This window comes from Tuber melanosporum (genome assembly GCF_000151645.1).
Source record: "Tuber melanosporum whole genome shotgun sequence assembly, scaffold_26, strain Mel28".
Lineage (NCBI taxonomy): Eukaryota > Fungi > Ascomycota > Pezizomycetes > Pezizales > Tuberaceae > Tuber > Tuber melanosporum.
This window is the reverse complement of record NW_003298930.1, coordinates 921,019-992,751: the sequence shown is the minus strand read 5'-3', so window position 1 is coordinate 992,751 and position 71,733 is coordinate 921,019. Positions and strand designations below refer to the sequence as shown.

General features: G+C 45.7%; 6 protein-coding genes; 2 read left to right on the top strand and 4 right to left on the bottom strand.

Annotated features, from left to right (window-relative positions):
- Nucleotides 1-27,355: 27,355 nt before the first annotated feature.
- GSTUM_00006430001 (uncharacterized protein) lies at nt 27,356-28,449 on the bottom strand (the record flags this gene model as incomplete). XM_002838595.2 has 3 exons in its annotated part: nt 27,800-28,449; nt 27,528-27,649; nt 27,356-27,477 (listed from the first exon to the last, which is right to left on the bottom strand). Exons 1-3 carry the CDS (start codon nt 28,429-28,431, stop codon nt 27,356-27,358), a joined length of 876 nt encoding a protein of 291 aa, XP_002838641.1. The 5' UTR covers nt 28,432-28,449.
- Nucleotides 28,450-28,891: 442 nt separating this feature from the next.
- GSTUM_00006429001 (uncharacterized protein) lies at nt 28,892-32,873 on the top strand. XM_002838594.2 has 10 exons: nt 28,892-29,729; nt 29,812-30,039; nt 30,108-30,216; nt 30,290-30,767; nt 30,828-31,168; nt 31,219-31,360; nt 31,417-31,441; nt 31,483-31,568; nt 31,628-31,971; nt 32,027-32,873. The coding sequence occupies exons 1-10, from the start codon at nt 29,556-29,558 to the stop codon at nt 32,728-32,730; spliced, it is 2,631 nt and encodes an 876-aa protein (XP_002838640.1). The 5' UTR covers nt 28,892-29,555; the 3' UTR covers nt 32,731-32,873.
- An 877-nt stretch (nt 32,874-33,750) lies between these two features.
- On the bottom strand, nt 33,751-35,088 carry GSTUM_00006428001 (uncharacterized protein; the record flags this gene model as incomplete). The annotated part of the gene is made up of 5 exons (XM_002838593.1): nt 33,751-33,962; nt 34,110-34,619; nt 34,679-34,766; nt 34,824-34,948; nt 35,013-35,088. The coding sequence occupies 5 exons, from the start codon at nt 35,086-35,088 to the stop codon at nt 33,751-33,753; spliced, it is 1,011 nt and encodes a 336-aa protein (XP_002838639.1).
- A 542-nt stretch (nt 35,089-35,630) lies between these two features.
- GSTUM_00006427001 (uncharacterized protein) lies at nt 35,631-37,266 on the bottom strand. XM_002838592.2 has 7 exons: nt 37,138-37,266; nt 36,998-37,087; nt 36,887-36,943; nt 36,697-36,792; nt 36,394-36,581; nt 36,217-36,361; nt 35,631-36,157 (listed from the first exon to the last, which is right to left on the bottom strand). Exons 2-7 carry the CDS (start codon nt 37,011-37,013, stop codon nt 35,967-35,969), a joined length of 693 nt encoding a protein of 230 aa, XP_002838638.1. The 5' UTR covers nt 37,014-37,087; nt 37,138-37,266; the 3' UTR covers nt 35,631-35,966.
- A 117-nt stretch (nt 37,267-37,383) lies between these two features.
- On the top strand, nt 37,384-40,051 carry GSTUM_00006426001 (uncharacterized protein; the record flags this gene model as incomplete). XM_002838591.2 has 6 exons in its annotated part: nt 37,384-37,776; nt 37,880-38,123; nt 38,187-38,776; nt 38,824-38,884; nt 38,936-39,477; nt 39,545-40,051. Exons 1-6 carry the CDS (start codon nt 37,591-37,593, stop codon nt 40,049-40,051), a joined length of 2,130 nt encoding a protein of 709 aa, XP_002838637.1. The 5' UTR covers nt 37,384-37,590.
- Nucleotides 40,052-40,150: 99 nt separating this feature from the next.
- Nucleotides 40,151-41,269, bottom strand: GSTUM_00006425001 (uncharacterized protein; the record flags this gene model as incomplete). The annotated part of the gene is made up of 3 exons (XM_002838590.1): nt 40,151-40,860; nt 40,947-40,995; nt 41,048-41,269. 3 exons carry the CDS (start codon nt 41,267-41,269, stop codon nt 40,151-40,153), a joined length of 981 nt encoding a protein of 326 aa, XP_002838636.1.
- Between the last annotated feature and the right edge of the window lie 30,464 nt (nt 41,270-71,733).

The following is a 71,733-nucleotide window of genomic DNA, read 5'->3' as shown; positions in this document are numbered from 1 at the left end:
ACTGTATATTTCACCCCTGTCAGTGCAGTCAGATCCTGTTCACAGGATATCTGGGAGGCGACCTGTAGGCAAGTCCAGAGGTGAAATGGAGTAAATTAGTGAACTACTCAGAAAGTCTCTAGGCTTCAAATATTTGATACCTTTCTGATAGGCCATAGGTAACAGGGATGTTTTTGCATAAAGAGATAGTATTGCATGGTAAAGAATCTCAATAAGATATCAATACATTCACATCCACTCTATAACATCTGAAAGAGTCTAGAACTTCAAGGAATACTGCCACAGGAGCCATTGGACTTCACAGAGTGTTGCAACTAGGTTTCGGAACACATTGTAATTACTGGGATAACTTCCAATACTACAATAGTAATTGAAACCCAGTTATCCAGAGGAACCAAGTGTTGCCGACCGGGAGAATATCTGTCAATCCGGTGGATTAGCTTTCAGCAAATTAGTAGGAAGTGTACCGGAAGACATCTATCGGTTCGGTAAGCAGTTATAGTGGTTCAGAGCTAGGCAACCTGAAAAATAGTTGTGATTACGACTATCTTCGCAAATCCAACCCACAGATGAAACTGATCATTTCATCAATAACGGAGACAATTTGAGCCAACTTAGTTTGACTTGAAACCTAGGCCACAAGTCTAAAGACTTTAAGGATCAGATAACTACTATTGGGAATAGTATGGTTCTGATGCCGGGTTGGTAAAACCCAGTCCCAATTGGGAAAAGCACATTGATCATCGGCCCCAAACTGGGATAGTGGGTCAGGGGTCTAACAGGAACAGTATAGCCGGATACCGAGAATGCACGGGGTCATAGCTCCACCACAACACCTCTGCAGAACTCTCAGAACACTTCCTTCTCCTAATCACCTAAATACAATATCCTCAAGCTCCCTAATGCTCGTGTTCTTTGTTGTTTTTCACAAACCTTGCTTATACAGCACTTACCAACCTCTACTACGAGGGCACTCCCAGCCTTACCAGACTATACAATCACTGATACTATGCCTAGCAGAAGAGGATCAAGATGCGGAAGCCGAACAGGGCCCACAAACAGAAGGGCACCCCCGAGGGGAGTCAGGAAAAATACACGTACTCATCAAGCCCCGACATGCTATGGCCAATCCCAAGAACTACAATCAAACCAAGGTGAAAATAAAGAGACACCTTAACAAGAGAGTGTAGTAATGAAGACAAACCTAGCGAGTATGATGACACACCCTCAAGCAACACCCAATTCCGTACTCTTAGCAATCCCAACCATGCCAGCCCACAGCTACTGTCACCAGCTGCGATGCTTTCAAGTGAAGTGGATCTCAACCCACCTCCTACACCCAGCAGAGACGATGGGATAAGCCTGCACGATATGAGGGAACTCCTCCGATCATAGGAGGACGAGATAGTGGACCATATTCTGCTCGGCTACGCTGGCAAAATAACCCTTCAAAAGCCACTCCTACCCAAACTCAACCTGCAGTACCACACCCTCCAAGGTAGCAGCCACTCGCCAACACCACACTTGGGTGGATTGCAGAGTTGGAGAGCCAGTTGGCTCAGCTCTAGGAAGAGAGGGAGCATCTACAAAGCAACCCCTACCAAACAAGGGAACCGGGTATGTACAAACCCATCTTGCCCCTGCTAATGGTAGAAATAGAGAACGCCTCTGCAACAGTAGAGTCAGTGGAGACCCTATTCCCAGGAGTTGAGCGCAGTACCTTGATGCAAATCATTGAGAACTGGTTCAAGCCAACAAACATTTACGGGCTTCTGGCCACCAAGAAAGAATAGGCCGAGTCTCAGAAGAGAATTAGTATTGGGGGTATAGAATTCGAACAGACAGAAAGGGACGGAAAAGAGAGCGAGTACCGAGAAGTAGTTTTTTTAAAGCTTGGGCCGCCTATAGTGGAATCCTGGTTAGGTTAGCACCCCAGGCACTACAGGGTGACTTTGCCACATCACTCTTCCTCTATACCATGAATCTGTATGACCTACTCAAGAAGTATACTTAGGACAGTATAAAGGGGTATTATTTCCGGTTTTACTGGAAATGCATAGTTCGTGGGAAGAGCATATACCTACCCCAAGACTGGCATCAAATTGACTGCGAGCTTATCGCTTTGAAGTGTTTCGCCCACCCCGTTTAGCGAAATATCTGGACCCAATACACAAACCGACCAACGAGCTTTACCTACCGCATAACCGCATTACCAGTCTGTGAGTATCCTCTCAGATCTACCCGAGCTAACCAAGGCACCTCATCCCATCAATACTCAGCCTTACCCCAGAGGCGCCAAATCCAGTATCCTATACACTCACTTGGTAGATCAGTGGGTTCACTACTGGGTCCAGCCCAGACTTCAAGTTCCACACAAGCTTGCAGGAACTGGAACTATCACGAATGCAGAACCATAAACTGCCGCCACTACTACATGTGCATAACATGCAGGAACAGCCACAAAGTCACGCAGTGTACTTTGGGGAGCATCACGAACTCCCAGTCATCTCAGGCCGCTGGCTGCCATCTTGGGCGTTAAGTCCCCTCTCTTGCCCCACTCTAGTCCTCTCGCCTTTCTACCCCTCCTATTTATTCCTGCACACCTCCCCCTCTCCTATATTGTCTAAGAATTATAGCCCCAGGCTTACAGTCACTCAAGTTACCCCCCCCGCATACACAATATATCACAGACCAATAATAGAAACCAAAAACTCTCTCACCCCTCTACATGTTAGCAACCAATCCTGATGTCCCAATACCAGTCTCCCATACCCTGTCTTTACTACCTACAATACCCCGATGCCAGCAGGCCAATTAAAATACCAGATGTGGAAGCAGCTCTTAACTGGATATCCTGACCAAGTAGTCGTAGAAGCTGTCCTGGGCATATGCCAATTCAGGGTCAGGATTGGCTTTGAAGGATACCGAGGGCCAGTGCAGATCCACCGAAAGCTCATATCCACCGAAGATTTTCACAATATAGTAACGGCCAATATCGCTAAAGAGCTTGAACACAATTGGATTGAACTCTTTACAAGCAGGAAGACACCACCAAAACACTTTACCTCCTCTCCATTAGGGCTGACTGACAAGTCACACGGGTCCAAGAGACAAATACATCACTTATCGTACCCAACTGACAATGGTGGCTAAGGCTTGGTCAATGGCAGGATACCAGAATACTACACGACAATCTCCTATAGCACGATCAAAGATGCCATTACCACAGTAAAGTGGTTCGGGAGAGGGTGCCAGCTAGTAAAACGGGACTTCGAAAATGCTTTCCGACATATCCCTATCTCTCCAAGTGATAGCGTCCTTCTTGGCTTCCACTGGAACAATAAGTATTACTCTGAACACTTCCAGCCATTTGAACTCCGGATGGCGCCATTCCTCTTCAACCTATTCACAGAAACCTTTCATTGGATCTTGGGAAATGAACAGGCAAGGGAGACGCTTGAAGTAGAAATAATTCACTACCTTGATGACTTTCTTATCATCTTCCTCGGCAACTGCAATCCCAAAACCTACAGCCAGAAGTTCTCCCACCTATGCTCATTAGTAGACTTAACAATCAAGGCGGCTAAGAACGAAGAAGGAAAGGTGGCTAGCTTTGGCTGAATTGAGCTTGATACCGAGATGATGGTAATCCAACTGCCAACAAAGAAACTGAATAAAGCTCAAACCATTGTTACATTAGCACTACTTGCGAAATCCCTTTCACTAATCGATCTCCAAAGAATAACCAGTTACTTAAACTTTATCTCTGTAGTCGTTCCACTGGGAAGGACCTTTCTCCGGCAGCTCTACAATATGGAGCTTTACTTTCCGGAGCTGGGATAGCAGGAAAGGAACTGCCGGCAGCACATCTCTCGGGAGGCCTACCAGGACCTCAAGTGATAGAAGCGAGACCTAGGGAAAGTGCCAGAATAATCAATACAACTAGAAGAGAGGGAAGTTGTTGGGCTGTGGACAGACACTTGGGGGACGAAAGAACTAGGAGCCTTTTATATGAGAGCAAACACGATACACACAACTGGAGCAGGATCAACCCCCCCCAACCCTGAATCTCACAATCCCCTGCCTGGCCACACTTCCTCAATATCACTGTCCCGCTACCTAATGAAAAACAATGAGCACATCAACACTAAGGAAATGCGAGTAGTCGAACAGGCATTACTCTTCTGGGGTAAGGACTGGCAGGGCACTAAGGTCCTAATACACATAGATAATAGGGCAGTAGCACCCACAATCTCTAATAGAACAATCCAGGGCCCTACAATGAGTGTATTGTGCTGCTGCTTACTGATCGCTATCAAATGGGACCTGGAAATTGAATGCCAATGGATTCCAATTAAGGAGAACTCTCTTGCCGATGCGCTCTCATGCTTTAACTTTGACAGAATTACTAACTTAGCCCCGCAGCTAGTACATCCCACCACCACCCTCCAGAATTATGGGTTGTTGATATACAACAAACAGGTCTCTCCCATATCGCAGCATACTACCTTTGGCACAGCCTAGCTCCTTCCACTAGACAGAACTATGATACCCCCAGGTCACGGTTCTCCCTGTCCTGTACCCTCTCAAACTACCACCATGGGAACGGGAAATGCTTCCCAGCTAAGGTGACATGGCTTATTGAATGGCTGTGCTCTTTAGCCAGAACCATCAAAGTCAAAACAATGAAACTATATCTCTCAGGGCTCAAGTCTTACCAGTTGGAACTAGGTATCCAATGTACTGTATTCCCTGACCCACATCTGGAGAAAACGCTCCAAGGAATAAAGAGAGACTACAATAAACCTGACCACTCGAATCGTATATGGTTAACCCACCCCTGCCTCCTCCAACTGCTAAATATCCTAGGAAATAACAACTATGACGAAATTGTCACACGAGCGGCATTCACATTGGCCATTGCTGCCTTCTTTCGAGTGGGGGAATTCACTTACTGAGTGACCGACATTGAAATAGACCTACTATTCTGCACCTGGTTCCTGACCAAGAATGGTATTAAGTTCAAAACCTGGAGCGGAGGAGAACACATGGAACTCACACTACCCTCATCGAAGACGGACGCCTTCCGGCAAGGAATAAAAATAACAATTGCAGCCAGTAATGATACAGCTTGCCCCATTCACGCAATGAAACTCCTTATTGGTATCGACACCCATAGACAACAATTTGCTCCTCTATTGTGTATCGGAGCACATGAGCAAAGGCCATTTACCAGAGAGCACGTAGTCCAGACACTACATGGCCTAGCCATTGCTTCTGGTTTAGGTCGCTAAGCATGGAATGGGCATAGTCTCAGTAGAGGAGCTGCAACCTGGGCTGCAGAAGTCGGTATCACAGAAACCGAAATGCAAACATTGAGGAGATGGCACTCAGACGCATATAAAGCATACATTGAGTATTCAAGGGAAGAGCGCATCCTCCTCTCACAGCGCTTCCAGGGAATACGGAGCACATGCTGGTGATATCACTAACCTGCCTTGACTTGAGAAGACGATGTTTGGCACCTCAATGGCAGGTACATACCAGCTGGTCATTCCCATACCTGCCTCACACTGGGAGATATCGGTGACAACAACCCAAAGCAACAAGGGCAGTAGCAACCTCAGCAATGCCTCCGCCAGTCGAAGAAAAGCTAGGACTAGTGGGTTGGATATTTCTTTTGGCACTTGGGTTTTCTTTGCCTTAGAGTCGTTTGTTCCTGTTATTTCCTTTCTCTTTAGCCTTGTGTGAATATACCTGCTACCAACTTTGTAAAATTAGAGTTAGTTATATTGGAATTGCAAAAGAGGATGTGGTGATTTTCAGAATCTCCAGGTGTTCGCACCTTTCAAGAATACCCGATTTTGTGAGTTATAATCAGAAAAGGTACATAGTTGTATGATAGATAGATGTAGTCTGTGAACACTCAGATGGGGAATATAAATATCGAAGTGCCTACTAAGCTTTAGAATTCATCAAGCAACAGAGAAGAGATTCTAACAATATAATATTGTTTAATGATTCTATTTTATTTTATCCAATTTAATTCGCCCTTAGTAGTCATAAACTAAATGAGTAAACTCGAGCCTTCCTAGACAATCTCGGTCTACAGAAATGAATCTTGATTAGCCTAGACAATTCTGAAGTCTATTAGATTGTCTCCACCTAATAGTATATTGTTAGATTACCTTGTTACTAAAGATCTCTGATTTAATTGGTTACCACTTTGCAACCTTTATGAGTGCATGGGTTTGATTGACAACTTCAGTGAAGTCCTTGATATTATGGTCAACCTAGCTATCCTTGAAGAACTATCCCAAACCAATTCAATCTTTGAACCACCTACTAAGGTACACTTGCCGTCAATCAGTTAAGAGATATCTAGTCAATTCAAGCTTTCAGAGATATCATTTCTAGTACAAGAAACTACTTCGTGGTATACCAACTCAGACCTAGTCCCCACGGAGGAACAATTTCAGAAGATATATAAAACCTGGTATGGGCCAGAATTTATTTGCAAACAGTTTCTTGACTGGGATACCTGTGATGAATGTTCTCTTAGTAGAAGATTCTCTGGTACTATACCTCTAGCTTGGAGACTCGAAAATCATCCGAACTTTCTATAAGGCTCTCTACCTATCTACCTACCTTTTCCTACCATACAACATGGCCAGGACAACAAGTGTCCCACCACATATCCTACTTAAACAGAAACTTCCAAAAATGCGGGCTTCCTAGCTCATGTACTAGCAAAAGAAGCTCACAAATGAGCAATAGAGATGTCAAAACCTCCTAAGCAGATTACTCCAGGGGATCCAATAAATACCTCTTGAGATCACCAATTCACAACTGTCAGTCATTTGTCCTCGCTCTCCTCAGCTCTCCGAAAACCCGTTGGAGGACTGGCAGGCACACTCTTTATTACCTCATCATCCTCTAGGGTCCCCTCTCCTGATTCAGGACTATCTATACCACATTCAAATACTGATGCAGTAGACTTAGCAAGACTTGCTGCTAGAGTCGGAATAGTTGTAGGTCAAATACGGCAGGATATTTCAACCAGTATTGATCCTGCCAATATTGCCTTGAAAACGCTATCAGCTGACTCACAAGCCAACGGGCGAGAGCTGATAGATGTCCAGTAAAGAGTGCTGGAAAACCAAGATATATATGACAATGACATAGTTGTTATGTTACATTAGTATACTGTGGTGGAGGCAAACGTGCAAGAAATACAAGAAATGATCAACTGGGAAATAGCTGCTAAATTGGCAGAACAAGATGCAAGACAAGAGCATCATGAGGGGGTAACTACCAAACTGTAACAAGAAGCTCTTGAGTGAGATCTTACTCTGGAACAAGCTTTTCAAGAGTTTAGAACACAACAAACCCAACAGAATCAAGCAATTTGAAACTTGATATCCAATCTGGCCTGTAGACAAGAAGGAGATACAGACCACTATGGTGACTTTACCCGCACCATTTAAAGGAATCAAATACATATATCCGATATCTTATCCCTAGTATGTGAAAAGCTTAAAGTACAAGATAGTGGACAACTATGCAGTCGGCATGCTATGTGGAGTCAGTCCAAGAAGAATTGTAAGACGCTGCAGAAAGGGAGAAACCCCAGGAAATTCCTATGCAAAGTAAGAGAAAACAGAGAGAAGGAGAACTCCCAACTCCTATAATACCAGATGGTGACACAGATAATGGGAATGATAATTGGTAATATGGTGAAAATGGAGAAGGGTGTGGAGGAGGACTATCCAGATTCAAGTAGAGATTAACTCTGCAACAATGTAGAACAGCCAATGTGCTTGTGGAAGCACTAGCCCAAACTGTTAAATAACCAGTAGACCCACCCTTATTTTTCGAAGCAAAGACTAGCCAATGTATTTACCATTGGTTAACGTACTGTGTAGATTACTTTGAACAAAATCTGAACATCTGGGATGATGATCGTGAACGTATCATCTATACTTAGGGGAGAACATATGGGAATCCTGTCAGCCTGATAGCAGTATGGTATCGGCGTGTAATGTATTACCTCTGTGGAGAGGAACCTGACCCAAATATGAGTTCATGGACTCGCCTTGAATACGAGTTTACCAGTGGGTACGCCCCACTTGAAGAAGGATGTGAAGCCATACTGGACTTGGAACTAGTTGAGTATAAAAACGACATTCAGATGTTTATGGCAAAAATGCATAATGTGAATCTCCACACTGGACTAACAGGACCAGCCAGGCATATGGCATGGAATAGAAAGTTGTCCTCCAAGATTAGATAGGGACTTTGTCAGAATAAATAGGATACTGATGGAGAATGGGTAAAAGCAGTCAGGGAAGCCGGAAGGGATGAGAAAGAACAGCAGGAACGGGACTACCTAGACTAAGATAAGTTGAAACCTACAAAAAACATTTTCAGACAAACAACCCGTGGACAAAAATCAACTAAAGGAAAAAAGGGAGAAATCCTTTATAAAGGGAGGTGGTCTATTCAATAAGAGGAAGCCGGAACTGGAATCCGAGAAACTGGCAAGAAGAACTAGCGGGACTATGAAGTTGACATGTACTAATATCAAAACAGCACATGAAGGAATCCCCCAGTCAACAATTGACGAAAGAAAGTGGGAAGGCAGTTATACTTGTTGCAGAAAGAAAAGCCACGAGCACAAAACCTGCTGGGGACAAATTCAAGTGTCTAGAACAAGGGCAGACAACTGCCCCTTCAAGGTATAAAGGCCTAGAATGACGACTATAGTTTGCCATCCCGGAAATATTTCTACTGCCCAAGTTCCAAGAGGCAACAAGCTGTGGGAACTAGGTATAGATGAAGAAATAACCTAGGTCATTTCATTAGTAGTGACAACAATGGCGTTCAGGTAGTCTATAAAAGACATATTTTCTAGGAATCGAAATCGATGGCAAAAAGAGAATGACGAAGCGAATGAATTAACCTTACAATTATGACCTGAGTAGGAGTACATGGGTCCTTCTTACTTCAAGATCAAGAGAATCAATAAAGAACAATGTATGCATTGGTGGCACCTCTATGCTTCTGTAATGATCCCTCTTCAGATAGTTAGTTCTTGGCGACGGGGAATCATACTTCTCTTCTTCTCCATCTTCTTTGCTTAATCTTATGATAGCACTAGGCCTATGCCTACGTTACCAATAGTACAAGACCATTGTCTTCTATCCGGAACGCCTATTATAAGCTTTCCCTAATTCTCCTTCATGAAGAGTTCCCTATGGCATAACAATAATAAAGATTGCAATAATGATAAAGAACGTAAATGTCACCAACGTGGCTTAGCGAGGAAAGGGTTTTTCACGTGACACATGGTTATGAGTCACAGGTATGTTATTGTTTCACACATATGACCTATTCGGGTTATATGATTAGTTATGTGTGGGATTTGTGATGCTTTCGCACATGGCTCAAGTATGAGTCATGGGACATGCGCCTGATGAGTATGCCTTACGAGTGTACCTTACAGGCAAGCCATGCGCATATGATTTATGTTTCACAAATGACCTCATTATGACGTCATGGGTTTCGTGCATATGACTCAGTCGAGTCATATGACTTGTTTATTGCGTTATGATTGATTTATGAGTTTCGCACATGACCTCGCTATGAGGTCATGGGTTTTGAGCATGTGATCACTTTGGTCATATGATTAGTTTGTTATGATTTAGTTTTACACATGGCCCCATGATTAAAGGCGGGAAGAACACTATATAAGGAGGCCGATGCGGCCGAGGAAGATAGGTTCTTCACGCTTTGTTCTAAGTACTTTTCCTACATATTACTTTAACGAATATAAAACACTCTTACGATCTTTACCTTTATTGCAACGATATCATTACGCCAAGGAAAGAGCTTTGTGAAGAAGAGTTAGAGAAAGCTTACGATAGGCGTTCCCGGTAGAAGACAAGGGTCTTGTACTATCGGTAACGTATGCAGAGGCCTAGAGCTATCATAAGACAAGGAGAAGAAGAAGGACAGGAAGAGAAGTATCGTTCCCCATCGCCAAGCACTAACTATCAAAATAGGGATCGTTACAGTAAAGGTGTTTTATATTCGTTATCAAAATAAGTAGAAAAAGTACTTAGAATTTAATCTAATTTTATTTAAACTGGTACTGCCAACACTGGCATACTATGAGCCCCCACCAGCCCAGGGATACCGCTAACTGGTATGCTACTAATTCTAAGCTAACTAGGTTTACGGCCCTGCACTTGCCATCCCCGAGTCATGGCTGCACAAGAGCTAATTACAAGGCCATCAAACAACCCAGCACCCACCCCGATCTAAGTTCATAGCCCCTCTGGTATGAAGCCAACCAGCATTCAGGGTGGCCGCAGCTGAGCAAAAGATCAAGCCGACCAGGTTCCTCATCCAACAAACATAAAATCACTACTACCTGATCTGAAAACCATCTCACAAAACCACCACCACAATAGAAAATCAACAAACACACAAACTAAACCTATAAGCGACACATGGGCAGGGAGGAAGCAAATAATATGTCCACCTCTCGTACCCGCATGCCAGGCTGTTGACCCTATGAACCTACTTTGTTGGTTGCCACTGAAGAGCGTACCGGTGAGGTGGACCTGTACCCGCTAGCTGTCCCACAACCAAAACAACAAACATAAGAAATACATAGAGGTAGTAACAGACCAAGAAGATCTGTATGGCATATCTCCCACCTGTGGTGCCATGCCTCCTCCTGCCAAACCTGTAGCCAAACCAAAGAAACCAAATAAACCCCACAAAACCCAGTGCACAAGAGCCAAACAAGTCCAACATAGTGGTCACAACCCACTATCTGCACAGGTGGCCATCAGCCAGCCAGTCCATCGGGGAGTTTTGCAGCACTCAGCAGCTTCATTCAACAGCCCAAGCCGAACCGGGAACACTTAATTAGACCTCACCCAACCTGACGCAGGCCCGACCGGTGCTTGCAGGTACCTCTTACCTCCCAATCAGCCACCTCATGTCCCCCATGCCAAATACCACAGAGCCCATCCAGCCACCCCAGCCCCTCAGACAGATCAACCATCTAATAGCTACAGGACAGCCATACCTAGCCATATCAGGTAGCCACTGGTCTTGGCCACACTAACAGAGCCCTATTCTCCAGCACTTTGCAGCGGAAGGTGACCCACCAGCCACAGCCAGGAGCTACCAAGTAGGCAGCACCAATATCCGAAGGTACCGGTACCAGCTACAGAGTCCAACCCAGTCAAATCAAAGTCCCACCAAGCTAGGAACGAGTATGCAGAGCCAGCTAAAGCCAGTCCCACAGTTCTGGCAAGAGGCACAGACCGAACAATGGGTAAGAGGCACCCCCAACTGATACAACATGAAGCGGGAATGGAGAGTGAACAGGAGCAGACAAACAGAAGGTAGGCCCCACTTGCAATTGGTCAAGCCGCCAATCATAGTCCACAACCGAACCACCCAAACACACAGACCGCATGAGTATTTGGCAGCCAATCGTCTCATAACATACCAGGTAGCAACAATAACTGCACCAGGGAGTAAGAATTTTCAGAATCAAAGCCATTCCCACTGAGGCGAGGAGGAGACACCTTACTGAATCACCGTAAATGCTGTAAGGACAAAAACTCTAAGGGAATAGTGATAAACAATATCGTAAGATTCTGACTGTAGAAACGAAAATGTAATAGGAAGGAGCTGGGCGGGCACCACCCTGCCACCTGAAGAATGATGCGGCTGGTATGATGAAATGAACTGGGGAAGATCATCAGTCTAACTCAAGGGTATTTTATATTGTGAGAACGAAGGACTCCGTTAAAACCCAACAACCATGAGCTGGTCCAAAGAACGATATGTGTGATTCCCCCAAACACAATATCCTATCCCCCCCAATCGAACACGAAATCTGTAAGTAGACTATAAATAGGAAGCCGAAGACATTTTACTGAAAGGGGCTCTTAAGTGACTGTAATGAATAGCATGAAGAGCCAGCATAGTGAGATAACTAGCAGGCAACGAAGAGAGAAGCAAACAAGTAATCCGCCACGCAATACCAACAGACCTCAATACCAAGAACTCCAGGAACTACTGTGTAAACTCAGATATCTCTCTCAGAATCCAAGGCATCAAGGCTTATTGTGGGTGCGAAAGAAACGAATGGGGCGAAGCAATAGCAAAGACGAGGAAAAGTACTTAGAATTCAATTTAATTTTGTTTAAACTGGTACCACCAACACTGGCATACGATGAGCCCCTGCCAGCACAAGGATACTGCTAACCAGTATACCACTAATCCTAAGCTAACTAAGTCTACGGCCCGGCACCTACCATCCTCGAGTTATGCCCGAATGAGAACTAAGTACAAGACCATCAAACAACCCAGCGCCCACCCTGGTCCCAGTCCATAGCCCCTCTGGTATGAAGCTAACTAGTACTAAGTGTAGTGGAAGGCAAGCAAAAGACCAACCTGACCAGGTTCCTCGTACAACAAATATAAAATCACTACCACCCAGTCTGAAAACTGTCCTGCAAAACCCCCATCACCGTAGAAAACCAACCAACATACAAACTAAATCTACAGGAGACAATGGCAGAGAGGAGGCAACCAACATGTCATCCTCTCACACAGGCATACCAGGCTGTTGACCCTATGAACCCACTTTGCCGATTGCCTCCGAAGAGCATACTGGTGAGGAGGACATGTACCTGCTGCCTGTACCTCAACCAAAACAATACAAACATAGGAAATACATAGAGGTAGTAACAGACCAAGAAGGTCAGTAGGGCCTATCTCCTACCCGTGGTGCCATCCCTCTTTCTACCAAACCTGTAGCCTAACCAAAGAAACCAAACAAACCCCACAAAGCCCAATATATAAGATGCAAACAAGTCCAACCAGGTAGTCGTAACCTACTTTCCGCACAAGTGGCCATCAGCCAGCTGCTCCATCGGGGAGCTTTACTGCACTCAGCAACTTCGCCCAACAGCCCAAGCCGAACTAGAAATACTTAATTAGACATCATCCAGCCTGACGCAGGCCTAACTGGTGCTCGCAGATACCTCTCCCCCTCTAATCAGCCCTCCTCATGTACTACACACAAGACGCCACACAGCCTATCCTGGCCTCCAGCCCCTCAGACAGATCAACTATCCAATATCCACAGGACAGCTCATACCTAACCCTATCAGGCAGCCACTGGTCTTGGCCACACCAACAGAGCCCTAACGCTGGGCACTATGCAGCCAGGGGGGACCTACAAGCTACAGCCAGGAGCCACAAAGTAGGCAGCACCAATACTCGAAGACACCGGCACCAGCTGCATCATCCAACCCTATTGAACCGAAGTCCAACCAAGCAAGGAAAGAGTAGGCAGAGCTAGCCGAAGCCAGCTCAACAGGTCCGGCAACAAGCACAGACTGAACAAGGGGCATGAGGCACTCCCAACTGATGTAACATGAAGGTGGAGGGCGAGCGAACAGGAGCAGACAAATAGAAGGTAGGCCCTACTTGCAATTGGTGAAGCCGCCAACTATAGCTCACAACTGAACCACCCAAACACACAGACAGCATGAGTGTCTGGCAGCCAATTGTCCCACACCACCCCAAGCAGCAATGAAAAATCTACTCCAGGGGGTAACATTCTTCAGGGTCAAAGCCATCCCCACTGAGGCGAAGAGGAGACACCTGACTGAATCACAGTAAATGCAACAAGGATAAAAACTCTAAGAGAATGGTGATAAACAATATTGTAAGATTCCAAATGTAGAAATGAAAATGTAACGAGGAGGAGCAGGGTAGCTACCACCCTGCCAACTCAGGAATGATGCGGCCAGTACGATGAGTTGAACTTGGGAATGTCATCAGTCTAACCCAAGGGCGTTTTGTATTGCTAGAACTAAGGACTCTGTTAAAGCCCAACAACTATGAGCTGGCCCAAAGAATAACACAGGTGATCCCCCCAAACATATTGTTTTATGCCCTCCAATCGAACACAAAACCTGCGAGTAGGCTATAGACAGGAAGTCGAAGATATTTTACCGAAAGTGGCTCGTAAGCGACCATGATGAACAGCTCGAAGTGACAGAATCATGAGAAACCATCAGGCAATAAAAGGAGAAGCAAATAAGTAATCCGCCACGCAACGCCAACTGACTCCAATACCAAGAGCCCCAGGAAATACTGAGCGAACTCAGATATCTCCTCCAGAATCTAAGGCATCAAGACCCATCATGGGTATGAAAGAAACACTCAGGGTGAAGCGACGGCAAGGGTGAAGAAAAGTACTTAGAATTCAAGCTAATTTTATTTATACTAGTACTGCCAATACTGGTATATGACTAGTCTCCCCCACACCCCCAGAAAATAAACTATCCCAAATACACTACCACAGACCATTCTACCTCGCAGCCACTCCTCCCAAATATAAATCCAAAAATAAATATATATGTGGACTCACACGCACTTGCAGAGACTAGCACTGCCCCAGATTAATGCGTCTTCCCACCCCACTACCCAGCCACTGTCTCATACCCTCACCCCTATCCGCACCCAACACAATCTGTCCCACATACTCAACAAACGAAATATACAGTCTATCCCAACATCTCTCCGTCCTCTTATAATGCAACCTAAGATCCAAATATTCTTCCCCCAACACCAAACCACAAAATGGGCAGCCAGGTTCCTTCAACAATCTGTTTACCTTAGCCCATCTCAAGACCACCGATATTCATGTTACCAGGTTCAGCTCGTCCCACTACAGGTACTGCGAATGCCAAAATCGATCATGATATATTCGTAAACACAGTGAGCATTTCTTGAAGTGTTACACAAAGGTGGCGCGTTTCTTAGTGGCTGCGGCAGAACTGGTGGTACCACAAAAGGGACACTCGCACCCCCGCTGGTCAGGTAAAAAGAACCACTTCTTCAGCAGTGTTACCTCTCTTGGCAATACATAGTCACTACCGTCGTGTCTCTTCTCGCACCAGGGTCATGTTGCAGGATCCCCTATCAACACTGTCCCTCCGTCCCTTTTTACCATTAACATGTCATCAAAGGGGTTACCTGCAACAACCAACTCCTCATTTACAAGCCCAACATGGCGAGGGATTCCCAGGCCCAACCAGCAATGCTCCATCCACCAGCACTTCCATCTCGAAACTGCCGTATCCTTATACAAGTCTTTATCAGCAGGACTCCCTCTAATATAGTGGGGGCATTCAATCCAGTGGCGTCAGTCTCCCTTCCCATCACAGCTGTCATGGCCAACTATGCCTGTCCCACATCACATTCTTAACCAAACGTAGGAGTCCATTAGGGTTAGGTCTAGGAGGTGACAGGTTGCCTTTGGTTTCTGGACATAATACTCATGCCCTTCCCTAGTGTGCCAGGTCCTCCATTCCACCTTGTGAAGCTCCCGAACTAAGGCCATATGACCAATCCCAAAGCTAACCCCTTCCCAAAGCAGGGGGCGGAAGGGGAATCCAATACAGGCCTTAGCCTTCAGGTTAACCATCTCATTGCCATTAATGCCCACGTGACCGGGAACCGAACCGAAACTGACATGTGAGAATGCATTCAACAGGGGCACCATTACCTCCCACAACTCAGCCGAGTTACCATCTGAAAATATATTGTCAACTATGATGAAAGCTAGCACGCAGTCCAAGAACACATGGACCCGGTGTCTCTTAGCTATACCCTGTGCATGCCGCAGGGCACATACAACAGCAAACAGCTTGCATTCCACAATACTCCAAGATGGTGGAACTGAGCACCTGTCAACATGGGTCAAGGCCCCTCTCTCAAATACTGCCTAGGCTATACCAGCCCTCTCAGCGCACTTGGACACATCCTTGTATACAACCACATCCGAAGATGTACAGAGGTCCATGTACAGCACTCGCTAGCATGCAGCCAGCACTACCTTGCCTTTCCCAATCGAAACTGTCAGGCAGTAGGTGAGCTCCTTATCCGAAGTCTGTCGATATGCCACCATACCTTCCTCTTTCCATTGTAGCCATATCTCCCCAAACCAGGAATGCTGGTCACAATATCGGTAATTGATGAACCGGCTGTAACACATTTATTGTAGGTACCTTCCTTGAATAGCAACAGGTGGCATCCCGAACTTGGCTAACAGTATGTTATTTGCCAGTCTTATAGGCAATCAAAACACTGATCGGAGGCAGTCATTAACATGTACCTAAATTTGCTTTACATACGACGTGTGGTTGGTTACAAACTCAAGTCTATAGTAGACGGCCAGAAGGTAGGCTGTACCAAGCGGTAAGTCTCATGCTCCTAACCCATCAACACTTCCGAACCTCCTCCGCAATGCCGAAATCCTTCTCCTAATACCTAACCCCCTTTTCAACCAATACTTTACTTGAGAAGAAAAGTTAAGAAATACATTAAACATATACCGAAGAACCCGCAAGTCCTCCAAAGGCAATAACATTTCTCCTAACAATTTCCTTCCTCTTTCTTTTCATGCCCTATCTCCAAACCCAATCTACTGAGTCTTGAGAGAACTGAACCCCATTCCCCTGGCTCTGGCTATGCTGTCACAGTCTCTAAATATTTCTCCTGCATAGTATCAAGCTGTCTTACTTAACTCCTCGGTTATCTTAATAACCCCGTCGTCAACATACAAGACTACTAGCTGACGTACACCAGGGGAGTATCACATGTGTGGCCTGAATATATCTGCTATGTACCTACTGAAAAGGAATGGGAACAGGGGCGAGCCCTGAGATACACCTTTACTAATATCGTAAGGTCAGGAGACACCCATTGAAGCGAAACCAGACCGACTAACAGAAAGCCCATTGCCAGATCCATTGACAAAGGTATACGGGGCACCCCCTGACCACCAGAAGATCTGGCAGGAGATCAACATCAATGTTATCAAACCCTCCTTTGACCTCCATTGACAAGATTAGTCATTTGTAACCCTCATTATGCCACAAGAATTCCAAGATTACTGCCATGGCATCATGAACCCCACGTTTCCGATGAGACCTGAACTGTGTTTCTTTCAGATTAAGGCAGGCAGCTAGTCTCAATAGGACCACGCATTCTGCAACTTTTGCGGGTGTCAGCAAGAGATATATCATTCTCCACCATTTCACAATATCATACCTAGGTTTGTCCAGATTGTGTATGAGCACTACCTCAGCCTTGTACCAATGTGGGATATCGTGCTGTAACCCGTAGTTAACCAGGCATCTCAATGTTGCCGTATCTCGTCGCTTCCAATACCGTAGGAATAGATAGCCAATATCATCCTCGCCAGGGCCTGTATTTGTAGGGGACCTAGCAAGGGCAATTTCCATCTCTTGAGCACTATCCATGTCGATTTCGAAATCCTCCCAAGTGGTGGGGTTAACCGGAGACAACTGTTGTGCAATCATATCACTAATGGCTGAATGTGTAGTAGCATAGGACCCATCTGGGCGGGCCATGAAGGGAAGGGTTCGCTTAGCTTCCAGCTACCATGCCAATCTAAAAATATCTGGGTCTTGGCTCTCAGTTATCTTTTTCCTGATGTGCTGGAATCTAGCCCTCAGCAGGCATGCCCGGTAAACATATCAGGCCAATTTGTAGTCCTCCATTCACTCTGCCCTGTGTTTAGAGTATCGACATAGCCGGACCACATCCAACCTCATCCTATCCAACTCCGGTATCCACCACTCGCATTGACTTCTGCCAGCGGAGGCCTGTGGGAGTATGTCCACCACTCATCTCACTCCTTCCCATAACCTCCCATCTTCCACCTCTTGTAGTGCATCCAACTATTTCCCAACCTTTTCCCATACTACCTTCTTCCAGGCTGGCTTTCGATGCATGATGTTATCAGGGATGTCAACTGCCAATTTAAGGGCTTGAGCACTATGCTCACAGCCAGCAGCGTCCAGGTATCTATGCCTGACATGCGGTGCCCAGTGTAGGCAAAGACAATTCTGGAAACATCTCGGAGAGTTGGTATTGTTTGGAGTACCATGTACATGTCGTGAGTCGGGGCGATGAACCACTGTTTCAGCCATCATCGACCTGTATTGATATGGTCCGCCTTGGGGTACCAATCTTGGTATCTGGCATTAAAGTCACGAAAATACAATGTCTGGTTCCCCGAGTTCATCCAACCAACCAACAAATTGGTCCCTGGTCTATCTGGGTTGGAAGTAGACTCCAGTGAGCACTTTCTTCACCCTCTTTTTCTAATAGCCAACACTGGCACTACTCTCTCCATGCCTCACCATCTCAAACATCCCACAGATGTGGGATCGAACAAGTTCCTCAACACCTGACCTCTTAATAAAAGAAGACAAATCTCACCCATCAACATCTAGAGGTACCTGCAGTCCCTCCAGGTCAATCGGTGGTTCAATAATAAAAGACAAATGAAGAAAAGAAAATAAATCAAACGCCAGGGCCCGATCTCGACTACTCCTCTCCATATTTAATGCCATGGTTATAATAAGTATTAAAAGGAGGCCTCAACAGATCCACTCAGACCACAAGGGCGAGAAGCATAAGTGACACCACTATCCTAGTCCTGGGCAGTCCAAAAAGTATCTTCCCAGCTGGATTTAGTGGTGTCCATGGTTTTTAAAATCCCATGCGCTGGGGACGGGGAGGGGGAGGGACATTCCAGTTCCTTACCACCGGCCTTATCTGACTTCTGACAAGGGCCTTCATCTTCCTCACCGCTGCTCATCTTAACCAGCCATTGTATTGGGGACCTTCCACAAGTGCAGCGTCATCTCTGGGTCCTTGTCTGACTTCCCTGTCTTTCCTGTTTCTTGGCACGTTCCGTCAGTGGAGATGTCCCTTGTTCTGGAATCAGGGACGATGTAGCTTGGGGCAACAAGGTGACCCCTAAGCACTGCTCGTAGTCTGCGATGTGGTCCATCCGGTCACAGAGCCAACATTGTCTCCTAGTGTGTCTACAGGCCTGTCCGATGCCTCTGGGATATCCAAGCTTACTGTATATATGTTCCCAGGAGAAATGAACTCTGAAACAAAAGTGACCGCGGGGTGGGGGACCATATGTGGCCTCGAAGTGGCCAGTCTCCAGGCACTTACCACAAACCTTTAGGGGTCTATATTCTTCAAATACGCGGACGTTACGGGCTTTTCCTCTCAACCAAATCTTTCCCTCAGCTAGTCTTTCCTTGATGGCCTCGTTCTTTTCAACCACGAAGCGGATACCGCATGTCGTAGCATTGGCCTGTCTCATGGTATGGATGGATCCCATTATATCCGGTCGGGACAACGTAACTATACCAGTGTTGGATTGCTCCAAGTCAGTGCAGAGGCCATCAAAGGCCGCCCTTCCAGTCCATCCCTCAACCCTCTATATTGATCTCTGTCCTGTGTCAGCAACTGAGATACCAGAAACGAAGATCTTCACCTTCTCTAAGTTCCTCTGAAACTCAAACTCTGGGAGTGACAATTCTCTAATTAGGTCAAGCCTTGCCTTGTCGAGCCGGTTGCCTAGTTCCGTAACAGAATGTCTGGCCACGGTCAAAAAGATACAACCAATTACAGGCCAGATGTGCCCAGTGTGGATAGACGAGGCATTGCCCCAAATTATTCCTTAGTTAGAGAAGGTCGTATTAATCCGGTTCTGAATTGCCTCGATGCCCACACCTTCTTGTAGGGCTAGCTGTTTGCGGGTGGTGAATCGCATAATAATATGCCTCCCACGGGCATCCGGGGTTAGTAATGACTGTGGCAGTGCCGGTACCAAGTTGAGTAGGTCGGGAGGCCCCCTCGGAACTCGTCGGTACTCCTGTCACACCAGAGCTACAGCTACCTTGATACTGGCCATGGCTGTAGGTCCCGACCGAGCCGGCAGAGTAGTAGGCACCGCAGCCATAGGAGATAGTTCCTGCTTATTAGCATTCCTTCCCTGAGTCTTGGGCAGGGTTGCCGTCTTCTTCTCACTACTAGATCCTCTGGCAGCCTTTCTTCTCCTTCTAGCAGCACCACTCAGGTATCTACCACGTCTCCTTTTTCTTCTCTTTTTTTCTTCCTCCCCATCTTCTTTTTCCCAGTGTACCGATTTGCCTTCACTCCCATGAGCCATACGTAGAGTTATCCCCCCTTCACTAGAGGAGCTCCCACTGCTAGACTGGTGGGAGGAGGTTGCTGATGTGAGGTGAGTAGAGGGTGCCTGTTCTTTCTGAGCGGTGGGAGGCTTTAGCTGTAGGAGCCGCCATAGTAGCTTCTTTTCCCTTAACTGGGGCAGGGGGTGGTGTTGTTCCCAACAAATCAATCATGGTATTGCCGGACACTACTGAAGGGGATCGTCAGCAGGGGAACAACTTACCTTGTATGGTTTCTATCTCTTCCCCATGCTTGGCAACAATGTCTGTCTGCACTTTCACCGCCCATTCCAGCAGGGGTACCCGGCTCCAGTAATTCACTCCGCCCTCTAGTCCTTCATTACCAAATATGGCACTATTGTTCATTCAAGTCCAGACATCATGAACCGTGTCGTCTTCAATCGACCCGGATTCCAAGGAGAGGAGAGGCTGAGTGTTACCCCAGTGGATGTCCTCCAACCCTTCCAACATGGATCCAATTATACTATATGAGCGGGGCCCCTGAGAGGTAGTCCTACCTGCATCCAGCATCTCGCATACTCCGTCCATGATTGAGTCTGCTTGAGCCACAGTGGCATCAGCTTCCTCATGTTAGGTATCCAGAAGTTGAACTTCCAACAGTGTTGGGGTATTATGTGAGGCTTCTCGGGAGCTCAACAGCTATTCTTCAGGCAAGGCCCATTCTTTACAAAATACCAGCAGCGACAATGCCATTGCCAGAGAAGGGGCCTGGATGCTGTCACCCAGTCCAGTCGCTTCGGAATTGCATCCTTCCTCCAAATCCATGGGAGTGGCACGAGCCAACACCTCCGAGGTAGACAGGACGTCTTCGGTTACCAGTGGAGATGGGAAGGGTGGTGTTGCCTCCATGGTCGATGGGAGACTCATAGGTAGGGGAATGGTCAAGTGCCCATAATGTATGTCAAGTGGCAGGCCTGGGAGAGTGGGAACGATCTGTTTTTTCTGGCCTTTATCAATATTGATGGCCCTTAAAAATTGTGCCCTCAGAACAGGAGCAGCAGATCATTTGGTGAAGGACGCCGACCGCGTACGGTGTCGCGTCCCAGTGGTAGGGGGGTTGTAGTATTTATCCTCACGGTTGTCTAATTTGAACTTTGGGTTTTCGTAATAAAGCCTTTCTCCAGACGACATTCCGGCCAAAAAGGAGGGAGTAGATGAGCCACTGTTGCGTATAGGGGCCAGTTGAAGGAAACTGGGTATCCTGCTTTGGATAGCCCTAGCGAGGGGAGGGGTAGTAGACTATGAACTTACCTCAACTGTAGCTATAGGCGAGTTGCCTTCGGCCAGCAGCACAGAGAATTCAGGAACAATGGCATGAGAGTCTTTGGGGGGGGAGGGTACGGGGGCTGGGGAATATTCCGAGCCGTGATCAGAGTTGAACTGAATGAAGAGTCCTGTAGTAGTGTCCTTATTCAAGACATACGTGGCTGAACAGCCTCTCCCAATTAGGAAACCCTTCACCAAACATCCACTTCTTTCATTGTGGCAACGGTCGTGTCAGCGACCGTTTTCAGAACCAACTCATCAAACTGCGGATTCACCGCATTCTGACACCTATGACAGTAGTGAAACTATAGGAAACTAAAGTTCTCTTTAGGTGCAACATATGACTATGTAGTTGTGGGGATAAGGCAACGGTCAGTCTAAGTAGTAGGCGTAAGAGACAAGATCGCATGGGTCATCTCAAGTGAGTAGGAGGGGTTGGAGTTGTACCAAACAGGGGACGACATTCTCGAAGGGGAGAAGAGTCGGTGGAAGAGGAGGCTGTTAAAGACGCCATCCTCACCCAAACTACACTCAGTGATTACCGGGACCATGCTATGGATATCTCACACTGAAGTACCTTCTAAGCGAGAACAACTAACTTCTAACTGACCACCCGAAATGAAAAACACAAACAAGTAACAGTAGATGAAATATTTATCGCGAGCGAAATACAGTAAAGTATTGGTATGCTCACTTCCGACACAGAGTGCAAGAAGTAGGAAAAGTACTTAGAACAAAGCGTGAAGAACCTATCCTTCTCGGCCATACTGGCCTCCTTATATAGTGCTCTTCCAGCCCATAGTCATGTGACCCAAAGTGGTCACATGTGCAAAAACCAAATCATAATAAACTAGTTATATGACCAAATGGGTCATATAGGCAAAACCCATGACCTTATGATGAGGTCATATGCTAAATATAAATCATAAAAGCAAAGCATACCTGTAAGGCATACTCGCAAGGCATACTTGCCAGGTGCACATCTCATGACTCATATTTGAGTCATATGTGAAACCTATCAAACTATAAAATTATATGACCTAAATGTGTCATATGCGCAAAACAATAGCATACCTTTGACTTATAATTATTCATCATGTAAAAACCTTTTCCATACCAAGCCACATCTGTAATACATAGACACATATAGTAGCAAAGAGAAGCTGAGCAGATACAACCCTGCCACCTGGGGATTGATGCAGCCAGTACGATGTATTGAACTTTGGGAAGGTCATCAGTCTATCACAAGGGTGTTTTGCATTATGAGATCTAAGGACTGCATTAAAACCCTACAAATGTGAGCTGGCCCAAAGAACAACACAGGTGATCCCCCAAGTACAATGTTCAATACCTGCAATCAAATGCAAAACTTGCAAGTAGACAATCGACAGGCAGCGGAAGACATGTTACTGAAAGGTACTCATAACTGACCATAATGAAGTGCTCAAAGTGACAGCATCATGAGATAACTATCAGCCAATAAAATAAGAAGCAAACCAGTAATCTGCCATGCAATCACCCTCACTACAGACTCAACACCAAGAACTCCAGGAACTACTGAGCAAACTAAGATATTTCCCCAAGAATCCAAGGCATCAAAGACTACAGTCGGCGCGATAGGAATGCTACCAAGATGGAGCGAAGGCAAGAGTAGGGAAAGTACTTAGAATAAAGCGTGAAGAGCCTATCCTCCTCAGTCGTACCAGCCTCCTTATGTAGTACTCTTCCTGCTCCAAGTCACATTCGCGAAACCAAATGGTAACAAACTAGTCATTTTACCATAATGGTCATAGGTGTAAAACCCATGACCTTATAGCGAGGTCATGTGCGAAACATAAATCATATGTGTAAGGCATACCTACAAGGCATTCTTACAAAGCACACTCGCCAGGCACACATCCCATAACTCATATTTGAGCCATGTGTGAAACATAACAAATCATACCATAATAAGTCATATGTCACAAATGTGGCTTAGCATGAAAAAGGTTTTCACATGACACATAGTGATGAGTCACAGGTATGTTATTTTTTTACAAATATGACTCATATGAGTCATATGATTTGTTATGTATGGTATTTGTGATGCTTTCGCACATGGCTCAAATATGAGTCATGGGACATGCGCTTGGCGAGTATGCCTTGTGAGTATGCATTGCAGGTAAGCCTTGCGCATATTATTTATGTTTTGCACATGACCTCATTATGAGGTCATGGGTTTCATGCATATGACTCAGTCGAGTCATATGATTTGTTTATTACGTTATGATTGATTTATGAGTTTTTGTACATAACCTCACTATGAAGTTATAGGTTTTGAGCATGTGACCACATTGGTCACATGATTAGTTTGTTATGATTTGGTTTTGCACATGTGACCACTTTGGATCACATGACTACAGGTGGGAAGAATACTATATAAGGAGGCCGATGCAGCTGAAGAGGATAGGTTCTTCATGCTTTGTTCTAAGTACTTTTCCTCGTCCTTGCCGTCGCTTCGCCCCGAGCATCTATTTCGCCCTCATGATGGGCCTTAATGCCTTGGATTCTGGGGGAGATATCTGAGTTCGCTCAGTAGTTCCTGAGGTCTTTGGTGTTGAGGTTTGTTAGGTGTTGCCTGGCAGATAACTTGTTTGCATCTCGTTTCGTTGGGTTGGTTATCTCACAATACTAGCACTTCAAGTACTTCATCATGGTCGCATATGAGCCCCTATCGGCAAAATGTCTATGGCTTCCTGTCTATCGTCTACTCGCAGGTTTCACGTTCGATTGGGGGGATTGAACATTGTGTTTGGAGGGATCACCCGTGTCAATCTTTGAGCCCGCTCATGTCTTTTGTTGGGTTTTAACGGAGTCCTTAGTTCTCGCGATACAAAATGTCCTTGGGTTAGACTGATGACCTTCCCAAGTATCAACTCATCGTACCGGCCACATCACCCCTCAGGTGGCAGGGCGGTACCTGCCTAGCCCCTCTTCGTTACATTTTCGTTTCTACAGTCGGAATCCTACAATGTTATTTATCGCCGTTCCCTTGGAGTTTTTGTCCTTGCGGCATTTATGGTTATTCAGTCAGGCGTCTCCTCCTCGCATTCGTGGGGATAGCTTTGACCCTGAAAACTCTTACCCCTTGGTGTGGTTATTGTTGCTACCTGGCGTGGTGTGAAATGATTGGCTGCCAGGCACTCGCGTTGTCTGTGTGTTTGGGTGGTTCGGTTATGGTCTGTGGTTGGCGGCTTCACCCATTACAAGTAGGGCCTACCTTCTGTTTGTCTGCTTCTGTTCGCTCGCCCTCCCCCTTCTTCTCGCATCGGTTGGGGATGCCTCTTGCCCATCGTTCGGTCCGTGCCTGTTGTCGGGCCTGTGGGGCCGGCTTTGGCTAGCCCTGCTTACCTTTTTCCCGGCTTGGTTGAACCTCGGTTTGACTGGGCTGGATGGTGTTGCTGGTGCTGGTACCTTCAGGTATTGGTACTGCCTTCTTTGTGGCTCCCGGCTTTGGCTGGTGGGCTCCCCTCGGCTATATGGAGTCGAGGATTGTGGCTCTGCTGGTACGGCCAAGACCAGTGGCTGCCCGATGGGGTTCGGTATAGCTGTCCTGTGGCTGTCGGATGGTTGATCTGTCTGAGGGGCTGAGGGGGCTGGATGGGGTCTGTGGCACCTGGTGTGTGGGACTTGGTGGTGGCTGATTGGGGGGGGAGAGGCACCTGCGAGCACCGGTCGGGCATGCATCAGGTTAGGCGATGTCTAATTAAGTGTTTCCGGCCTGATGGGGCTGTTGGGCGAAGCTGATGAGTGCTGCAAAGCTCCTCCATGACCTGGATGGTTGATGGCCACCTGTGCAGATAGTGGGTTGCGACCACCTGGTTGGACTTGTTTGGGTCTTGCGTGCTGAGCTTTGTGGAGTTTGTTTGGTTTCTTGGTTTGGCAATGGGCATGGCTGGCGGGGGCAAGGCACCACGGGTGGGAGATAGGCCCCACTGGCTGTTTAGGTCTGTCACCGCCTGTATGTATTTCTTTTGTTTATATGTTTGTTTTGGGGGACGGGCAGCAGGTACAGGTTCTCCTCACCACTACGCTCTTCGGAGGTACTTGGCAAAGTGGGTTCATAGGGTCGATGGCTGGGCATGCAGATGCGAGAGGTGGACATGTTGGTCACCTCCTCTCTGCCATTGTGTCGCCTGTAGTATTAGTTTGTGTGTGTTTTGTTGGTTTTCTACTGTGGAGGAGGTTTTGCGGGATGGTATTCAGGCCGAGTAGTAGTGATTTTATATTTGTTGGACAAGGAATTTGGTTGGGTCGCTCTCTTGCTCGGCTTCGGCTACGCTTGGTACTGGTTGGCTTCATACCAGAGGGGCTACGGACTTGGACCGGAGAGGGCACTAGGTTGTTTGATGGTCTTGTAATTAGTTCTCATGCGGGTATGACTCGAGGATGGCAGGTGCGGGGCTGTAGACTTAGTTAGCTTAAGATTAGTGGTATACCGGTTAGCGGTATTCCTGTGCTGGTGGGGGCTCATCGTATGCCAGTATTGGCGGTACGAGTTTAAATAAAATTAGATTGACTTCTAAGTACTTTTCCTACTTATTACTTTAATGAATATAAAACACCTTTATGATCTTTATCTTTATTGCAACGTTATCGTTATGCCAAGGAAAGCTCTTCATGAAGAAGAGTTAGAGAAAGCTTATAATAGGCATTCCCGATAGAAGACTGAGGTCTTGTATTATCAATAACGTAGGCAGAGGCCTAGTGCTATCGTAAGACGAAGAAAGGAGAAGAAAGAAAAGAGAAGTATCATTCCCTGTTGCCAAGAACTAACCATCCAAGGAGGGATCGTTACATCATATGACCTAAATGAGTCATACGCACGAAACAATAACATACCTATGACTTATAATCATAAGTTACGTGAAAAGCTTTTCCACTCCCAGCCACATTTTTGACAATAGTGCTCTTCTCACCTCAGTATTCTGACCCCAACTGGTCAAATGCACGAAACCAAATCGCAACAAGCTAGTCATATGACCGATGTGGTCACATGCTCAAAACCCAAGACCTCATAGCGGTTTCATGTGTGAAAACTCATAATCAATAAAACGCAAAAAACAAGTCATATGATCCAAAGTGGTCACATCTGTGAAACCCATGACCCCATAATGAGGTCATATGTGAACAATAACTCATATGCATAAGGCATACCTGTATGGCACACTTGCAAGCTACAATTACCAGGCACTTGTCCCATGACTCATAATTGAGTCAAGTACGAAACATAACAAATCATAACATACACAAATCATATAACCAAAATGGTCATATGCGTGAAAACATTAATGTACCTATAACTTATAATCATAAGTCATGTGAAAATCTTTTCCTTGCTAAGCCACGTTCATGACAGCTATTCAGAGGCAGAGAGGAAAGAGGAGAAAATGAGTATTTAGGTACCCAAAAGAGAAGTGAAATAAGGATTGTGTAGAACCTACTGCTAGGACAGGGGAGAGGAAGATTAGCCAGATAGTCACTGTATTCGCACGTCGTCGATGCCGGCGCAGTGGGTTGCTGTCCAAGTACTTGTAGACCTCGTTCTTGGTCCGTCCTCGTACCATACGGGATCAAGCGTTTCTGCTTCTCGGACATTGGCAGCGTATCTTGTTATCTATGCCTCTTATTTTTTTATTTTTTAATACTATGATACCATGATGTGGAATCGGTGATTTTGGGAGCAAGTACTTTTTTGCATGAGAGCCCATATCGTACAAATTCTTGGCGGTTAGGTTAGATTTTAGAATTGGTCACTCCAAGTAGTCGATGAAGGAAACTATTTCACATCACCAAACATTTAATTCACTATAAAAATAAAAAATGAAGGAACTTTGCTATGATAGTCAAAAGTCAAAAGTTGTGTGGATAAGAACTAAAGAAGCGGGCCCGTAAATCTAAATATTCACGACTTTAACGACATTTCTGTCTTTCCCAATTACCACTCTCAACTGCTTGCCTTTTTCCTCAAAAGAGCCTTGTCGCAAGTTATCAATGTAAAGCTCGTATGCAGGCATGTCTAGTACCAAGTGTTAACACAGTAGGATGGGCTAGGAGGGGGAACCATACAGCCGTTCACAAACTCAATTATCTGATCGTCTGTCATTCCGCGGCCGCGAGAGGAAATCATGTCATGTTCTTGTTCGATGCGCCAGTCGTAAACGCAAGATATATCTTCGGCGTCACTTTTGCTTACCTTGAATTAACACCCCACGAGGGCCTCAAGCCCACAATAGAAAGAAAGAACTCACATATGAATCAGAGCATTTAGCGAGCTAACCCCCCATCAGTATACTCCCTATAAGGGGTCTATCACAACTCCATGAATTGAAGAGCTTTACTCAGTTATCGTGCCATAATCCTTCAACTTGGTGTTGACAAACAAAAGGTGTTCAAGTGAATGTTTTCCCAGCGTGCCTTTTCCTGAAGTCCTACCCCCATTCCATGCTTCCTCCACAACATCATCTGGGAGAGGCCTAAAGCCTACACACCAACCTTCAAATATCACCAAGTCGTAAGGGCCACTGACCATTTCCCAGGAAGCCTCATCGGCCCTATCACCTTGACCCTCGTACGCAGACTTATCATAGGAGGGAATCTTGGTTTCCTGTTGATGATGAAGGGATTGGAAAACTTTTTTGGCCATTTCTATGTCATGAGTCCCGGGCTCACCCCGATGCCGAACCAGCTTATTGTCCGGATACAGCTCGCGCAGCGCAACTTGGTCAGCATGTGTAAGATACAAGTCGTCGACGGAGAATACAACTACGTTCAACGAATGTGGGTAAGTCCGAAGAGTAATGGCAAGAGCAGACACGAGGGTAGATTTTCCGGACCCCTGTGGGCCCGAAATACCGAGGAAGAAGGGCGGGGAAGAGGCGGCTGGATTGGCAGAAGTATGAGCATTGAGGAGCGGGAGGAGGAAAGTGGTCAATATGGGGGTTTTATCCTTGATGACAATGGTGGAAGACATAGATAGAGGGGGAAAAATTGATGAGACTCTGTTTGAGAATTGTACTAGTACTCGAGTATTAAATGATAATAGGTGTTTTGGAGCTTTTAATAAACACTTGCTTTAGGGGAGAAGCGAGGGGCTCGTTTCCTTTCTTTTTTCAGCGTGACGCCATGCGCCATAATTATGGTGATCATAGAAGGACCCTTCCAATGAGGGGCCACCCGCTGCCCGCGACCCCATCCAGCTTGGATGGTAAGTTAACCAGAGCAAGGGAGGCTGAATTCGTGCGATGCTCATGTCCCTAGATTGAAGTCGCCTTCTTTTGGTGCCTCCCTGCCGAAGAGGGAGCAACTTCAATCAGGCGACATGAGTTAGACTACCCTACCCGTACTGTACTCGTACAGTACAGCACCGCACAGTACTAGTACATCGCTTCAGTAACGGTGCCACTCTTCTTGCAGCTCATCTCTGTTGTCTAGAGTAATATTATTTTTGGCTCCTCCATCTGAGGCTTTTCCACTCTGTTACCGAGACCATAAAATTTTATCCTACAGTTGAAGTCAATTTTACATAAGGAAAATGACGGGCAAGGTTCAAACCTCTACAAGTAAGTAGTCTATCCCCTGGCCTCTAAACTTACAAACCTACTGTACCTTTACCCGTGTACAGTACCCAAGTGCTCTCTCTCTCTTCCCTGGACCTCCACTCTTCCCCTACCTGCAACTTGCCTGCCCCTGACAGGTTTGGAGGTTTGGAGGGCGTTGCTTGTGGCAGACGGGGGGACAACAGCCTCGGCTTTCCCCCAGCTGTCAGGAACTGTGAAGGTTATAATATCCTGTGGGCTGTAGCCTAGACGCCGCGATCTGCCCTTCCCCAGACTCTTCCCAACATCCGAGCTTAAGCCGAACCCTAATCCTACCAACTCCCTCCTTTCACATGTAAACCCAAACCCTTCTTTACCAACCTAGGTCATCATCCTCAGAGATCTTCCTCCTCCTCCTCCTCCTCCTTTTTGCATACTTGTTTGCTTCTCTTGTTCTGCTGTCTTGCTTTTATCCGTGCCCGTGCCCCCTCCCCCCCAAATTTACCATCATCTTACACTTTCTCAATCCTTCCAAACATTACACAGCGACACACACAACATGAGCGGCAACGCATCAGCAAAGGGCCTACGCTTTGACGGAATGGTCATCGTCGTAACTGGTGCCGGAGGAGGGCTTGGGAGGGCGTACGCCCTCTTCTTTGGCTCTCGGGGCGCAAATGTCGTTGTAAATGACTTGGGTGGATCATTCAAGGGGGAGGGTAACTCGACAAAGGTATTAAAACCACTACTCGGGGCTCTACCTTTTTACTTGGGCACCGAGATGCTAACTGCGCGGCTTCCTTCCCCACTCCTAGGCGGCAGATGTTGTTGTCGATGAGATAAGGAAGGCTGGTGGGAAGGCCGTTGCCAACTACGATTCTGTAGAATTCGGAGAGAAGATTATTGACACTGCCGTTAAGACATTCGGAACTATCCATATCCTAATCAATAATGCCGGAATTCTCAGAGATATCGCTTTCCGAAACATGAAGGATGATGATTGGAATCTCATCATGAAGGTGCATGTGAAGGGATCATACAAGGTATTTCAATCCCATTCGCCGCACGTGGTGCGCTTTGCTAGTCGCCGTGCTTATTATTTCCCGTCCAGTGCGCGAGAGCAGCCTGGCCCATTTTCAGAAAACAAAAGTACGGGAGAATAATTAATACCGCTTCGGCTGCCGGCCTGTTCGGAAGCTTTGGTCAAACAAATTATGCTGGTAAGAGTAGCTGCTCTAATACTTTTCGCCAAATCCCCAGGGCCGATACACTAACTCCACTCCACTCCCATAGCTGCCAAACTTGCCATGGTTGGTTTCTCGGAAACCCTTGCGCGGGAGGGTGCAAAATATAACATTTTGTGCAATGTTATTGCCCCGATTGCCGCCTCAAGAATGACGGAGACAGTTATGCCCCCAGAAGTACTTGAGACATTGAAGCCCGAATGGGTTGTTCCCTTGGTCGCTGTCCTAGTTCATGAGTCGAATGAAGAAGAGAACGGGGGTATCTTTGAAGTCGGCGGTGGCCACATTGCCAAGTTGCGGTGGGAGAGATCAAAGGGTGCTTTGTTGAAGACCGATAGCTCTTTGACTCCCAGCGCGCTCTTGAAGAAATGGGATGACATCAATGATTTCTCGACCTGTGAGCACCCTAACGGCCCAGCTAATTTCATGGAGTTATTGGAACTGGCTCGTGAGCTCGGAACCAATGAGCAGGGCGAAGAAGTTAGCTTCAAGGATAAGGTAGTCGTCGTCACAGGTGCTGGTGCTGGGTAAGCCATGCCATGCAAGCGTCTTTTTGATCTAAGTCCATCCTCTAACCTCCAAATCAGTCTTGGCCGGGCATACGCTCTGCTGTTCGCTCAGTTGGGAGCATCTGTTGTTGTTAACGATGTGATGAATCCCGATCCTACCGTCAACGAGATCCGAAAGGCCGGTGGAAAGGCTGTGGGCTCAAAGCACTCGGTTGAGGATGGGGGATCTGTCATCGAAACTGCCGTTAAGGCTTTTGGCACTGTCCATGTTGTCATCAACAATGCCGGTATCCTTCGCGACAAATCATTCGCCTCCATGACCGACGAGCAGTGGGATCAAGTGATGGCTGTCCATCTTAACGGAACCTACAAAGTCACCAAAGCTGCATGGCCAATATTCCTTAAACAGAGGTACGGACGTATCGTCAACACTACCTCTACCAGCGGAATCTACGGTAATTTCGGCCAGGCAAATTATTCCGCTGCCAAACTCGCCATTCTTGGTTTCTCCAGGGCATTGGCAAGAGAAGGTGCGAAGCACAACATTTTGGTCAACACAATCGCACCAAATGCCGGTACTGCTATGACTGCTACCGTTTTCCCCAAGGCATGTGCATTCGCAGAAAAGCCCGAAAGAACTCTCGACGCATTCTAATAATTTGCGCAGGATATGGTTCAAGCATTCAAGCCTAGTTACATAGCACCGTTGGTCGTGCTGTTGTCTTCTGACAAGGTCCCCGAGCCAGCCACTGGCGGACTTTATGAGACAGGTTCCGGTTGGTTTGGAAAGACCCGCTGGCAACGTTCCGGTGGATATGGGTGTGTATTTGACAACCTTGTGTGTCCTTCGAAACTCCCGCTGACCCCTATCCCTAAAGGTTCCCCGTAGACACTCCTCTTACGCCCGAGGCAGTTCGCGCATCCTGGGAGGTTATCATCAACTTTGACGATAGTCGTTCCGATCACCCTGAGAGCACCCAAGATGGCATCAAGAAGGTCATGCAAAATATGCAAAACCGCAAGGCCGGACCAAAGAAGCGCATTGTCAACCAAGAGGTTCTCAACAACATCGAGAAAGCCAAGAAGGCCAAAGTTGAAGGAGCTCTCTTCGAGTGCGACGATAAAGAGGTTATCCTTTACAACCTTGGAATCGGAGCAAAGAAGACGGATTTGAAATGGGTATTTGAAGGCGATGAGAACTTTGAAGCTCTACCAACATTCGGTATGCCTCTCCACAATTTCCCTCAAGATCTTAGCCATGCTAACTGGTTAATCAGGGGTCATCCCAGGCTTTGGTGCTGGGACTCCGTTCTCCTATGACGAGATTCTTCCCAATTTCAATCCCATGATGCTCCTCCATGGCGAGCAATTCCTTGAAATTAAGAAATACCCAATCCCAACTTCCTGCTCTTTGACTTCCTACCCAACCCTCCTTGAGGTTGTTGACAAGGGAGCAGCAGCTGTTGTCATAACTAGAACTGAGACTCGAGACTCCACCGGCGACCTTGTATTCGTCAACGAGTCCACCATCTTCGTTCGTGGTTCCGGAAACTTCGGCGGCCCAGCCAAGGTCGCAGACCGTGGGGCTGCCACCGCTCCCAACAAGCCCCCAGCACGGAAGCCCGACGCAGTAACCGAGGAGAAGACCACCGAAGACCAAGCCGTCCTCTACCGACTTAGCGGAGATCGAAACCCCCTCCATGTTGACCCCGAATTCTCCAAAGTTGGCGGCTTCAAGACCCCCATCCTTCATGGACTCTGCTTCATGGGCATTGCCGGAAAGCACATTTACCAGACTTTCGGCGCCTTCAAGAACATCAAGGTCCGCTTTGCGGGCGTTGTTCTTCCAGGGCAGACGCTCAGGACGGAGATGTGGAAGGTGGGCAATAAGGTAATTTTCCAGACTGGTGTTGTTGAGACTGGGAAGCTGGCTATTGCTGCGGCTGCGGCCCAACTTGTAGAGGGTGGAGCGAAGTTGTAACAAGATTATGTCACACTGAGTGACTGGCTGGGCTGCATGATTGATTATGTTATACCTCTCTTTCTATTTTCCGTTTCACTCTTTCCTCTGGTGGCTGACCTCAAGATTTCTTGTACGACTCAAAATGAAAATTGTTGAATCAATTCCTCCGTGTGGGAATTATGGTATCACGATTCAAGTAGTATAATGTGACACGATGCCCAGAAAGCTTTTGGAATTGTAGCAAACAACGCTTTGACATTTCATAAAAGATATGCTATACTTTACTGCAGGTCTCCATATTCACCGGACAAAACTTATGATAGCACTACCTTCATGAAACGTCACCCAGTCGCAGATGCAACCAATAGCAGGCGAGCAAGTGCCCTATCACTGGAGTATAGCACTATAAATCCTGCCACACAGAGTATGCAGAGGCATATCATACCACCATAGCTTCGCGGTGACACCTCTATAAGGTATTGCATAGTACTCGAGCATACAGTTGCCAGTACTTATGGAGAGAGAGGAAAGGTGTTGGTGGAAGCGGTGTACATATCCGGCTTGCAGGGTAGGGGGGGCTGCGGGTTGGATTGCGATATCTAACTCGACACTGCCCTACATCTCGAGTGACCAGCCATGTCCAGAAGGCCCACCACCAGTAACAAGAGGACACCTGCTGTAAAAAATCATGAGTAACATATCCAAACCTCCCTAGGTACGCTAGGCAGAGAAATCTCGCAAACAAAACAAAAATATACCATAACAAAGGCCCCCAAAATAGGATTTCCTATTAAAAAATTAAAAAAATTGTAAACCACATTCGGAATAAACACTCCTCCTCTTCCCTCCTCTCTCAATCTTCATCAGTCGCATCATGATACCTACGCCTAATAAGCATAAAAAAAGACAAATAAACCCGTTAGTCAAACTATACCTCCAGCCTCGCTCATATAAATAAGCGGATAACTGAAAACCACAAAAGCAAAAGCTAGAAAAAGGAGAAAAGAATCTGAAGCAAGGGGAAAAACAAGAAGGAACTCAAAAGACTTCAGCAAGCGCATACCCAGATCTCTGCGATGCAATAACAGAAAGACATTGAAACTCCCCCGAGAACGCCGCTTTCCAGAGGCGAATGGTGCCGTCGTCACCAGCGCTGGAAAGGACCGTTCCCGTAGCATTCCAAGAGACTCTCCAAACGTCGCTGTGGTGGTCGTCAAAGTCTGCGATCAGCTCTACCGACCAACCCTCGCCTACATCGCTGTCGGTATTGTTGGTCTCGTCGTCGCCCTTTGGTGGGGGGGTTTCGTCCACGCCCGTTAGGCCAGCACCGAGGGCACCCATGCGCTGTTGGCGACGAGAGTTGGGTGAATTGGTGGAGTGCTTGCTTCTCGAAGGACTGAGGTGGCCAGGTGAGGCGGTAAGTTTGAAAATACGGACGTGGCCGTCTTTGCAGCCTGTTGCTATGAGGTGATAGCTCCTGCCCATTCCTGCGGCCCAGCTTACATCCCTAACCAGGCCTCTATGTCCCTTCAGTTCTTCAACTGGTCGGAGTCTGACGGTGTCGTGGCCCACCCGGTATACTTGGACTTTGTCCATTGCGCCGACGACAAGCTGCTCGCCGCTCCAGCGAGAGGGGCAGAAGTCAATGCAGAAGGAAACTTCGATCTCTTTCATCGGTGGTGTAGGGAGTGTGTCTATGGCCTCCATTGGTATCCAGTGCGTTAAGTCTTGGGGTTCTCGACATTCGTAGATGTGGATTATCCCGTCGGTTGATATGAATGCTATTTTCAGACCCGTCGAGGTGCCGGACGCGGTGCTCGCCGTGGCCGGCGGAAAGGATATGTCGTAGATCGCTGTGCGCTTCTCGGATGTCATTTGGAATTGGCGTTTCCAGCGGAGTGTGGATCCTTTGGGCTCTGCCCAAGTCAGTACCGTGAAAGACGGGGGTGCGGTGAGTAAAATTCACCCATTTCCTGCTCCTCCCATATTCTCACCATCCGGTCGTAAGAACATGTTGCAATTATTTGACCGTGCTCGGGAGGTCCCCAGATGACCTGTTACACTGCTATAAGCACTACTACAGTCGTTTCCGAGGTTAGAGGGTGACCCACCCTCGTAATGCTAGCCTCGTGAGCTCGGATGGATTCGCTGAGAACCCATTCCCCGTCATCGCTTAGATCAAAAACCTTCAATTTCTGATCCGAAGAAACTGTAGCCATTCGTCTTCCATAGTAATCTACCTTGATATTAGCACCGATTTTTCCGGGAAAACCAAGGTGAAAAAACAACTCTAAACAAACCGTATGCTACATCATGAACCAAATCGTCATGGCCAGTTGAGAAGGTAGTATATGATTGCGCAGCAGAATTTGGCATTGAGGTATAGAACCAACGAATGAAGCTGCCTGGTAAAATCTCACAATTGGGGGCTTGATGGATGCGAGTTTGTCGACTTTGTCGAGAAATTGCACAGTGGTCGGGGGGCGAGGATAATTGCTTGTCAACCGATTCCGGATGATTGGCTAGACGGTTTCTTATCGATAAGGAACCTTGGTCCACCCCTAGATTTCCTAATTTGGTCTAGACTTGCCATGTCACGAGAATATCCTGGGAGAGCTTCTTCGAACACCCTTTTGAACGAAATTTATGGCTGCCAAAGTTTTCGGTACCTGCATATATAGTCAACTCTACTGTCTCTCTCGGAATACAAGCTAGGTGTGAGTGAGGCTGAAGACTAAAAGAGACCTTCTCGAGTGATTCTCAATGATCTGGCCCATAGATTACCCTATGCTTACTGATAGTTATTTTAAAACACAGAATATCATGGCTAACCCATCTTTTCATTGGTGACCTGCCGATAAGAAACACTGCTGTTACATAGTCACAGGCTCGTTACACGTTTAAGGCGGCAAACATATATGACCAGAACAGTAGTTTAAAATAACAAATTCTAGGAACCTGATTAAACAATCCGAAGAAAATGGAGAGTTTGAAGCTCGTTGAAAAGAAACATGTCTAACGAAATGAGGTATTCGCAAAGAAACATCAAAGGAGAACATGGGAGAACCCTCTCAATGCTACACTTGTGAAGGAATACAAACCCAAATGGAACAGAAGACAAGGGAAAAACAAAAATAGGCATCACCGTTCCCCAAAGCCCAGAAAGTAGAAAGAGTAAAAAGTGAGTAAAGACTCCTCTTTGTGAAAAGATACGAGAAGTTTTAACCCACATAGTACCTCATCTCCCCAAGTCCTCACGGGACAATACTTTCGATGCCGGCATTCTTCCAGAAAACCTCTCTCTCCTTCATGGCGTCTTCAGCCCATTTCTTAACAAAATCATTTTTGATGCTTTCCCTGACATGCAAAAATTCTTTGAGATCTTTCTGAGCTTCGTACTTCTTTTCATATTCAATAGTCTGGCAGATAAGCTCAAATCGGTCCACTAGTAGTCGCGAAGTGATATCAGCGGCCGCCTCGATAAACTGTGGCGAAGAAGTTTACCATCCTTGACAAAAACGGCTTCCGGTGTCTTTCCGGTCTCATATTCCATCCACAAATCCATGATATCTTTTGCTATCACCTCCGAGATTGGCTTCAGGAGTTTATTAACTATGTACTGCATGGATTCGAGCTCTCGTCGGTGTTTCTCGGCTGGATATAGCATCAGTTTTTAAATACCCTAGTGATGCCAGGAAGGTGCCTCCTGCCTTTCTCGATCTTATCTGGTGGCGTAATATCTCCGACCAAAGCCTCAGCCATATCGTGAACGATAGCCAACTTCACGCAGCGGTCTTTGTCAACTTTGTGCTCTGGAGGACAAAGCATGGTGATAACACTCATTCGGTACATATGATCACTTATCGACTCTACACCACCAAAAGATACGTCAGAAATTTAGATCATCCATCAGAAATAGTGGGGTAACCGCAAGGACTATTATCGAGGCAGGGGCAGTGTGAGAACAGAGTCTCTTCCAAGTACCTCCTTGAAGAATTCCATGCTTACGCCACCCTTCTCTAGGTGTAGTCTTCAATCTTTCGATGATATGAAGAAATGCTAAAGGTGAGCCGGGTGAAGCTACGGTGGTGGCAGGGATTGATTTCAGGACCGCAATGAGTGGCAGCATCAGCTAATGCCATCCCCAAGAGAGAAAGAGCTTGAAGGGCATTACCTGCATCTAGTGACCAGTTTTGAATGAAGTTATTGGTATTCGAGCCAACGACTTGAGCTAAAAGAGAATGTTAGCATTTAGCAATGAAATAAAGATACGTGGGGTACTCACGCGGGGTTTTAGACATTGTTGCTTGTCTGATGAGGGTGCCGATACGGCGAGTAAAGAATGAAGCCACGAGTGGAGAATTTGAAGGGGATTCTGGGGAAATCAAAAGGGAGTAAGCAAATTTAAGGGGGGGTATATGTTACAAGGTGTTTTTCTTTTTTCCGAAGAATAAAGTGACAGTTGTAGGACACTCGAGCAGAAGGACTGCGAGAAGGGAACTGGCTTCCGGTTGACAGTTCACGATTCTTTGGAGGAGGCTCAACGGCGGGCATCTTGGAGGCTTTGGTCAAGGGCCGGGGTTCCGCCCTTGGGAGGAAAATGGCTCGGCAGCAACCACCTTAGTGTTTCCTCTAGGGAACTCCGGAGTTTGTGTATCGCTTCAGCCAACAAACCAACAAACTCAAACACCAGGCACGACTCAGATACCCCTTCGTCTTCACACCTTACAGCGATTCCCGTGGCCGTTATCAAAGCAGCAGCAGCCGCAACCATTATCCCTCACCCCCCCCCACGCACCCCCGCCTGACCTCAGCAAACGTGCACTCCCGTCACATAAACATACAAGAAAAAAGACCCGGGTGTTCTCCTAACAACCCATGAAGTCCTCACCCACCGTCTCCCTACTGCTCACGAACCTACGGCTGCTGGACTATGATGGAGAAGCTGAAGACTCATTCCCTGTCACCCCCGACGTTTTTACTTCGTTGAAGAACAAAGGGAAAGCTTTTGAGCACATTGTTTACCACCTCTTTTCTTCCTTTGACCCTGAGGAATGTGCAATTGTACGTTGCTTATCAGCATTCCTCCCCCCACGGCAAACCGGATGACGGAAAGTAGCTTTAAGAAGGTTTGGTAATGAGAGACTAATTCAGGAGGCTAAATTAGAGACTTGAGGGTTGCTGGCCGATTTACGAACCCGCGCAATCGAGGGAATTTCGGAATGTAGTGTTTAAATGGCTCACTGACCTCAAAAGGGCTGGCCAGTTAGGGAATATCCTAGTCAGGAAGACTTTAATGGACGATTGCTCCGGAGAACGCTATGAAGAGTTGTTGTTGGCATTGTCTACAACGGTGTTGAAGGATCGCATCGAAAACGGATTTTTCAAAGATGTCGCTCAGGGGACATATGGTGCGTGTCGGGATTGATGTCCCCAAAAATCTCAAATTTCTAACATATGATGGCGCGTTATAGCATATAACCAGACCTCCTCCCCTGCACCACGGGACCTGAAAGTCTTAACACTTGCTCATCAAGCGTCATTGAGCCAACTACTTCACGCCCGTCGCCTTTCCAAAGCTCAATGGGCATCCTTTTCTGCGTTCCTAGATACCAAGGAAACAGAGATTTCGGCGCTCTCTCAGTCCCTTATACGATCAAGCGCAGAAGACACACAGAAGTCACTTCCCCGGGGGTACGAGGAGGATGTACTCAGAAAGTGGAGAAACAATTGGCTCGGGGATCAACGGTGGCTTGATATATTACTCCAGGGGGACCCTGAGTTCACTCGGGAACAGTTTTTCGAGCTGCCGTTTGAGAAGGCACTGACGAAGCATGAGCACTTCAAGAGCGGACCTGTGAGTGCGAGGAGTGGAGAGATCAGCTTAAGGGCGCTGGAACAACAGATTCAAGATCAAAAAAGGAAGTTGGGGGAGCTTCGGCAGCTACGGCAGGACCACATAGAGACTATCCCTCATGCTAACCCACAACCGACCCCAAAAGCTGTTTCGGCTGAGGGTACAGAGACTAAGAAACAATTGAAGGTTGCATTCAGTCGACACCAAGTAAGATACACCCAATAACAAAGCTTCCATCGCTAATGGAATCGTAGCTCCTACATAGTGGTCAGTTGGAGATTACAAGAGATTGCCTCACAGGTGAGAGAAACGAGTGTAAGTTTGCCCTTCGTTGTTGTTCCACTGATGCGCTAAATCACTTCTCAGACACCGAACTGTTGGCATCATTACGCGATGACCTTGCTGCGGCTAGCGCTCCTAGAGTGCGTCGTGAAACTGAGAAAGCACTGGAATACCGTTTTAGGACAGCTAGCGAACCGGAAGAGGGTCTTGGTATGGACGAAGCCCAAGGGGAAGAGCAAACAGAGCTATCCGACCAGGTAAAGAGAGAAGAACAGCTGTCGGAACCGGAAAATTATAGGTCCGAAGATTTGTCGATCTGCTCCGCCCACCCAGGGTACGAATACAAGGACACCTCGCCGCCTCTACAAGAATACAACCCACGCCGAAAACCACCAATGAAAGTTTCCCAACGGATTCATGAATACGAGCCGCACCAAACAAACTCTACTGATGCCTCGGATGAAGATGAGCACCTCAGCAGTTTAGAAGCCTCAGTAATATCACTAACCCCACGTGCGCCCCGCCAACGCAATGCTATGTCTGTATCGCCGGAGCCAAGCATGCCTAAAAAATCGATTGGCCGATTTTCCCTTGGGTCTGGGGACGATGAACTTCTGGCTGAGCAGGTTTGTTTACTCCGCATTATCGGCCGGCGCTAGGAATCGATTCCAACACTAACCCAATGAATTATAGATTGTATCAACAGTGGCGGGAGCTACCTATTCTCCAGAAAAGCCGTCACCAGTTAAGCGTGACCAACATCACAATTCTTACGAACTACCTCGGATGGGCTCGCCAACCTCTTCATTAGATGAATCATTTGACGTAGATGAGAGCGAAATGCTAGATATTGCCCAGTCGCCAGGGAGCAACCGTTTCCCCAACAGGCCCCCGTCCCTTAGCCCGCCAGATAATCGCAACCTGTCCACGCCAATGCAGAGCCCCTCGGCCACAACACCAAAAGAGGATCTGCTGATGTTGGAGGATTACAATTCAGTATTCAAATCACGGCCTAAGGTTGCACTGTCGCCGACCTTCACTCCATCTGCCGGGACGCCAGAGCGACCACCGGGCCTCTCTTTGATGTCTGGGGTAGAAGGCACACCCTCGGCCGGATACTCGGAGGACGAAAGTGAAGATGGCAACGACTACATATCATCACCGTTGAATCTAAAAAGTGAGAGGTGGAGGAGGATGTAATCGTTGCCATCGTAGTAACTTAGTATCAGTATTGGTGTAGCAGTGGTGGTAGTTTGACAACTTTCCTTGATTATTTTTTATGTACAAAAAGGTCTTTCCTTAGTCTCGGAGGATTCCGACGTGTATACAGTACCCAGAGGAGGAGTTTATTTCGGGCGTGAGCAGCGAGTCGGGAATGCGATATGTGTGGAAGGATTTACGAAATCTCTCGAGCCAAGTCTCGAATACTTCTGGGGATCGGAGCTCCTGCGCAATCACTGCCAAAGTTGGCTTCGCTTCTCCCTCTCCTCCCGCTCCTTCGGAAAGTGTGCTGCCACTGTCTCTTCCCCCAGCTGCCCTCGTGGAGAAGGATGAGGCGGCCGAAAGTTCCCGACAAGCCTCCTCCAGGGCCTCAACAAACCCCTCCACCAATGACTCATTATATATACAATCGCAAGCAATCACCGCACCAAATGGCACCCCTTCCTTAAGCACCGGGTGCTCCCGAGTAATCCGATCCTTTTCCCAATCTATCGCGAGAGTCCTAACCATCGCGCTCCCCTTCACCCTCGCACCTCCCTTGCGCTGAGCAACAGCAGGCGGGGTATTCTCCTCCAAATTCCTCCTTAACAGCTTCAGCACATACTCCTGGTCGCTGAGAAAATAGGCCCGAACCCTGCCACTACTCCCAAGCGTCAACCCAAGCACACCTGCAACCCCGCAGCCAAGTTCCAAGACCGTAGACCTCGAGCTCAAAACTCCATGACTAAAGAATGCGTTCCCGGGGTTCGAAAGGTAGTCTGCAAAGATGGGGGTTACTTTCCAAAGGACTTGTTGCCAGTCAGCAAGTAGATTGCAATAAGTTAATGTGTTGTGTGTATGGGGGGGGGGGTTGTTCGGGTAGGTGGTACGGTACCGGCACCGGTTGTCTCACCACCACGGGGAGATGAGAGCACGCTGGGTGACTGCTGGATTGTCAGGTCCCGTGCACCGATGGTGATGTTAACGGAGAGGGACTTGGGATCTAGGAAGCCGAGGTCTTTGGATGGAGGTTTGGTGGCGAAGAGGGTTATGGATTCTGCAAGGATGGGGGTGGGGATGGGCCGCCGGGCGGGGGGGGGTTTTGGTGGTTAGTTTGTTCACTTTTTTGTTCACCGCTCTTATAGGGGTGGGGGTAAGCGAACCTTCGTACGTGTCGTGGATTTCGTGGAGGAGGGGGAGGAAAGTGCTGAGTGGCATCTTCCAACGGTAAGGTATTTTGGCCGCTATTGGGAGGTACAAGTAGTAGTCTCCAAGGACGGGGGGGTGCTTGTGATAAGTTGGTATGATATGATAGTTGCACAGCACAGCAAGCGTAGTACCTTTTTTTTTTACCCTCCCTTTTGACTTTTACGGTGCGGTAGGGTAGTGTGTTTTTGTGTAGAAGGTCTGTGAAGCAGGTAGGATAGATACCGGTGTGATAGGTAAACGGGAAGGAGGTAAGTTATGATAATAATAATATTATTATGGTGTTCCCTTTTTTTTCAGCATAAATGAGCAAAAAACAAAAGAACATAAAATAAAATAAATAAGATAAGATAAATAAGATAAAATAAAACAATCAAAAGAAATTTATTATATAAGACAATCTTTTTCAAAAAACATGGTCATATAATGAATATTCCAAGACAAAATAATTGTGCCAAGTACACAAATGCCAAGCAAAGTAACAGTAAGTCTGAAATCATCATTTTAATATTATACAGAAGAGACTTACAAATACTACTTGCACTTTTATAAGATATCAGAATATATACTCTCATATAATTAAATATCATAGACTACAAGATTGGGTCATTCTCTTCTCACCCTCCAATTTTCATAATTATCTGATTGTTCATTTTTGAGTTATTTCTAAATATACATAAAAATATAATTGATAGTACATTTGGCTCCAGCAATAAGCATAACTTTTTACCTCTCTAAACTGAGTTTAAAGTAGTATGATGGAAAATATAAAAAGATTAGACTCAAAAATAAAGCAAAGTATATAGTATTAAATTAAAGCTAAGTATAGCATTTGTATAATACTATAGATAATAATTAGAAGAAAGTTAGGATAATAACCCATAACCAATAGTGACTTGAAATAGTATGAAAGTTAAAAAAGATTCAATAGTATTGAGATTGTAGTGAATATATATAAAGATAAACATAGCTCAAACAAATGAGTATTCGTTTACCATTTACAAATACAACAATGAGGATATCAGAAATTGAAACTTGAACTGCATTACGAGAACAGAATAGATGCAAATCCAGCAATTGGCACATTTAGTTCAGCATGTCGAAGAATGAAACTGGTTGCGGAGTTTGGCCTTAAGCATAATTGTACACAGGACAAAACATGTCTGACATGTCATGAGCTGAGAGCAAACCAACGCCAAGTTCATGGTCCGATATTGAATGTGGACCAAGGGTCTAACCGGGCTGTTAATGAGGAACTTGATTCTGCAAAAGGTATAGGAGGAGCAATAAGAAGACAAGAGACAGATGTAATAATAGTGAGAGATATTTGACAAAGACTTGATAGTAATAAAGAGACTAATTTAGGGAAAAATAGGGAAATAGACCAGTTGATTACTGCTAGGCGGAGACAACCTAATAGACTTTGGAGTTGTCTAGACTAATCAAGAATCATTTTTGTAGACAGAGATTGTCTAGGAAGGCTTGAATTTACTCGCTTCGTTTATGACTACTAAGAGTAAAGCAAAATTGGTAAAGTAAGATAGAATACTAAAACTAATATTATATTGTTAAAATCTCTTCTCCGTTGCTTGATGATGTCGAAAGCTTGCGAGGTACTTCGATATTTATATTCTACGTCTGAGTGTTCATGGACTACATCTATTCATTATACAATGAGGTATCTCCTTAAGTATAACTCGCAACGTTGGGTATTCTTCAAGGTGCGAATATCTGAAGACTCTGAAAATCACTACACCCTCTTCGGTAATAATAGAGTTAACTGGAAATCATGCCATTTCCAACAGTAATTCTCCGATTATCAGAGTTTTTAGACTTATGGCCTAGTTCTCAAGTTGAACTGAGTTGGCCCCAATTGTCTCCATCATTAATGAACTGATCAGTTTCATCTGAGGGTTGTATCCGTGAAGGTAGTCGTACTCGTAACCTTCCTGGGTCTGCTGACTTTGAACCTTCATAACTCCTTACTTAACACAATAGATATCTGTTGGAGGACTCCCTACTAATTTGCAGGAAGCTACTCCGCTAGGTTGACAGATAATTGCTGGGTCGGCAACCCTTGATTGCTCTGGGCAGCAGGATTTTGATTACCATCCTAGTATTCGGAATTATTCCTGCAGCTACAATATTCTTTGTAACCTAGTTGTAATACTCTGTAAAGTCTATTAGCCTCTAAGATAGTGTGTCTTGGAGTTCTAAACTCTTCTAGTTATTTTAGAGTAGGTGTGAATATATTGGTCTCTTGTTGAGATCCTTTATTATTCAATATCATCTCATTGTGTAAAAATGTTCTATTACTTACAGCCCATTCCAAAGACATCACATCTTTGAAAACTAGTAATTCTCTAAGTAGTTGATAGATTCACTCTGTTCTACATCCCAGACCTAACCGAAGGTTCTCGCCCATATATCCTGTGAACAGGATCCGGTTGGACCGACAGCAGTAACGTATACAGTATTATTCTGACACCTTTAATTCTGTGGCATTATAGTCACAGGACACAAACTGAGGTGGAAAATGTATGTTGACGTGCGGGACCTGTAAAGACACTGCAGGGGGGTGTTGGAGACCAGAGATTCCAATTCTGGGCGAGGTTACCCTACTTAGGGTGGTTTTTAGGTATCGGATCCTGATATACCTAACAATTACCTATTGAAGGTGACAGAACTTGGTGTCAAATATGTCGACAACCTGTGCCCATTAAAGACTAGGAATAAAGAGAATGAATTTGGCGAAATTGCAATTTCTGCTGTGCCAATAGATGAATACTACCCCCTTCGGCTCATCTCCTACTTGTGTAACAGTAGTCTGAAGGACAAAGATTACCAAATTGACACCAATTGTCATTCTTATCTTATGAGTGTAAGCATTGTTAAGTGTTGTACTTTCTTGGAGAAAAGCTGGTAAAGTCTTCTACGGCTTTGTCTGGGTTTAATACTTACTGTTCAGGAGGCAAGACACAAGTACCTAGCTTCAAGGAGCCACCAGAGACTATATGGAGGCTATTTACAAGACAGGATGAAATATCTATTAGTTTCAGAAAGTGAGTTTGAGTATATAACAAGGGATTATCTTCAACCTCAATTGGTACCAAGGAAGTTCCATATCGGTAAGGGGATGGGAGTATCTACTCTTTTCAAATTAAGACTTTTTATATCACAACCATGGACCGCTATTAGCATCGTAGAATCAAGTACCAAAGTTTACACCAATCTACATTCATGACTCTATAGATATGGATGCTCAGTTGGCACATTAATTGAATATATTTTGTGATAGGATTTTGAATGAGAACATTCTAAAAGTATTAATGGAAAAACTAGCAGAAGATAATTAGCTAGTTCGAATATATCAAAATGCTGGTGAGGTACTTAAGGAAAATTCAGCAAAACCAGTAACCATACAACCAAAGGTACTTGGCTAGAAAAATATGGATCCAAGAACATATAATGTACCAATCATAGAGGAGGAGGGTATCTTAATTGTTGGCTTAGGGGAGGACTATTTTGATAAGTGGGATATTATTTTGCATGCTTAAAATCTAAACCATAACTATTATGACCTGATTCACATCTCTGAACTCAATATATAGTACTTGGCATTGAGATATTTGTTGCTTCTGCCAAATGGAGAGTTTAGCTGAAGGCCAAATATTGCCTTGAGAGGAAATTCTGAGGCTGGAAGAGTTGATAGAGAGGTATTTGGAATAGAATGAGAGGAAGAATTACTGCATCAACAGCATACAAGGAAGCCAACTACAGTGAGAGGTGGTTCCAAGCATGTTTTATTAGTGATATGCCATTTATATCATCTCCATCGGTCTACAGAAGTTAAATCATTACTGCATTATGGAGGACAGCTATTACAGGAGTGGGTGGTGGATGCAGCTGCTATAAATGAGGAGAATAATTTGAGATACAATGCACAAAACTAGTCAAAGCTTCAGGCACAGGAATACAATCAACTTCAGAATCAACTGAACAATATTCAGGAGAATCGAAACCCAAAGACTATTGGCTACTGGGTCATTCTTTCGTCTTCCTTCCCTGGCTTACTACATCAAATATCTGAAATTTATTACCATGTGATGGCTGTTGTTTAATAATTCAGCAAGCCAGATCTTTTCATTACAATGACATGTAATGCAAAGTGGCCAGAGATATAGTCTAATTTAAAGCCAGAATATAATGCAAAAGACTAACCAGATTTGCTGGTTTCTCTATTTGAACTCAAATTTCGAGAATTGATCAATAATTTAAGAAAGAAAAGAATCTTTGGAGTGGTTTGAGCATTAATGTGGATTATTGTTAGGAATACCAGGATCCAATACCTAGGAATCATCCTAAGTAGAATAACCCTACTCGGAACTGAAACCTCTCATCTCTAATACCCCCCTCTAGCCCCTTACATGCCCGCATATCATCATACGTAATTATCTCAGTTATGTTCTGTAACTATAATACCACAAAATTGAGGGTGTCAGAATAACACCATATAGGTTGTCGCCATTTGTCCGACTGGATTCTGTTCACGGTTTATATGCGAGAGGACCTCCGACTAGGTCTGGGAAATGGAATGGAGTAAATCTGTTAACTACACAGAGAGTTACTAGACTTCAAAAATGTAATATCTGGGGTATGAGCTGTAAGTAATGGGATATTTTCACAAAAAGAGATATTGTAGAATGATAAAGGATCTCAACGAGAGACCAATATATTTGCATCTATGCTACAATAACCAAAAGAATCTAGAACTCTGAGGGACACTACCATAGAAGCCAAAGAACTTCATTGAGTATTACAACTAGGTTTTGGAATACATAGTAACTATGGAGCTAACTTCTAATACTATAATGACGATTGAAACCCTGTTACTCTGGACAACCAAGGTTTGCTGACCAAGGGAGTATTTATCAAGCTGGTGAAATAGCTTTCTGTGAATTATTAGACAGTCCTCTGGGAAATATCTGTCGGTTAGGTAGGGAATTATGAAGGTTTGAAGTCAGGGTGACCTAGAAAGGTTGTAATAACAAGTACCTTCCCAGATACAACCCACAGATGAAAACTGATATTTCCATTAATGATGGAGATGCTTGGAGCCAACTCAGTTTCAATTTGAGAATGGGACCATACGTCTAAATAACTTCAATGATCAGGTAATTACTATTGGGAACAGCTTGGTTCATAGATTATTATCTTATAATTACTAAAGAGGGTGAAGTGATTTCCAGGGTCTCCAGGTGTTCGCAAGTTTGGAGAATACCGGACATTGCGAGTTATAATCAGAGAAGTACATAGTTGTATAATAAATAGATATAGTCTACGAACACTCAGATACAGAATATAAATATCCAGGTACCTTTCAAGCTTTAAATATTATCAAGCAACAGAGAAGAGACCTTAACAATATAATAATATTTTTATAATTCTATCTTACTTTACCTATTTTACTGCGCTCCTAGTAGTCGTAAATGAAATGAGTAAATCCGAGCCTTCCTGGACAATTTCCATCTACAGAAACAAATCTTAGTTAGCCTAGACAATTCTGAAGTCTATCAGGTTGTCTCCACCTAACAGTTATTGAATATCAAAAATGAGGACTACCATATGCACATATGCTGGTAATTTTGGAGATACTAATTGAAACTGCAGAAGAGGTAGCTTAAGTTGTTACAGCTGAATTTTCTGATCCAGAGATGGATTCAGAGTTGTAGAAAACTATGACCACTACTATGGTTCATAGCCTATATGGAAATGAATATCGAAATGCATCATGTATGCATGATGGACATGACATGAATGGATTATGTTCAAAGAGCTTTCTGAAGAAGCTTTGTACAACAACAACTATTAAAGATTCAGAATATCCCTTATATTAAAGACAGGAATCTGAGTCCAGAGTTTTTACATTTTTAAAGTGGATTAGAGAGTCAACAGGAGTCTACTAGGATTTTCAATATTCAAATACCTGAGTTCTACTATATAACCCATATTTAAGCAAAATGTTTAACTGCCATATCAATACTGAAGTCTGCTCCTCAATTCATGCAATTAAATATATATATAAATATATATACAAAAATCGAGATATGGCCAATAGTGTAGTAGGTCAGGAGTAATACTAACAGATCGATGAGGTTGAAAATTATCTCGATACAAGATATATATCACCTCTGGAGTCATGCTATAGACCACAGTGCTTAAAGATGTATGATAACAGTCCTGTGCTATATCATTTAACTTTTCACCTTGAAAGTGAACTAGTAATATATTGTGATCTACAGAATCCAGAAGCACTAAATGCATTGCAAAATAATAGCGAGAGATACTATATTAACTGTATTGTTTAAGGCCAATTAGCTCTATCCTGAGAAAAGGAATCTCATATATACTAACTATCCAGTCAAGTAAGTTTATCTTTGTTATAATCTTTCAAGTTAATAGGCTAATATTGAATAAAATAAGATTTCTTTATTAGCAAAAAGAGTACAAATGGACAGTATGAAAGCAAGGATTAGTTGTGGGTAGAATCTATTTTATAGGACCTAAAGCTGGTAAAGTATTCTACTTAAGACTACAACTCTATCATCCAAAGGGAGCAAAATCATTTGCAGAACTAAGAACAGTTTGGAATGAGATGGTTCTTTGAGCAACCTTCTATGAGGCCTGTATGAGACTAGGCTTACTCGAAAACAATAATGAGTGGGATAATTGTCTTACTCAGGCAGCTGGAATGCAGACTGGTACTCAGTTGAGATTCTTATTTGCAATTATTCTAACAGAGTCAAATTCTGCAGACTTATTACACCTATGGGAAAATTACTAGGATAGTCTTCATGATGATTGCTACTATCTACTGCAATGAAAATTCAATATTCCATTATCAACAACATAGCAGGTTTACAGCTTGGGGCTTTGCAAATAGGAAGAAAACCTAGTAGGAGTGGGCAGGTCTTTAGTTCAAGTGGGACTATTTAGACCAGATGCTATAATTGACCTTATAAGAGCAACAGCAAGAGGAAATTGGTTCATACTGGATCAGATGAATTTGAATCTTGAGGAACTATGTTATCAAGTCACTTGTGGAGTTCCAATATTGAATCACCAGTAGCAGAATGCCTATAATACCATACTTAAAGCAATTAATAGGAGGATTGCTGGAATGTTTTTCCTGGATGGTCCAGCTGGAACAGGAAAAACCTTTGTTGAAAACATAATCCTTTCAGAAGTACTGAGTCAAGGCCAAATTGCTCTAGCTGTACGGTCAAAGAGAATTGCAGCACATTTTACTTGATGGTAGCTGAACAGCATATTCTATGTTTCAAATCTCTTTAGTTGTTACGAATATGTCTTGGCGAGGAAAACATTTTCACATGTTACTACCTGGGGTCCTATGGCTTGTTTATTGTGTTATGATTGGTTTATGAGTTTTTGCACATGACCTCGCTCCGAGATCATGAGTTTTGATTATATGACAACTTTGGCCAGATGATTAGTTTATTGTGATTTGGGGCAGGAAGAACACTATACAAGGAGGCCAGTACTGCCGAGGAGGATAGGTTCTTCATGCTTTATTCTAAGTACTTTCCTACTTCTTGCACACTGTGTCGGAAGTGAGTGCACCAATACTTTACATTATTTCGCTTGCGATAAATACTTCATCTACTGTTACTTATTTGTGTTTTTCGTTTCGGGCGGTTGGTTAGAAGTTAGTTGTTTGTACTTAGAATGCACTTCAGTGTGAGATATCTGTAGCCTGGGCCTGGTAATCACTGAGTGTAGTTTGGCTGAGGATGGCATCTTTGACAGCCTCCTCTCCCAAGAATTCTCCCCCCCCTTCAAGGATGTTGTCCCCTGTTTGGTTGGACTCCAACTCCTCCTCCTCACTTGAGACTGCCCATGTGGTCTTGTCTCTTGCGTCTGCTTCTGTGACCGACTGTGGCCTTATCTCTATAACAACACGGTCATATGTTGCACCTAAAGTGAACTTTAGTTTTCTACAGTTTCACCACTATCACAGGTATAAGAATACAGTAAACCTGCAGTTTGATGATTTGGTTCGGCAAAAGGTTGCTGACGCGACAGTTGCCACCATGAAAGATGTAGAGGTTCTGGTGAGAGGTTTCCTAATTGGGAGAGGCTGTTCAGCCATGTGTGGCTTGAACAAGGACACTACTACAGGACTCTTCATTCGGTTCAACTCTGATCATGGCTTGGAGTATTTCCAAGCCCCAGCACACTCCCACCTGAAGACTCTCAGGCCATCATCCCGGAATCCTTTGTACTGCAGACTGAAAGCAACTTGGCTATGGCCATGGTTGAGGCAAGTTTATAGTATGCTACCCCTCTCCTTGCTAGGGCCGTCCAAAGCAAGATGCCCAGTTTCCTCTACCAGATCCTGGTACACAAGGCTGACTCGTCCACACCTTCCTTTTTAGCCAGGATGTCATCTGGAGAAAGGACTCTTTACGAGACCCCAAAGTTCCAATTAGATGACCCTGATGATGAGGACTACAATCCTCCTACTGCTGGGACGCGATGCCATACGCTACCAGTGTCTCCCGCTAAATGATCGTTACTCTGACTTTGGGGCCACAATTTTTGCGGGCCATTAATGTCGATGAAGGCTGGACAAAACAGATCATTCCTGCCTTCCCAGACCTGCCCCTTGACATATATCACCGCTGGCTGACCATTTCTACACATGCAGGACTCCCATCCACCATTGAGGCTACACCGCCTTCTCCATTCCCACTGGTAACCAAAGATGTCCTGCCTACATCTGAGGTATTGCCTTGGGACACTCTCAAAAATTTGGAAAAAGGGCGCAACTCTGAAGCAACTGGACTGGGCAATAGCATACACGCCCCTCCTCCGGCAATGGCATCATTACCACCGACCGTTGATAGAGAGTGGGCTTTGCTTGAAGGACAGCTATTGAGCTCCCAAGAAGCCTCATACAATGCCCAAATACAGTTGGAAGTTTGACTTCCAAATACCAAGCCCAAGGAAGCCAATGCCACTGTGGCTCAGGCGGACTCAATCATGGCAGGTGTTTGCTAGATGTTGGATGCAAGTAAAACTCCGTCTCTGGAGTCCCGCTCGGGTAGTATAATTGGATCCATGTTGGAAGAACTAGAGAACATCCGCTCTGGCAACACGCAGCCTCTCCTCTCCTCAGAGTCCAGGTCGATTGAGGACGACATGGTACATGGTGTCTGAACTTGCATGAATGACAGTGCCACATGTGGTAATGAAGGACTAGAGGGTAGGGTAAATTACTGGAGGTGGGTACACCTACTGGAACCAGCGGTGAAGTCGGTGACAGACATTGTTGGTAAGCAAGGGGAAGAAATAGAGACCCTGCAAGGTAAGTTGTCCCCCCCACCACCGATCCCCTTCAATGATGTCCAGCAATACCCCACCGTTTTGTTGGGGACAACATCACCCCCTGGTCTCTCTAAAGGAAAGGAAGCCACTGTGGCTGCTCCTACTGCTAAGGCCTTCTTCATAGAGATAGTGAAATAGATGGCATATGTGTCTAAGCCTCCTACCGCTCAAGAAAAATTGGCACCCGCCACCTGCCCTACATCAGCAGCATCCTCCCACCAGTCTAGCAGTGGGTGCTCCTCTAGTGAGGGGAGGATAACTCTACGTGTGGCTCGGGGGGCGAAGGCAAATCCATGCACTGGGAGAAAGGGGATAGGGGGGAAGAAGAAAGGAGAGAGGGAAGGAAACGTAGTAGGCATTTGAGTGGTGCTGCTAGGAGGAGAAGACAGGCTGCCAGAGGATCTAGTAGTGAGAAGGAGATGGTGACCCCGGCCAAGACTGAGGGGAAGAACACTGATGAGCAGGAACCGGCTCTTGTGGCTACTGCACTTGCTGCTTTACCGGCTCGGTCAGGGCCTGCTGCCATGGCCAGTATTAAGGTAGCCACAGCCCCCACATGACATGAGTACCGACAAGTTCCAATGGGGCCTCCTGACCCACTCAACTCTGGACCAGCACCACCACAGTCATCGCCAATCCTGGATGCCGGCAGAAGGCATATTACTATGCGGTTCGCTAGACGTAAGGAGGTTGCCTTACCAGAAGGAGTTGGCATCGAGGCTATTAGGAACCAGATCAACATGACCTTCTCCAACCAAGAAAAGATTTGGGACAGTACCCTGTTCTTCCGTGCCGAGCACATCCGGCCTGAGATTGGTTGTATCATTTTGACCCTGGATGGATATTTTGTTACTGAACTAGGCAACCGGCTCGACAAGGCTAGGCTTGACCTACTCAGAGAATTGTCACTCCCAGAGTTTGAGTTCCAGAGGAACCTGGAAAAGGTAAAAAATTTAGTTTCTGGTGTCCCGCTTGTTGAGATAGGACGAGGATCAATTTGGAGGTTTGAGGGATAGACTAGGAGTGCAGTCTTTGATGGCCTCCACACTGACTTGGAGCAATCCAACACTGGTGTAGTTACAGTTTCCTGGCCAGATATTATGGGATCTGTCCACGCCATGAGACAAGCCAATGCCACCACATATGGTATCTGCTTTGTGATGGAAAGAAATGAGGCCGTCAGAGAAAGACTGGCTGAGGGAAAGGTTTGGCTAAGAGGAGGAGCCAGCAACATTCAGGTGTTTGAAGAACATAGACCCCTAATAGTATGTGGAAAGTGTTTGGAGACTGGCCACTTTGAAGCTACTTGTGGTTGTCCACCCCACTGTCTGTTCTGTTTTGAAGTACACTTCTGCTGGGAACATCTGTGCAGCAAGCTTCGATACCCCAGAGATGTAGGACAGGCCTGTGGACAAGCCAGGAGACAATACTAGCTATGTGATCGAATGGACCACTTCACTGGGTATGAGCAGTGTCCAGAGGTCAGGTCGTCACCTGCAGCTTCGTCCTCACCTCTAAAGCGAGAGATGACCCCATCGATGGAACCTGTCAAGAAATCGGAACAACAGGGAAGTTGGACAGGTAGGGCCTGAAGAAGATGCCATAGTCGTAGAAGGTCTCCAACACCATGGCTGGTTGAGATCAGCAGCGATGAGGAAGATGATGATCCCTGTCGTAAGTCGGATAAGACTAAGGGTAAGAAATCAGAATGCCCCTCCCCTTCCTCCCCGGCGCATGGGATTTTAAAGACCACTGCCACCACCAAACCCAGCTGGGAAGATACATTTTGGACTGCCTGGGGCCAGGATAGTGGTGTCCCCTATACCTCTGACCCTTGCGGCCCGAGTGGATCGGTTGAGTCCCCCTTTTAATACTTATTACGACGATGGTATTAAATGTGGAGAGGAGTAGTCGGAATCGAGCACTGGCATTTGATTTGTTTTCTTCTGTTGATTTGTTTTTTATTATTGAACCACCAGTTGATCTAGAGGGACTGCATGTACCTATAGATATTGATGGGTGGGATTTGTTTTCTTTGTTAAGAAGTCGGGTATTGAGGTGTTTGTTCGGTCCCACATTTGTGGGATGTTTGAAATGGTGGGGCAAGGGGAGAGTAGTGCCAGTATTAGCTATTGGGAGAAAAGGGTGAAGAAAGTACTCACTGGAGTCTACTTCCGACCTGGCTATACTAGGGACCAATTTGTGGGTTGGGTGGACGAACTTGGGGAACCAGAAATTGTATTTGGTGACTTCAATGCCAGACACCAAGATTGGGATTCAAATGCAGATTATAACAATATGGGTGGATGATGGCAGAAACCGTAGTTTACGGCCCTGACTAGGGACATGAACATGGTCTCCCCAACCGTGCCAACCTTCCAGGATGTTTCCAGTATCTACCTTTGCCTGCACTGAGTACTGTATTTCAGTCATCGATACCTGCACGCCAATGGCTGTGAGCATAGTACTCAAGCTATTAACTTAGTAGTTGACCTTCCTGATAATATCATGCATAGGAGGGCAGCCTGGAAGAATGTAGTCTGGGAGAAGGTTGTGAAGCAGTTGGATAGCCTGCAGGGGATAGAAGACGGGAAGTTGTGGGAAGGAGTGGGACAAGTGGTGGACACACTCCCATGGGCCTCTGTTGGCAGAGGTCAGCATGAGTGGTGGACATCGGAGTTGGACAGGATGAGGCTGGACATGGCCTGGCTATGTCGATACTCCAAACGCATCGCGGAGCAGATGGAGGATTACAAATTGGTCCGATATGTTTACAGAGCTTGCCTGCTAAGGGCTAGGTTCGAGCACATTAGGGAAAAAATAGTGGAGAGCCAAGACCCTGACATTTTCAGCTTGGCATGGAAGCTGGAAGCTAAGTGAACCCTTCCCTCCATGGTCCGTACAGATGTGTCCTATGCTACTACACATTCAGACATTAGTGACCTGATCGCACAACATTTTTCCCCTGTCGACTCCACCCTTTGGGAGGATTCTAAGATCACTATGGACAGTGCTCAAGAGATGGAAATTGTCCTTGCTAGGTCCTCTACGAATACAGGCCCAGGGGAGGATGATATTGGCTATCCCTTCCTACGCCTTTGGAAGCGAAGCGATATGGCAACCTTGAGGTGCCTGGCTGACTGCAGGTTAGAGCATAATATCCCAGACTGGCACAACGCTGAGGTGGTGCTTATACCCAAGTTTGACAAACCCAGATATGATATCATGAAATCTTGGAGGATGATACATCTCCTTCCAACACGGGCAAAGATCATGGAGTGCGTGGTCCTGTTGAGACTGGCCACCTGCCTGGATCTGGGAGAAAGACAGTTTGGGTCTCGCCCGAAGCGTGGGGTCCATGACACTATGGCAGTAGTCTTTGAATTCTTGCAGCATAATGAGGGATACAAACATCTAATCTTGTCAATGGACATCGAAGGAGGGTTCGACAATATTGGTATCGATCTCCTGTCAGACTTTCTGGTAGCCTGGGTGTGTCCCATATACCTTTGCCAATGGATCAGGCAGTGGGCTTCCTGTCAGTTGGTCTGATTTTGTTTCAACGGATGTGTCTCCCGACCTTACCATATCAGTAAAGTGGTATCCCAGGGTTCGCCTCTTTCCCTGTTCCTTTTCTGTGGGTATGTGGCAGATATATTCAGGCCACTCATGCATTACTCCCCTGGTGTTTGTCAGCTAGTGGTCTCTTACGTCGACGATGGGGTTATTATAGTAGCAGCAGAGTCGAGTAAGTCTGCTCGATACCATAAGAGAGGGATATTTGCAGACTGCGACTACATAGCAAGAGCCAGGGGAATGGGGTTTAGTGCCCTCAAGACCCAGTGGATTGGGTTTGGGGATAGGGTATGGGAAGGAATAGAGTTGTTAGGAGAAATGGTTTTACCTTCGGAAGACTTGTAGGTTCTTTGGTATAGGTTTAATCCATTTCTTAATTTTTCTTTTCATGTAAAGTATTGGTTGGAAAGGGGTTTAGGTGTTAGGAGAAGGATTTCGGTACTGGGGAGGAGATTTGGAAGTGTTGGTAGATTAGGGGTGTGGGAGACTTACCGCTTGGTGCAGGCAGCCTACCTTCTGGCCATCTACTATGGACTTGAGTTTGTAACTGACTACATGTCAAATGTGAAGCAATTTCAGGTCCATGTCAATGACTATCTCTGATTAGTGTTTCGAACACCTATGAAGCTGGTAAATAATATGCTGTTAGCCGAGTTCGAGATGCCACCTGTTGCTATTCAGGGAAGGTACTTACAATAGGGGTGTTATGGCCAGTTCATCAATTACCAATACTGTAACCAGCATTCCTGGTTCAGTGAAATACTGTTACAATGGAAGGAGCAAGACATGATGGCACATCAGCAGACTTCGGATATGGAACTTACCTGCTCCCCGACAGTTTCAGTTGGGAAAGGCAAGGCTGTAATAGCTGCATGCTACTGTGCACTGTACACGGACCTCAATACATCTTCGGATGTAGTAATATACACGGACGGGTCTAAGTGCTCTGAGGGGGCTGGTGTAGCTTGTGTGGTATTCGAGAGAGGGGCCTTGTCCCCTGTTGACGGGTGCTTAGTTCCGCTATCTTGGAGCATTGTGGAATGTGACTTGTTTGCTGTTATGTGTGTCCTGCAATATGCACAAGGTATTGTCAAGGGATGCCCGGTCCATGTGTTCTTGGACTGTGTGTGGGCCCTTATCCTGGTTGACAACATGTTTTCAGATGGTGACTTGGCTGAGTTGTGAGAGGTGATGGTACCCTTGTTGAACGCATTCTCACAAGTCAGTTTTGGCTGGGTCCCCAGCTATATGGGCATTGATGGCAATGGGATAGTTGACCTGAAGGCTAAGGCCTTTGTTGGACACTCCTTACACCCCCTGTTTTAGGAAGGTATTAGCTTTGGGATTGGTCATGTGGTCCTAGCTAGGGAGTTCCGTAAGGAGGAGTGGGGGACCTGGCATGGTAGGGAAGAGCAGCAGTATTATGCTAGGGAACCAAAAGCACCCCGGCACCTCTGGGGCCTGACCCAAATGGATACCTATGTTTTGTGGAGAATCTGTAGTAGGACAGGCCTGGTCGGGCATGACAGCTGTAGTGGGAAGGAAGACAGGCGCCACTGGATTGAGTGCCCCCAATATGTTAGAGGGTATCCTGCTAAAGAAGACTTGTATAAGAATTTGGCAGTCCCGGGATAAAAGTGCTAGTAGACCGATCATCGGTGGTTGGAACTCGAAATCCCTCATCATGTTGGGGTCGTGAATGGGGAGTTGATTGTGGCAGGTAACCCCTTTAATGACATATTGATGGTGGAAAGGGATGGGGGAACAGTATTGATAGGAGACCCTACGACCTACACCCGGTGTGAGAAGAGATATGATAGTAGTAGCTGCATCATGCCAGGCGAGGTAACATTGACGAGAAAGTGGTTCTTTTTACCTCACCAGTGGCAGTACGAGTGTCCCTGTTGTGGTACTGCTATTTCCACTGCGGCCACCAAGAAATGCGCCACCTTTACAGAACACTTTGAGAAATGGCCCCAGTGTTTACGGATATGCCACGATTGATTTTGGCATTCTCAGCACCTGCAGTGGGTCAAGCTGAACCTGGTGATGTGAACATCAGTGGTCTTAAGGTGGACTAAGGTGAACAGATTACTGAAGGAACCCTGCTGCCCCTTTTGTGGTTGGTTGTTGGCGAAAGGTTATTTAGATCTTGGGTTGTATCACCAGAGGATGGAGGGATGTTGAGATAGACTGTATGTTTCCTGTGCTGAGTTTGTGGGTCAAATTGTGTAGAAGGTGGATAGGAGTAAGGGTATATGATGGTGGCTGGGTAGCGAGGTGGGAAGACGTGTTAATTTGGGACAGCGCTAGTTGCTGCGAGTGCCCCTGAGCCCACATAGGTAGTAATTTTTGGATTTATATTTGGGAGGAGTGGTTACAGGGTGGAATGGTACAGGGTAGTGTATTTTGGATAGTTTGTTTTTATGGGGTGTAGGGGGAGACTTGTCGTATACTAGTATTGGTAGTACTAGTTTAAAATAAAATAAATTGAATTCTAAGTACTTTTCCTACTTCTTGCACTCTGTGTCGCAAGTGAGCATAATCAATACTTTACACTATTTCGCTCACGATAAATACCTCCTCTACTATTACTGGTTTGTGTTTTTCGTTTCAGGCAGTCAGTTAGAAGTTAGTAGTTCTTGCTTAGAAGGCACTTCAGTGTGAGATATCGGTGGCTTGGTTCCAGTAATCCCGGAGTGTAGTTTGGGCGATGATGGCGTCTTTGACAGCCTCTTCTTCCATGGACTCTCCCCTCCCATCCAGGATGTCGTTCCCCATTCGGTACGACTCCAACCCCTCCGCCTTGCTTGAGACAACCCGTGCAGTCTTGGCTCTTGCGCCTGCTACTGAGGCTGGTCTTAGCCTTATCCCTACAACTACACGGTCATATGTTGCACCTCAAGGGAGCTTTAGTTTTCTACAGTTTCACCACTGTCATGGATGTCAGAATGGGGTGAACCTCCAGTTTGATGATTTAGTTTGGCAGCAGGTCGCTGACGCGACCGTTGCAATGTTGAAAGAAGTGGAGGTTTTCGTGAGAGGTTTCCTAATTGGGAGAGGCTGTTCAGCCACGTGTGACTTAAACAAAGACACTACTACATAACTCTTCATTCCATTCAACTCTGATTACAGCTTAGAATATTCCGCAGCCCCTGCATTCTCCTCTCCCAAGGACTCTCAGGCCATCATTCCTGAATCGTCTATACCTCTGGCCAAACACGGCTCGACTATGGCTACTGTTGAGGCAAGTTCATGGTCTGCCACCCCTCCCTTTGCTAGTGCTGTCCAAAGTAAGATGTCCAGTTTCTTTCGGCAGGCCCCTGTTCGTAGTGCTTGCTCATCCATTCCCTCATTTTTGACCGAGATGTCGTCTGGCGAAAGAGCTCTCTACGAGACCCTAAAGTTCAAGTTAGATGGCCCTGAAGATGAGGACAACTACCCCCTTACTGCTGGGACACAACATCATACACGGTCAGCATCCTCCGCCAAACGATTGGTTGTTTCTGTTCTTGTACCACAATTTTTAACGGCTATCAATGTCGATGAACGACAAAAAAAGCAGATCATTCCTGACCTCCTTGGCCTGCTTCTTGATATAAATCATGGGCGCCTGACCATTCCCTCCCATGCAGGACTCCCATTGACTATTGAGGCTACACCACCCTTCCTGTCCCCACTGGTAACTGACGATGTCCTTCCCACTTCTGAGGTATTGGGCTGGGCCACTCCCATTGGACTAGAAGAAGGACGCAACTCTGAAGCGACTAGTTTGGATGACTGCATCCATGCCCCCTCTCCAGCAATGGTGTCGTCACCACCTGCACATGACAAGGAATGGATTCTGCCTGAAGGACATATGTTGAGCTCTTGAGAAAGGTCACACGATAGCAAAGCTCCATTAAAGGTTCAACTCCTGGATACCCAGCTCGAGGAAGCCGATGCCACTATGGCTCAGGCAGACTCAATCATGGCAGGAGAATGTAAGATGTTGGATACAGGTAGGACTCCCTTCCCCGGACTCCGCTCAGGTAGTAAAATTGGATCTATGTTAGAAGGTCTGGAGGACATCCCTTCTGAGAACACATAGCTCGTCTTCTCCTCAGCATCTTGGTCGATGGAGGATGACATGATAGATGATGTCTGGACTTAGATGAACAATGGCGCTGTATTTGGTAATGAAGGACCTGAAGGCGGAGTGAATTATTGAAGTCAGGTACACCAGTTGGAATGGGTTGTGAAGGTGCTAACGGACATTGTTGGCAAGCAAGGGGAAGAGATAGAGACCCTGCGAGGTAAGTTGTCCCCCCATCACCGATCGTCTCCCGTAATGTCAGGCAATACCCCATCTGGTTTGTTGGGAACAATGCCACCCCCTGATCCTTCTAAAGGAAAGAAAACTGCTACGGCAGTTCCTACTACTAAAGCCTCCTTCACGGAGGTAGTGAAGTGGATGGCATATGTGTCCAAGCCTCCAGCTGCCAAAGAAAAACAGGCACCCTCTACGCGCTCCATATCAACAGCCTCCTCCTACCAGTTGAGCAGTACTAGCTCCTCCAGAAATGGGGGAGTAACTCTACATGTGGCTTGTGGTGGCAAAGGCAAATTCCTGCATTGGGAAAAAGAAGATTGGAAGGGGGAAGAAAGGAGAGAGGGAAGGAAATGTGGTAGATACCAGAGCAGTGCTGCCAGAAGGAGAAGAAAGGCTGCCAGAGGATCTGATATCGAGAAGGAGATAGCGACCCGGGCCAAGACTCAGGGGAAGAATGCTGACAGGCAGGAACTGACTCCCACAACTGCTGTGCTTGCCACTCAACCGGCTTGGTCAGGGCCTGCAGCCATGACCAGTGTCATGTTTGCTACAGCCCAGGCGTGACAGGAGTACCGACGAGTTCCAATGAGACCACCCGACCCACTCAACTTGGTACTGGCACCACCCCGCTCATCGCTGACCCCCGATGCTCATGGAACGCATATGACTTTGCGGTTTGCTACTTGTAAGGAGGTTGCCTTACCAGAGGGTGTTGACATCAAAACAATTCGGAATGGAATTAATACGACATTCTCCAATCAAGGAAAGATTTGGGACAATGCCCCACCCCGTACATCCATGCCGGGCACATCCAGCCTGAGATTGGTTGTATATTCTTGACCCTGGCAGGACCTTCTGTTACTGAATTAGGTAATCAGCTTAACAAAGCAAGGCTTGACTTACTTAGAGAATTGTTGCTCCCGGAGTTTGAGTTTTAGAGGAACCTGAAAAAAGTAAAGATTTTTATGTCTGGTGTCCCACTCACTGACACAGGATGAGGATCAATCCAGAGAGTGGAAGGATGGACTGGAAGCAAAGCCTTTAATGGCCTCCACACTGACATGGAGCAATCTAATACTGGTGTAGTAACTGTTTCCCAGCCAGATATTATATGATCCATCCACCCCATAAGACAGGCCAATGCTACGACATGTGGTATCCGCTTTGTGGTTGAAAGGAATGAGGCCATCAAGGAGAGATTGGCCGAGGGTATGATTTGGTTAAGAGGAGGAGCCTGGAAGGTCTGGGTATTTGAAGAGCATAGACTCTTAAGGGTTTGTGGTAGGAGTTTGGAGACCAGCCATTTTGAGACCACATGTGGTCATCCACTCCACTGTCAGTTTTGCTTTGGAGTGCATTTCTCTTGCGAATATATGTGGAGCAAACTTGGATGCCCCAGAGGAGTAGGACAGGCCTGTAGATATACTATGAGACAATGCTAGCTCTGCGACCAAATGGACCACTTCACCAGATACCAGTAGTATACAGGAGTCAAGTCGTCACCCCCAGCTCCATCGACCTCTCCTCCAAAACAGGAAACGGCCCCATTAATAGCACTAGCTGAGAAGCCGGAACAATGGAGAAGTCAGACAAGGAGGGCTCGAAGAAGATGCCGTAGTCATGGCAGGTCCCTAACACTTAGGCTGATCGAGATCAGCAGTGATAAGGAAGATGAAGGCCCCCATTATAAGTCAGACAAGGCTAAGAGTAAGGAACTAGAACGTCCCTCCACCTCCTCCTCCTCGGCAGTTGGGATTTTAAAAACCACTGCCACCACCAAATCTAGCCGGGAGGATACTTTTTGGACCGCCCAGGATTTGGATAGTGGTGTCCCCTATACCTCTGGCCCTTGCGGCCCAAGTGGATTAGTTGAGGCCCACTTTTAATGCTTATTATGACAATGACATTAAATGTAGGGAGGAGTAGTCAGAATCGGGTACTTGTATTTGATTTGTTTTCCTTTATTGAGAAATCAGGTGTCGAGGTGTTTGTTAGGTCCTATATTTGTGGGATTTTTGAAATGGTGGTGCACAGGGAAAGTAGTGCCTACGTTGGCTAGTGGGAAAAAGGGGTGAAGAAAGTGCTCACTGGAGTCCACTTTCAACCCCACTATACTAAGGACCAATTTGTTAGTTGGCTGGGTGATCTTGAGGAATCGGACATTGTATTTGGTGACCTGAATGCCAGACATCAGGATTGGGACCCTAATGCAGACCATAACAATACGGGCGGATGATGACTGAAGCAGTAGTTTACAGTCCCGACTGGCGATATGAACATGATGCTCCCAATGGTGTCAACCTTCTACGATATTTCCAGAATCGACCTTTGCTTACACTACGCACCATATGTCAGACAGTGATACCTGGATGCCGCTAGCTGTGAGCATAGTACTCAAGCCCTCAAGTTGCAGACTAACCTCCCTGACAACATCATGTGTCGAAGGCCAGCCTGGCAACAGGTAGTTTGAGAGAACGTTGGGAAACAGTTAGATGCCTTGCAAGGAGTGGAAGATGGGAGGTTGTATGAAGGAGTGAGACAAGTGGTGGATATACTCCCACAGGCCTCCATTGGCAGGGGTCAATGTGAGTAGTGGACATACTCGCGCGGGCCTCCATTGGCAGGGGTTAATGTGAGTAGTGGATACCGGAGTTAGAAAGGATGAGGTTGAATGTGGCTCCGCTATGTGGATACTCTAAACGCCAGGCGGAGCAGACGGAGGACTACAAGCTGGCCTTGTGTGTTTACCGAGCATGCCTATTAAGGGCTAGATTTGAGCACATCAGGGAAAAAATAGCAGAGAGTAAAGACCCAGACATTTTTAGGTTGGCATGGAAACTGGAAGCTAAGCGAACCCTTCCCTCCATGGCCCGCTCAGATGGGTCCTATGCTACTACACATTCAGACATTAGTGACCAGATTATACAACAGTTGTCCCCTGTCGACTCAACCCCTTGGGATGAATCTGAGATCGATATGGATAGTGCTCAAGAGATGGAAATTGCCCTTGCCAGGTCCCCTACAAATACAAACACAGGTGAGCATGATATTGGCTATCCCTTCTTACTATTCTGAAAGCCAAGAGATGTGGCAACAGTGAGGTACCTGGTTGATTAAGGGTTACGACACGATATCTCAGATGGTCATAGGGCTGAAGTGGTCCTCATACTTAAGCTAGACAAACCCAGGTATGATATCGTAAAATCTCGAAGAATGATATATCTCCTTCCGACACCTGTAAAGGTCACGGAATGCGTAGTCCTATTAAGACTGGCTACCTGCCTTGATCTGGGAGAAACACAGTTTGTGTCTCGCCGAAAGCCAGGAGTTCATGATGCCATGGCAGTAGTCTTTGAATTCCTACGACAAAACAAAGGGTACAAATGATTGATCTTATCAATGGATGTAGAAGGAGGGTTCAATAATATTATTATTGATCTTCTGTAGGACTTTGTGGTGGCCCATGGGTGTCCCCAGTACCTCTGCTAGTGGATCCAGCGGTGGACTTCCTGTCGATTGGTCTGGTTTCGCTTCAACCGATGCGTCTCCCAATCCTACCATATCAGTAAAGAAGTACCTCAGAGTTGCCCCCTCTGACCGTTTCTCTTTAGTGTGTATGTGGCAGATATATTCAGGATATGTATGCAATACTCCCCTGGTGTGCATTACCTGGTGGTCTCATACATCGATGATAGGGTTATTATGGTGGAAGTAGAGTCCAGTAAGGCAGCCTGATACCATGGGGGAGAAATATTTGCAGACTGTGACTGAATCACCAGAGCCAGGGGAAAGGGTTTTAGTGTCCTCAAGACTCAGTGGATTGGGTTTGGAGATAGGGCATGAGAAGGAATAGAATTATTGAGGGAAATGGGATTGCCTTCCAGGGATTTGAGGGTTCTTGGATATAGGTTTAATGTATTTTTTAACTTTTCTTCTCATGTAAAGTATTGGTTGGAAAGGAGATTGGATGTTAGGAGAAGGATTTTGGCACTAGGTAGGAGATTTGGAAGTGTTGGTGGGTTGGGAGCGTGGGAGACTTACCACTTAGTGCAGGCAGCCTAGCTCCCGACCATCTACTATGGACTTGAGTTTATAACCAACCATGCATTGTATGTTAAGCAAATTCAGGTCCACATCAATGACTGTCTCCTGTCAGTGTTTCAAACGCCTATGAGACTGATAAACAACATACTGTTGGCCAAATTCAGGACGCCGCCCGTCGCTATTAAGGCGAGGTACCTACAATGAAGATCTTATAGCAGGTTTATCAATTGCTGGTATTGTGACCAACATCCCTGGTTTGGGGAGATACAGTTGCAGTGGAAAGAGGAAGGCATGATGGCACATCAGCAGACTTCGGATAAGGAGCTCACCAGCTGCCCAGCAGTTTCAATTGGGAAAAGCAAGGGGATAATGGCTGCACGATACCGAGCACTATATACGGACCTCTGTACATCTCGGGATGTAGTGATATACATGGATTGGTCCACGTTCTGTGAGGGGGCTGGCGTTGCTTAGGTGGTGTTTGAAAAAGGGGCATTGACCTGTATTGACCGGTGCTCGGTTTCCCCATCTTGGAGCATTGTGGAAGGCGTGTTGTTTGCTGTTATGGGTATCCTTTGACATACTCAGGGTATGGCTAAGGGATGCCTAGTCCATGTTTTCTTGCACTGCATGCCAGCGCTTATCATGGTTAACAATACGTTTTCAGATAGTAACTCGGCAGAGTTGTTGGAGGTAATGGTGCTCTTATTGAACGGATTCTCTAATGTCAGTTTTAATTGGATCCCCTATCACGTGAACATTGACGGTCATGATATAGTCCACCTGAAGGCTAAGCCCTGTGTTGGACTTCCCTTGCTCCCCCTACTTTGGGAAGTGGTTAACTTTGGGATTGGCTATACAGCCCTGGCTCAAGAGCTTCTTAAAGAAGAGTAGGGGAGCTTGCACAGTAGGGAAGGGCATAAGTATTATGCTCAGCAACCGAAAGCACTCCAACACCTGCGGAGCATGACCCGAATGGACTCCTATGTTTTGTTAAGAATCCGCAGTCAGACAGGTATAGTCAGCTATGACAGATGTAATGGGAAGGAAGACCGACACCACTGGACTGAGTACCCCTGCTATTCTAGACGGCTTCCAGGTAATGAAGACTTGTATAAGGATTCTGCTGTTTTAAGGTGGAAATACTGGTAGGTAGATCATCGGTGGTTGGGACTGGGGATTCGTCGTCATGTTGGGGTTGTGGATTGGGAGTTGGTTGTGGTAGGTAACCGCTTTGATGGCACATTACTAGTGGAAAGGGACAGTGGGACTGTGGCAATGGAAGATCCGAAGACTTGCGCCCGGTGCGAGAAAAGACATGATGGTAGTGGTTGCCTCTTGCCAGGTAAAGTGACATTGCTGAAGAAGTGGTTCTTTTTACCTGACTAATGACGGTGCGAGTGTCTATGTTACAGTACTGCCATTTCTCCTGCGGCCACCAAGAAATGCACCACCTTTGCAGATCATTTCGAGAAGCAGCCCCGATAGTTATGGATATGTGATGCTTGGTTTTAGCATCCTTAGTACCAGCAATCAGACGAGCTGAACCTGATGATATGAACATTGGTGGTTTTAAGGTGGGCTAAGGTAAATGGATTGCTGAAGGAACCCGGCTACCCCTTGTGTAGCTTAGTATTGGCAGGGGGTTACTTAGATCTTGGGTTGCACTATAAGAGAATAGAGGGGTGTTGGGACAGACTGTATGTTTTCTTTGTTAAGTATGTAGGGCAAATTATGTTGGAGGCGAATAGGTGTGAAGGTATGAGATGGTTGCTGGGTAGCCAGTTGAGAAGAAGTGTTAATCTGGGGCAGCGCTAGTCGCTGCGAGTGCCCGTGAGCCCACATAGGTAGTGATTTTTGAATTTATATTTGAAAGAAGCGGTTGTGGGTCGGAATGGTCCGCAGTAGTGTGTTTTTAGATAGTTTGCTTCTATGGGTCCTGGGGGAGACTGGTTATATGCCAGTGTTGGCGGTACTAGTATAAATAAAATTAGATTAAATTCTAAGTACTTTTTCTACTTATTACTATAACAAATATAAAAACACCTTTACGCTCTTTATTATTATCACAACCTTTATTATTACGTCAAGAAGGCTCCTTACAGAGGAGAGTTAGAGAAAGCTTAATATAGGCGTTTCTGATAGAAGACAGAGGTCTTGTACTATTGGTAATATAGGCATAGGCCTAGAGCTATCATAAGACTAAGAAGAAGAAGAAGAGAAAGTATCATTCCCTATCGCTAAGAACTAACTATTCGAAAGGGAATTGTTACATTACAAAGTGTTATCCAGAGGAATGCTAAACAATATAAGATAGCTTCCTTCAATGCAGAGAGGGAAGAAGATATCGACATCCATGATTAAAAGCTTAATCCAGTAGGATTTAGCGATACCCTAGATTACATTTCAGCAGAGCCCTTAAGGACAGCAAGTCCACTAACCCCCGAGAATCGATCACCAGTCGATAGCTATCATACCGGAGCTCCACAATCGGAGAGAATGTCAGCATCAGCAGTACCTGTACTACGGGCCCCAGCCGCTCAGGAACCAGGTACCTATATACTTGGAATTACGGAAAATCAGTTTCAGATATTTCTTGCAGCAACACAAAATACAGGACAAGAAAATCTCCAATGGCCAAAAGTAAAAAAACCTGACACGTACGATGGAGATGAAGATAAACTACCAATATTCCTGTTACAATATGAATAATATTTCGCCATCAAGGGATATGGAAAATACTATGATGAGATCAAGATTCCCTTTGTGCAATCTCTGTTGAGAGAATTTGCTGGACAATGGATTATGCCTTTCCAAGACAGAAGGAAACAAAGGGAATGGATCACATATGCAGCATTTAAAGCAATCCTCTTTGGATAGTGCGCTAATCCCAACATCAAGAAGATAGTAAGAGGGAAATTGGAAAAACTCCAATAAGGAAAACAGACATTTTCGGCGTACCAGAAGGAATGTTGACTATTGGAATACGAGGCAGAATTTGACCATGCTACCCTCTATATCATCCAGCTAAGAAATTGTAGTAAAAGACTACTAGCAGTCTGGAGAATTTCCGACCTGCATTATACAACCTCAGAACGATTTGCTAGATGGGCAATTGATAGCGAAAGCAAACTGAACATGGTTCGAAACAATTCAGAAAACACCATAGTACACAGGCTGGTCAAATCATCCAGGAACCGGGATGGAACTTTCAGACTACAAGTAACTCAAAGTAAAAAGCCGAGCATTACCATCAGGCTAACTAATGTAATTGGACATATTAAGAACAGGACCAGATCTGAACCTATTCAAGAAAAAATATGCTAGAAGGATAAATGGGCAACTCTGCTTGAGGTGTGGGAATGCAGGACATCAGATACCGGAATGCAACAGCAGACCCGACAATGGATACCAAGAGACAAAGGCAGCTAGAAACAATCGCTTCCAGTTTCAGAAGAAGACCAACATCTACGAGATCATTGCTAAGGACCTATCAGCAGAAAACAGTTAGGGTTACTAGAAGATTCTGATCTGGGAGGCCCAAGATACGGACCTGGAAACCTATCATGTTAGTGAACAACTACATGGTACTTCACACCTAACGAGAAGGGAACCGAGCTCATGTGATGATTAAGATGAAGATATATAAGAAAAAGTACAAGGAAATAACAATATATGTAACACTCAACTCGAGGGCTATCAAAGATTTCATCAGCAAGGAAATCTGCGAGAAATATGGCCTTACCACCAAGAAAGCGAAGAAAGCGAGACCAGTGTACTTAGGGGACGGCAGGCCAAACGCAATGGATCCTATAACCCATAGAGCAGAAGTACCTATGGACATTGACAGCTATAGGGAAAAGGCAACCTTCCATGTTGTGGATCTCAAGAAGCATGACACAGTCCTGGAGATGCCATGGTTATGAAGACACAACCTGATGATCGATTAGAATGAGAACAAAATCCCCTTCACCATCAAACTATGTGCAATACAAGGTCTTAACAGTTCGCCTGTAGTCTACTTGACATCAATACGAAAATCAGAAGAAGAAACTTTCCATGCAAAGTTCGCCGTGATATGGAAAGACAAGAAAGTCCAGATTTAAAAACTGGACCAAGGAACAAAAGTACCTATCAAGAGTTCCAAGAGAGTAGCAGGACACGACCTGTACACTAATGAGAGAATCAAGATACCTGTCAATGGACATGCAATTATAGTAACAGGAATAGCCATTAGACTACCAGATGGCACCTATGCACAGATAGTACCCTGCAGTAGTCTAGCACTCAAACATTAACTCATAACTAATGCGGTAGTAATTGAGGCTAACTATACAGATCAAATCAAGGTAGTCTTGACTAACCTGGCTCAAGAGGACTACGAAGTCCAGAAAGGTGATCAAATCGCACAGTTGATCATTGAAAAGATCAACAATGAAAATCTACATAAAGTAGATGAACTGGAAGAAACCATAAGAGGAAACAAGAGGTTTGGAAGCACAGACCAAACCCAACCTGATACAATAGAAAGAATTGAGATTAAAGAGATCACAGTACAGGTTTTCGGAAGGTACTATAGAAGAGAAGATACTACAGGAGTTCTCAAATAGACATACAAAGACGAAAAAGTGGTCCTAGTGAAAATTAACATCAGCACTGGGCTAGCAATCCAAGATAGGAAATATCAGAGTAAAAAGAAATGGAAAGAATTGATTCCAAAAGAATATCATCAATTCAAGAATCTATTCCAGGAATAGGAGGCTACCAGGATATCACTCAGAAGAGCAGGAATCAACCATGAGATTCACCTGTATGAGGATAAAAAATAGGAAAACTAAAGGAAATTCTCTACAAGAAGCTATACCTACTAGGAGAGGCAGAACTTGAAGAACTCAAAAAGTACATTAAATAGAACCTGAACAGAGGATGGATCAGAGACTGCTTGGAGTGGGGAGGATCTCTAATACTATGCGTCAAGAAGAAGGACGGAAACAGGAGACGCTGTGTCGTCTACAGAGCCCTCGATTCTGTTACCAAAAAAGATTGGTATCCACTATCCTTTATTGGAGAAGGATTAGACAGATTACAATGAGCCAAATACTTCACCAAATTGGATATCAAGGACACATACCACAAAATACGGATCAAAGCAGGAGACAAATGAAAGACCACATTTGCCTTAAGATATAGAATGTTCGAATACCTGGTTAGGCCCTGTGGGTTAACCAATACACTGGTATCATTCTAACGATGGATCAACAAGGTACTTAACGAGTACTACGACATATGTTGTATGGTATACCTAGACGACGTACTCATCTCTTCAGAAAATTTGCAACAACATGAAAAAGACATCGGCAATATCATGGCTGCAATACAGGGACCAGGAATGAAAATCAAATGCATTATGTGACAATTCCAAGAGGAAGAAACCGAATGCCTTGGGTTCATTATCAAGTGAAGCAGTGTCAAGGTCGACCCAGTCAAAATGGTAGCGATATGGGATTACGCAAAACCTAACGACAAAACAGACATCCAAGGTCTCATGAGATTCTGCCACTTTTATTGAAGGTTCATCAAAGGGTTTAGTCAGCTTGCAAAACTACTCTATAACCTAACCAAAAAAGACAGGAAATGGGAATGGGGAGAAAGAGAACAAAAGGCATACAATGCCATCAGAATACAGTTGACATCGGTACTGATACCGGTCTATTTTGACCTAAACTTAATGACCATGATTGAAACAGATGCCACAAAGTATGTATACTCAGGCCTACTATTGCAATTATGTGACGATGGAAAATTGAGGCTAGTAACTTATGGGTTCAAGACAATGACCCTCACGAAATGCGACTATGATGTTGCGAATAATAAACTATTGGCAATGGTTCAGACATTAAAGGAATAGAGAAGATACCTCCTGTACAATAACCATGTAGTCTGAGCTCTCACTGAGCACAAGAATCTGGTCCCATTCATGACCACCAGGGAATTGAACAATTATCAGATAAGATGGATAGCACAGCTCAGCAAATACCACTTCAAGATTGAATACCAGCCAGGAAAAGAGAGTGGAAAGTTAAATGCTTATACAAGAATCGCAAGTGACAAAACATAAAAAAAAAGAAGGTGATAGAATCAAAGAGAAAATATGAACGCTATTACCAAAAGCTTACTTCAAGGCGATAGAAGTTATTGAGTTCTTCTCAGATGAGGAAAAAGGAATCAAGAAAGCAAACAAACAAGACAAAACCATTCGGGCATTAAGAGAAGTATTGAAAGAATAAAGAAAGGAGATGAATGTAACGATCCCTCCTTGGATGGTTAGTTCTTGGCGACGGGGAACAATACTTCTCTTCTCTTTCTTCTCCTTTCTATGTCTTACAATAGCACTAGGCCTTTGCCTACGTTACCGATAATACAAGACCTTAGTCTTCTATCCGGAACACCTATCATAAGCTTTCTCTATGTCTTCTTCACGAAGAGCTTTCCTTGACGTAATGATAACGTTGCAAAAAAGATAAAGATCGTAAAGGTGCTTTATATTCGTTAAAGTAATAAGTAGGAAAAGTACTTAGAAGTCAATATAATTTTATTTAAACTCGTACTGCCAACAATGCCATACGACGAACCCCTACCGGCACAGGGATACCGCTAACCAGTATACCACTAATTCTAAGCTAACTAAGTCTACGGCCCCACACCTGCCATCCCCGAGTCATACCCACACGAAGACTAATTACAAGACCATCAAGCAACCCAGTGCCCGCTCCTGTCCAAGTCCATAGACCCTCTAGTATGAAGCCAACCAGCACTAAGTGTAGCCGAAGCCAAGCAAGAGACTGACCCAACCAGATTTCTCGTCCAACAAAATATAAAATCACTACCACCCAGTCCCAAATACCATCCCGCAAAACCTCCACCACAGTAGAAAACCAACAAAACCAAAACAAATATAAACTACAGGCGACACAATGGCAGAGAGGAGGTGACTAATATGTCCACCTCTTGCATCCACATGCCAGGCCGTCGACCCTATGAACCCACTTTGCCAAGTGCCTCCGAAGAGCGTAATGGTGAGGAGGACCTGTACCCGCTGCCTGTCCCCCAAAAAAAACAAAACACATAAACAAAGGAAATACATAGAGGTGGTAACAGACCGAAATGGTCAGTAGAGCCTATCTCCCACCCTTGGTGCCTTGCCCCCGCCAGCCATGCCCATTGCCAAACCAAAGAAACCAAACCAACTTCCACAACACCCACCATGCAGAGCCCAAACAAGTCCAACCAGGTGGTTGCAACCCACTATCAGCACAGGTAGCCATCAGCCAACCGGTCCATCGGGGAGCCTTACAGCACTCAGCAGCTTCGTCCAACAGCCCAAGCCGGACTGGAAACACTTAATTAGACCTTGCCCAACCTGACGCAGGCCCGACTGGTGCTCGCAGGTGCCTCTCCCCCCCCAATCAGCCCCTCCAAGCCCCATACACCAGACGCCACAGAGCCCATCCAGTCCCCCCAGCCCCTCAAACAGATCAACCATCCGATAGCCACAGGACAGCGTATACCCAGCCCCGTCAGGCAGCCATTGGTCTTGGCCACATGAACAGAGCACCAACTCTCAGCACCGTATAGCCGAGGGGGGCCCACCAGCCACAGCCGGAAGCCACAAAGGAGGCAGCACCAACACACGAAGGCAATGGCACTAGCCACGCTATCCAACCCAGCCGAACGGAAATCCAACCGAGTTGGGAAAGAGTAAGCAAAGCCAGCCAAAGCCAGCCCCACAGGTCTGGCAACAGGTACGGACCGAACAACGGGCAAGAGGCATCCCCAACTGATGCAACAAGAAGGGGGAGGGCAAACAAACAGAAGCAGACAAACAGAAAGTAGGCCCCACTTGCAATGGGTAAAGCCGGCAACCGCAGACCACAACTGAACCACCCAAATGCACAGACAACGCGAGTGTCGGGTAGCCAATCGTCCCACACCACCCCAGGCGGCAACAATAATTACAACAGGGGGTAAGAGCTTTCAGGGTCAAAGCCATCCCCACAGATGTGAGGAGGAGATGCCTTACTGAATTACCATAAATGCCGCAAGGACAAAAACTCCAAGGGAACAGCGATAAACAACATCGTAGGATTCCGACCGGAGAAATGAAAACGTAACGAAGAGGGGCTGGGTGGGTACCGCCCTACCACCTAACGAACAATGTGGCCGGTACGATGAGTTGATACTTGGGAAGGTCATCAATCTAACCCAAGGGCGTTTTGTATCGTGAGAACTAAGGACTCGGTTAAAACCCAACAAAAGACATCAGCTGGCCCAAAGAACGACACAGGAGATCCCCTCAAACACAATGTTCAATCCCCCCAATCAAACGCGAAACCTGCGAGTAGACGATAGACAGGAAGCCATAAACGTTTTACCGAAAGGGGCTCATATACCACCGTGATGAAGAGCTTGAAGTGACAGTATCGTGAGAAACCATCAGGCGATGAAACGAGAAGCAAACACATAATCCGCCACGTGACACCTAACAGACCTCAACAGCAAAGACCCCAGGAACTACTGAGTGAACTCAGATATCTCCCACAGAATCCAAGGCATTAAGGCCCATTATGAGGGTGAAAGAAATGCTCGGGGCGAAGTGACGGCAAGGACGAGGAGAAGTACTTAGAACAAAGTGTGAAGAGCCTATCTTCCTTGGTTGCATGGGCCTCCTTATATAGTATTCTTCCCGTCCGGAGTCATGTGACCCCAAGTGGTCACATGTGCGAAACCAAATCATAACAAACTAGTCATGTGACCAAAATGGTCACATGCTCAAAACCCATGACCTTATAGTGAGGTCATGTGCAAAAACTCATAAACTAATCATAACGCAATAAACAAGTCATATGACTCGACTGAGTCATATGTGTGAAACCCATGACCTCATAACAAGGTCATGTGTGAAACATAAATCATATGCACAAGGCTTACCTGCAAGGTACACTCGCAAGGCATACTCGCCAGGCACACGTCCCATGACTCATATTTGAGTCATGTGTGAAAGCATCACCAATCCTACACATAATAAATCATATGACTTGAATGAGTCATATGTGTGAAACAATAACATACCTGTCAC

What these genes read in the sequence shown, in the direction of transcription:
- GSTUM_00006429001 (XM_002838594.2), top strand. Translation starts at nt 29,556, where the DNA reads ATGAGCGGCAACGCATCAGCAAAGGGCCTACGCTTTGACGGAATGGTC. An exon ending in ATGTGAAGGGATCATACAAG is followed by an intron (nt 30,040 to 30,107) that starts GTATTTCAATCC and finishes TTTCCCGTCCAG; the next exon opens with TGCGCGAGAGCAGCCTGGCC. An exon ending in TACCGTTTTCCCCAAGGCAT is followed by an intron (nt 31,361 to 31,416) that starts GTGCATTCGCAG and finishes TAATTTGCGCAG; the next exon opens with GATATGGTTCAAGCATTCAA.
- GSTUM_00006427001 (XM_002838592.2), bottom strand. An exon ending in GCATGGAATTCTTCAAGGAG is followed by an intron (nt 36,582 to 36,696) that starts GTACTTGGAAGA and finishes TTGGTGGTGTAG; the next exon opens with AGTCGATAAGTGATCATATG. An exon ending in ACCTTCCTGGCATCACTAGG is followed by an intron (nt 36,362 to 36,393) that starts GTATTTAAAAAC and finishes TATCCAGCCGAG; the next exon opens with AAACACCGACGAGAGCTCGA.